The sequence below is a fragment of the Ambystoma mexicanum genome, chromosome 1q (genome assembly GCF_040938575.1).
Source record: "Ambystoma mexicanum isolate Mex_15411 chromosome 1q, UKY_AmexF1_1, whole genome shotgun sequence".
NCBI classification, from domain to species: Eukaryota; Metazoa; Chordata; class Amphibia; order Caudata; family Ambystomatidae; genus Ambystoma; species Ambystoma mexicanum.
Window position 1 is genome coordinate 329423160 of NC_090922.1, and position 72089 is coordinate 329495248.

A 72089-nucleotide genomic window follows, 5' to 3' on the forward strand; every position below is an offset into this window, starting at 1 on the left:
TAGCTATGACAGAAGTAGAAAACACCATGTGTCAGTATGAAGATAAAGAAGACTTAACTATACTACAATCAAAACTAAACAAAAAGCAACGTAGCATTTTTCAAGAAGTAACAAAACAAATTGCACATGGTGTGCAACATGAAAATAAAGAATGTTCCTGCCATACTTATAAACCTATACTACTGTATGTCAGTGGTGAAGCTGGTTCTGACAAAACATTCCTAATCAAAATCATCAGTAAATTCCTTCAACAATTGACAAACAACAAACTGTCAGCTGTTGTCACTGCCCCCACAGGTTTAGCTGCCTACAACATAGGTGGTGTCACGTTACACCGATTACTACTATTGCCAGTAGAACACCAGAACAAATGAGACTATTACAAACTTTCTGCAGAAGCTGCAATGGAACTACACAGAGTATTGAAACAAATGAAAATGCTACTAATAGATGAAGTGAGCATGGTCTTCAAACTAATGATTTGATTCACCACAGATTACAAGAAGTACTCAAAACAAACTATGAAGAGCTCTTTGCAGGAAAACACATTATTGTTTTCGGAGATCTTCTTCAATTGATACCAGTAAAAAGGTGAGCCTATTTTTAAAACATTAGGACACAAACTCTGCTGTAAAACTGTTGGCAGCATTGGAAATGTCAACGTTTGGCAACATTTCCAATACAGAGAATTAAAAGAAAACATATGGCAATCTGCAGATCTCACTTATGCCAACATCTTAAAAAGTATCAGAGTTGGTATACTTTCTAAAGAAGCAGAAGCAATATTGAAAACCCGGCACATTAATGCACTTTATGGTGATAATGCATGTGCTACAGATGTTATGGAACAATTAGCCCACAAAATGTCAATTGTATGGCCTTAATGCCAACTCTTGCAAGCTGTTTCATATTCAATGAAATAATGTTAAGTAAAGAAATGCAACCAATAATGGATATTAGCGCCACAGACAAACTAGATGTACATGGTATGACACTACCTATGTGTGACCAAGCCACAACAAGACTAAATAGTTTAGAAAAATCAATCTCAAACACAGCAGGCTTAGAAAAGATATTAAAATTATCCTTAAATGCAGAGTAATGCTTAAATGTAACCTTGACGTGGACCAAGGACTAGTTAATGGAGCACTGGGTACAGTTGTTGGCTTTCAAACATACCCACGTGACAACAAAATTCAGTTTGTCAATATAAACTTTCAGAAGTAAAAAGGATAGGACGCTCAACAGCTCGATTCCTTCTCTTCAAAGACATGTATGTACGCACAGAACAATTTTCTCTAACTCTTGCATACGCAGTCACGATTCATAAATCACAAGGTCTTAGCCTAGACAAAGCAATGACAGATATTGGTAACACAGTCTTTAAAGAAGGCATGAGCTGCGTAGCACTATCACACATACGTACACTTGACAGTCTATTTCTAATCAACTTTGATGCAAGTAAAGTCAACGCTGATATTCCTTGCATTTTAGAATACAATAGACTTCGCTCACTATACACCCCTTATCTAAACACATATTCTGTTCCACAAAAAGTAAAACGTTATAAAAGAAAAATACATCAAACAGAAATGCAACAGAATGTCACTGCAAATCCTCCAAAGAGAGTAAAAGAAACAAACACTTCATCAAGTACCACAAGCAAAAAAAAATCAATTAGGGAAACTAAACCAGGTACTTCTTCAAAGAAGGAAGACAAACTCCAAAAAAAGCAGTCAGATACAGAACTACCTGGTCCATTTAAACTCTCAAATATAGTTGGTGTAAGTTGCAATGAATATTCTATTTCAATTACCACCAATTGTTGACAACATTTACTTACACAGTACAGACCAATTGTATTTGCAAATGTTAGTACTTCACAGAAATGCAGCAAACAATCCTGATAACACATATAGGGCCTGATCACGACTTTGGCAGTAACGCCGGCGGTATTCCCGCCAGCGGTATTAGCCCTACCGCCGAACTCCCCGGCGCTAATAGCGCCGGATCACGAGTTCAGCGGTAATGTTAATCCCCATTCCCCATTGAGCCCATTCAGGAATTTTCATGCTCTTATCGCCGGCGGATATCCCGCCGGCGGTAATAGCGCACATTTTCAGACCCTGAAATAGCGCTACCGCCGGATTTAAGGGTTGCCGCCAAAGTCATGATCAGGCCCATAGTGTTTATGGAATAAGACAACAATTGGGCTACTGTGCTGGAATGGTGAAATTCACTATAAACTCACAGGAAGATCCACAAGAATTTCTAATGTACTTACTACAAGTACTGGAAAACAAAAACATACCTATAAATGAAATCTTCCAGATTTCATACATGTGGAAACATACATGCACTCTCTGCAACAATGTGACACAAGAACAAATCCCCAATGAACGCTTTGTATATATATCAATACCTAATTGTGAATCCATTCCATTTCAGCAACTTGTACAAAATGCAAACCATGGTAGATTATGTTCTACCTGCAATTCGGATAATCGCTCCACGTTACTAATACAAACACATAGTAAATACGTAATACTAATGCTTCTACGTTACAATGCAGATGGTACCAAAAACAACTGCAAGCTGACTGGATTCATACATGGTCAAATATCACTTGGTAAGAAAACCACAGGAGCCACAACCAATTCAGGGCACAACACTGCATATATAAAAAAAGAAATGTGGATGGTTTCAATGTAATGATAGAACCATTACTCTAAAGCAGAGATTACCAGCAAATCTTACAAACGCTTATTTCATGATCTTAAAACCAAAATTTGATAACTAAACTGTACTTAAACCCTAATTAAACTTGTAGTAAAAAAATGTAAACTGTTAGAATATTCCAAAAGCTATCTAACTGCCCAAAGATTCTACAACAACTAATCAGATAAATGAATACCACTAAACTAGAGCAAAAAATAAACAATTAGAATACGCCAATTGGTATCTAACTGTCCCAAAATGTTACAATATCCAAACAGATAAATCAATAGCACTAAAATATATAAAAAAAATAGACAGTTAGAATACGCCTACTGGTATCTAACTGCTCTAAAATTTTATAATATCCAAACAAATAAATAATATGTTACTGCTCCAAAAAAAATGCAACAAGCCAATGTATAAAACATTAGCCAGAAACAACAAGTGAACACTGAAAACAAACAAACAAATAAACTGTAGCATAACAGAAAAAGGTTTTTTTTTTAATACAACATGGACTCCAGTTACTAAACCAAACAGTAAGTATATTATACACTCTATGCCCTGGCCACAACCATCGCAGCATATCACACCCATAGTATCTTATACATTTGTTTTTGACCCAAAGTTATAAGCAACTATAAGTGTGATATGCTGTGGTGGTTGTGACCAGGGCATAGAGTGTTGGGTGCATGGCCAAATGGCACGACTTTCAACCTATCTCATACTCTCCCATCCTCCCCAAACACTCCTACACACCAACACACTCTACTAAATACACATTTTGAATCAAGTTTCACTGCGCTGTCCACGGACGTCCGCGAATCCAAGATGGCGGGCGCCACCAAAAATCTTACACGCTTCACGCTCCACACTCCAATCAGCGAACACGTTGCATGTCCACGGACATGACAGAAGCCGGTCGGCCAATCAGGACACTGTCCGCGGAGCGAACAGGGAAGTGTGTCCGCGGACCGAACACAGAAATCACTAATTTTTTATGACCCACATTTTGGTCATTTTTTAAAAAAAACTGTTGGACGGATTTTCACCAAATCTGCAAAAGCATGCTTTCGGGACCAAGCCGCTGCTCCTGGTCCAAATTTGGTGAAAATCCGTCCAGTGGTTTGGACTGTAGGCACGAGCAAAGTTTGGGAAAAAAAGAAATTTTGGGAGCCCCCTATAACTTTTTCCCCCCTGGACGAATCCTCACCAATCTATGCAAAATAATGTGGGCGATATACTTTTTTTGCAAAGTTTGGTGATGTCAGTGATGTCATCAATGGCAACTTAACCATAACGTCCCCTCAACAAAGTTTTTTTTTAGTGAATTGTATGGGTTTTTAGTACTACAATTTACATATAAGGTGTACCTAAGAAAATAATGTACTACATGGCACAGATTTTCAGTAGTGCAACATAACCTTCCTTTAGGAAGGGTCGTTTGGTAAACAGTATATCGCTTCCGAAGAATGCCACATGAAAATATAGTGTCATACAGCACCGTGTCATGTCCCAGAATCAGTACACACTTACCTGAATGAAGTATGCCTGTTGGGCAATGTGGAAATAGATTTTATATACATGTAGTAACGTCCACCTTCACCATTTGCCTTAGACAACTCCAACACATATTGGTATGCAGCAATTGCGAATGCACTACACATTATATATTGGTAGGGAAAGTTGTACTTATCTGAAAAAGACATCAGATAAATGGTGCCTTCCTCGCTAAGAAACAGCAGCAGTGGTGTAATGCAAAAGCATAAGAAACTGTGCTGCTACCTTGCACATAACAGACGGAAAAAATGTGTTGCCACACATACAGTCACTCATATTACCGTTTGATGCCTTTTTGCTCAATGCCGGTCGCACATTACCTTATTACCTTATTGACTGTCGTGGCAAAAAATAAAGCCACCCGTAAACAAAGTTAGTAATGGGTTAATAACGACCTTTCACAGTATAATTGAAAAAAAAATAAAACTTGAATACACTCCACGCACTCCTTATTTCTCTGTAAAGTACATAGACGCAATAATCTTTGCCAGCAATAGTCTAAATTACGAATGCAGTAACGTGTGCTTCTAAAAAGGACGTGTACTTGTTGTAATCCGAGGCGACTTTGGCAGTAAGGATCACAAAACAAAATCCTCTTTCAAGATGGCGCCATAGAAAGGGAAGGCGGTTATTGCATAAATAGCCCCTCTTCCCTTTCCATTGTAGGTTACAAAAAGCACAAGTACGTGGCGTGACGCAGAACCTGTAAATAAACATTCAGCAACGTACAAGGTAATAAATTACATTTGCAAATAAAACAGTGGAATGGTACAGAACACGTGACCATTTTACAGGTTACAAACTAGATTTATTTAATAACAAACTTGCAGAGACCATCGGAATAATCGCATAATCAATGCAATGATTACAATGCTGGTTAGTGAGGCATTGCAAATGTTGAAGATAAGGAGTCCGTTTTTTTTGCGCAAACAAACATTTTTGGGTCTTCGTTGAAGCAGTCGCTTTGTTTCCACAGTTATTTCCCAGAAGTCCTCATGACGTTGAACCTAAAGCACCATAAATGATGTCACGTTGCTCCGAATAATGAGTTCAGCGAACTACAGTGTCATTCCACATTATTGTTATGGACAGGCAACCGCTCACCAGCAGTTGTATTTGCCGTCCGAAGAAGCCCTCAGTTGGGATTTCAAAACCATGGCATGCACAGTACTGCAAAATATACCTAGGCGGGAAAAGTTACAAAAAATAAGTGTCAGTAACCAACCTGTACCACATTTTTTTAAAAGATCGAATTGAAAATGTGCAAAGTGGTACACAAAAATACGTGCTCAAAGTTGACATTTTAGTAATAGGTTACTAATGCCCAAGTGTACCTATAGGTGGAGGTTAGAAACTATGAGATTTTGCATGCGCCGTAAGAGAAAACAAAATGGCAAGTACACAGAAAGACGATAATTTAGGAATGAAACAAAAAAGAGTGGACAAATAAAAAAAAATTACGTCTCATCATTTCAAAGAAGACCAGAAAATCGTGCAAAGTTATACACAAAGCTATGTGGACAAAGTACGCGTTTCAAATTAGAAATATAAATAGTAAAAAAGGTTGGGTGCAGTCATACCCTGCAAATAAGCAACGTGTGCACTCTGCAACATTACAGGAAAATTGTACAAGGGCAGAAAAATAATAATATGTCAATTATATTAGCACAATTAGATGTGCAGTTATGTAAAAATAAAGCACAGTTTGCAAGGGAAAAATAAAAAAATTACGTCTCGTCATTTCAAAGAAGACCAAAAAAACGTGCAAAGTTATACACACAGCTATGTGGTCAAAGTAAGCATTTCAAATTAGAAATATAAATAGTAAAAAAGGTTGAGTGCAGTCATACTCTGCAAATGAGCAACGTGTGCACTCTGCAACATTACAGGAAAATTGTACAAGGGCAGAAAAATAATACGTCAATTATATTAGCACAATTAGATGTGCAGTTATGTAAAAATAAATCATGGTTTGCTGTACAGTGGGCCAAAGTAAACTTACAAAATATTTACAGCCTCCATTCTTTTTCATGAATGTGTTTGCAGAGAAGAATCTTCGTTGACTGATATGCATGTCACTTACAAACTTTTAAAAACATAACCTTATCAATTGTGTTTTTATTACCCTTTCATTCCGTGAATAGCGCGCAAGTTTCTCTTGGGCTCAAGGTCAAAAAACAATTGCCCCTTTACATTCACTCGAATGCGCGGGCATACTGAGCGGTCAAGCAAAAAAGCTACTCGTTTGGCCTTCACTCAGAAGGCAAATACATTCTTGCTTTGAAGCAACATAATGAAATCTAATTATCAGAACCTCTACTCCCATACAGCTTCAGAAGCGCTGTTTCAAGCAAATAGTGCAGATGATGGCCTTAGTTCTCAAAATTGAAGAGGCCAATCTGAGGGAAATATTAGTGCAAAACACATTTTAATCCACACGCTGTAATTGGTCGTGGTGCAGTGAGCACGAACTTTCATTTAAACGTATCATTTTGCAGACAAGAAACTGCACTTTTTCACTTTGTGCTTCCACAGCTCATTGGGCCCTCTCAAAGGTCACCTTGTGAAATACTATTACTTGAGTGTGAGAAGTATAATGCTCTCTTGTTTTGGAGCTGTTTCTGGCGGTATCCACGCACACAAAAACATTAGTAAAAGAGAGAGGGCCACCGAACAAAGCTACTTTACTGCATGCTGCTTTGCAAACAATCTGGGAAAGAGCCACATGGTCGTGAGCACAACCTTTTTCCCCCGTTCAGTGTAAGGGGGAAAACAGTTGTTTTGAGAACCCCTCCCCTTATTACTTTCGCCCCCCTGCACCAAACATGACCAAACTTTCCAACCAAAGTCAGAGTGTGCGATTTATTTGTTTTTCAAAGTTTGGCGACGATTAGTCCAAAGGTAGGATAGTTATAAGGCAGCCAAAACAGTTCTTTCTATGAAAACAGCCACTCCACCAAAGCAACACAGTCACTAACGTCCCTCTCGAATCTGCTGCAGTGGGTGACGGCAGGACCTAGAGGTTAAGATATATGTCCATGTACTTTTGAATGTATGTACAATGGCTTATACCTCTACCGCTAACAAGGTCATTACTGGGTGCATGGGCTTCGGCCATGCAGCCAAGACTGTACAACCCTCCAGAACCATCTGACATGCTAACCTATAGGACGAGTGTATGCACTGCAGTAATATGAAGTGGTGTTTCTGGGCAGGGCCTAGGATTTTACAAGTATGATGTATGGGCTACGTGCTGCAGCCATGGAAGCGAAACTTTACATCCTGCCCACAATCACCTCAGTGATGTACAGTAGTACGGGTGTATTGTGCTATGCTTCACTTATTCTGGCCAGACAATGCACTCCTACCTGTTTGTACATAGATATTATTGCAATGTGTTGATGTGCACTGGCTTATAACTGCAGTGCTTATAACATTGTTGTTGGGTGCATGGCCTTTGGCCATGCACCCAACACTGTACACTCTCCCCTCAACCATGTAAGCGATAATCAATACTACACGTGTAGCCATGGTCGTGACATGCAGCGGTGGTTGTGGGCAGGGCCTACAGTCTTGGAAGTATGGCCTTTGGCCTACGTCCTACGGCCATGCATCCAACACTCTAGGCCCTGTCCACAACCACTGCAGCATGTCAGGACCATGGTGGCGTACTAAGCAATAACACACCCATAGGAAAATGTAATGTAATCGGGAAACACACTCAAAATTAATGGTCACTAACGCCACACGTGTCCTGTGAACATTTTCAAATTGCCTGTACACTGCACAGACTAAAATAGTAGCCTTATTAGATCCCTCATTTTCTCTACGTGCAAACATCCTGAAGAAGGCGCCAATGCAGAATATATAATAGACAATTGCTGGCCAAACAAGTACAGTATTTCATCTGTCTCTTACTCTGTGATCCTCCCCACGCACTCTCGGAGAGCAAAACAGTTTCGAAAACAGCATTTCGCCTCTGGTAAGTAGCGCACTGTCTTCGTATCCAAGATGTCGGGCGCATCCACACATTCTGACGTACATCACGGCTTGCTGTAGCCAATCGGCACAGATGTTGTGTGTCTGCGGTGATGACGCCATTCCCCCTGGCCAATCGGTATCATGTCCACGGAGCGAACAGGGAAATGTGACCGCGGAGCGGGCATAGATATCACTAATTTATTCAGACATATTTTTTGGTCCTTTTAAAGGAAAGTACTGGACGGATTGTCACCAAATTTACTAAAGCACGCTTACGGGTCCAAGCCCCTGCCCCTGGCACAAATTTGGTGCAAATCCGTCCAATGGTTTGGCCTGTAGCCGTGCGCAAAGTTTTTTCCCCATTCAGTCTATGGAAAAAAAGACGTTTTGGGACCCCCCTATACCTTTCCGCCCCCTGGACCAAACATCACCAAAAGTGCTCTTCCTATGGAAACAGCAACTTAACCATAACTAAATGGCCACTACCGTGGCCAGGTAATATATATATATATATAGTAATATATATATATATATATATATATATATATATATATATATATATATATATATATATATATATATATATATATGCACCTAAATCCATCTCCTCTACTTCTTTGATAGCTCCCACTCCATTTGGGATAATACCTGTACTCCTCTCCATGTATTCTCATTGATCTTGTCTATTGATATCCTTGCTCATACTGTTCATAACTGCCCCTTCCACAACAATCTTTGCTAATTTCTGTTGCCCCAATTTTGTGATCTCTCACCCTTTTCTCTTCTACTTACTTCTGTTGCTTCTCCTGTTAGAATTCTACAAAAATTAACTATATGCATCTGTACTGCGGGTTATTTTTTGAGTGCTCTATGCAGAATCTTATGTACCTTTCTGATAAATGTACCTGGTCGTCTTTGGCGATCAGTTCTTCAATGTGCCAGATGCACCCTCTACTAATACTCCAATCTTTTTTAAAACACTCTGCTAAAGTGTTTTAATTTAAACTGCTGTATATACAATATAAAAGATTAAAACCTATGTGCATCATTATGGGTCTCGGCGTTAACCCTGCCGGTGCTACTGGCAGGTTGCCGACAGACCCGTAATAATTTACCAGCGCCTCACTTCCCGGTGCCACCAGGCTATTACAGGTCTGGCAGCTGGGAAGTCAGGTGCAGGTACATTTGTTAATCCCCATTCCGATAGAGTTCTATTGTGCCAATGCTCCCGTGAAAGGTTGCCTACCATCAGGGTAATTCATAGAATTTCGCCGAAAAGTGTCGCAAGCGGCTGGCGCAGAGTGTCCGCGTGCGATTGTGTGCGCCAGGAACGTGCGCTAAAACCGATTTCTGCGCACAGCGTATTCATGGATTTTAGGCTCCCAAACCAGCCGTGGCGCAGAGAATCGCAGCGACCCTGCGCCAGTAACGCCCCCAAGAACGCCCTCGCGCAAGGAAAAGCCATAAAAATCACTAAATCATCGCAAAGGGCTGCGCTAACCCTGGCAAACAGCAAACGCCAAGCGGGGAACGTGTATTTCAGGGGTGCGCGGGAAGTTCCACACGCGATTGGCCCAGTGCGAGCAGGGTACGTGTATTTCAGGGGTGCGCGGGAAGTTCCACACGTGATTTCATCAGGGTACGTGTATTCCAGGGGTGCGCGGGAAGTTCCACACGCGATTGGCCCAGTGCGAGCAGGGTACGTGTATTTCAGGGGTGCGCGGGAAGTTCCACACGCGATTTCTTCAGGGTACGTGTATTCCAGGGGTGCGCGGGAAGTTCCACACGCGATTGGCCCAGTGCGAGCAGGGTACGTGTATTTCAGGGGTGCGCGGGAAGTTCCACACGCGATTTCAGCAGGGTACGTGTATTCCAGGGGTGCGCGGGAAGTTCCACATGCGATTGGCCCAGTGCGAGCAGGGTACGTGTATTTCAGGGGTGCGCGGGAAGTTCCACACGCGATTTCAGCAGGGTACGTGTATTCCAGGGGTGCGCGGGAAGTTCCACACGCGATTGGCCCAGTGCGAGCAGGGTACGTGTATTTCAGGGGTGCGTGGGAAGTTCCACACGCGATTTCAGCAGGGTACGTGTATCTCAGGGGTGCGCGGGAAGTTCCACACGCAATTTCAGCAGGGTACGTGTATTTCAGGGGTGCGCGGGAAGTTCCACACGCGATTTCATCAGGGTACGTGTATTCCAGGGGTGCGCGGGAAGTTCCACACGCGATTGGCCCAGTGCGAGCAGGGTACGTGTATTTCAGGGGTGCGCGGGAAGTTCCACACGCGATTTCAGCAGGGTACGTGTATTCCAGGGGTGCGCGGGAAGTTCCACACGCGATTGGCCCAGTGCGAGCAGGGTACGTGTATTTCAGGGGTGCGCGGGAAGTTCCACACGCGATTTCAGCAGGGTACGTGTATTCCAGGGGTGCGTGGGAAGTTCCATACGCGATTGGCCCAGTGCGAGCAGGGTACGTGTATTTCAGGGGTGCGCGGGAAGTTCCACACGCGATTTCAGCAGGGTACGTGTATTCCAGGGGTGCGCGGGAAGTTCCACACGCGATTGGCCCAGTGCGAGCAGGGTACGTGTATTTCAGGGGTGCGCGGGAAGTTCCACACGCGATTTCAGCAGGGTACGTGTATCTCAGGGGTGCGCGGGAAGTTCCACACGCGATTTCAGCAGGGTACGTGTATTTCAGGGGTGCGCGGGAAGTTCCACACGCGATTTCATCAGGGTACGTGTATTCCAGGGGTGCGCAGGAAGTTCCACACGCGATTGGCCCAGTGCGAGCAGGGTACGTGTATTTCAGGGGTGCGCGGGAAGTTCCACACGCGATTTCAGCAGGGTACGTGTATTCCAGGGGTGCGCGGGAAGTTCCACACGCGATTGGCCCAGTGCGAGCAGGGTACGTGTATTTCAGGGGTGCGCGGGAAGTTCCACACGCGATTTCAGCAGGGTACGTGTATTCCAGGGGTGCACGGGAAGTTCCACACGCGATTGGCCCAGTGCGAGCAGGGTACGTGTATTTCAGGGGTGCGCGGGAAGTTCCACACGCGATTTCAGCAGGGTAGGTGTATTCCAGGGGTGCGCGGGAAGTTCCACACGCGATCTCAGCAGGGTACGTGTATTTCAGGGGTTCTGGGGAGTACTACACGTGAATTGGCCGTGTGGGTCCTCCAAGGTGTACGCTCCACAACCTCCACGGCCCCTGCAGCCAGCCCACACCACGGGGGACTAGCCTGCACCCCTGCTCATGTCCCGCAGGCAGCCCATCCACCATGGGCATGCCCCCAAGCCAACCCACATGTCACCTTGCACTACTGATCAACAATGCATGTCTCCCACCACCCCCACCCCCCAGCCACCATGGCCAGCCCCCACCAGGCCCCCACTCATGTCTCCCACCACCCCCACCCCCCAGCAGTGCAGGGGCAGCCCCCACCAGGCCCCCCTCATGTCTCCCACCACCCCCACCCCCAGCCACCAGGGGCAGCCCCCACCAGGCCCCCACTCATGTCTCCCACCACCCCCACCCCCCAGCAGTGCAGGGGCAGCCCCCACCAGGCCCCCACTCATGTCCCCCTGCACCCCCACCCCACAGCATCCAGGGGCACCCTCCACAAGGCCCCCACTCATGTCTCCCACCACCCCCACCCCCCGGCCACCAGGGGCACCCTCCACCAGGCCCCCACTCATGTCTCCCACCACCCCCACCACCCAGCCACCAGGGGCACCCTCCACCAGGCCCCCACTCATGTCTCCCACCACCCCCACCCCCCACCATCCAGGGGCACCCTCCACCAGGCCCCCACTCATGTCTCCCACCACCCCCACCCCCCAGCCACCAGGGGCACCCTCCACCAGGCCCCCACTCATGTCTCCCACCACCCCCACCCCCCAGCAGTGCAGGGGCACCCTCCACCAGGCCCCCACTCATGTCTCCCACCACCCCCACCCCCCAGCCACCAGGGGCAGCCCCCACCAGGCCCCCACTCATGTCTCCCACCACCCCCACCCCCCAGCAGTGCAGGGGCAGCCCCCACCAGGCCCCCACTCATGTCTCCCACCACCCCCACCCCCCAGCCACCAGGGGCACCCTCCACCAGGCCCCCACTCATGTCTCCCACCACCCCCACCCCCCAGCAGTGCAGGGGCACCCTCCACCAGGCCCCCACTCATGTCTCCCACCCCCCCACCCCCCAGCAGTGCAGGGGCACCCTCCACCAGGCCCCCACTCATGTCTCCCACCACCCCCACCCCCCAGCCACCAGGGGCACCCTCCACCAGGCCCCCACTCATGTCTCCCACCACCCCCACCCCCCAGCAGTGCAGGGGCACCCTCCACCAGGCCCCCACTCATGTCTCCCACCACCCCCACCCCCCAGCCACCAGGGGCAGCCCCCACCAGGCCCCCACTCATGTCTCCCACCACCCCCACCCCCCAGCAGTGCAGGGGCAGCCCCCACCAGGCCCCCACTCATGTCTCCCACCACCCCCACCCCCCAGCCACCAGGGGCACCCTCCACCAGGCCCCCACTCATGTCTCCCACCACCCCCACCCCCCAGCAGTGCAGGGGCACCCTCCACCAGGCCCCCACTCATGTCTCCCACCCCCCCACCCCCCAGCAGTGCAGGGGCACCCTCCACCAGGCCCCCACTCATGTCTCCCACCACACCCACCCCCCAGCCACCAGGGGCAGCCCCCACCAGGCCCCCACTAATGTCTCCCACCACCCCCACCCCCCAGCAGTGCAGGGGCAGCCCCCACCAGGCCCCCACTCATGTCTCCCACCACCCCCACCCCCCAGCCGTGCAGGGGAACCCTCCACCAGGCCCCCACTCATGTCTCCCACCACCCCCACCCCCCAGCCACCAGGGGCAGCCCCCACCAGGCCCCCACTCATGTCTCCCACCACCCCCGCCCCCCAGCAGTGCAGGGGCAGCCCCCACCAGGCCCCCACTCTTGTCTCCCACCACCCCCACCCCCCAGCCACCAGGGGCAGCCTCCACCAGGCCCCCACTCATGTCTCCCACCACCCCCACCCCCCAGCCGTGCAGGGGCACCCTCCACCAGGCCCCCACTCATGTCTCCCACCACCCCCACCCCCCAGCCACCAGGGGCACCCTCCACCAGGCCCCCACTCATGTCTCCCACCACCCCCACCACCCAGCCTCCAGGGGCACCCTCCACCAGGCCCCCACTCATGTCTCCCACCACCCCCACCCCCCAGCAGTGCAGGGGCACCCTCCACCAGGCCCCCACTCATGTCTCCCACCACCCCCACCCCCCTGCCACCAGGGGCAGCCCCCACCAGGCCCCCACTCATGTCTCCCACCACCCCCACCACCCAGCCACCAGGGGCAGCCTCCACTCATGTCTCCCACCCCCCCCACCCACCAGCAGTGCAGGGGCAGCCCCCACCAGGCCCCCACTCATGTCTCCCACCACCCCACCCCCCAGCAGTGCAGGGGCAGCCCCCACCAGGTCCCCACTCATGACTCCCACGACCCCCACCCCCCAGCCACCAGGGGCACCCTCCACCAGGCCCCCACTCATGTCCCCCACCACCCCCACCCCCCAGCAGTGCAGGGGCACCCTCCACCAGGCCCCCACTCATGTCTCCCACCACCCCCACCCCCCAGCAGTGCAGGGGCAGCACCACCAGGCCCCCACTCATGTCCCCCTGCACCCCCACCCCCCAGCATCCAGGGGCACCCTCCACCAGGCCCCCACTCATGTCTCAAACCACCCCACCCCCCAGCAGTGCAGGGGCACCCTCCACCAGGCCCCCACTCATGTCTCCCACCACCCCCACCCCCCAGCCACCAGGGGCACCCTCCACCAGGCCCCCACTCATGTCTCCCACCACCCCCACCACCCAGCCACCAGGGGCAGCCTCCACTCATGTCTCCCACCACCCCCACCCCCCAGCAGTGCAGGGGCACCCTCCACCAGGCCCCCACTCATGTCTCCCACCACCCCCACCCCCCAGCAGTGCTGGGGCAGCACCACCAGGCCCCCACTCATGTCCCCCTGCACCCCCACCCCCCAGCATCCAGGGGCACCCTCCACCAGGCCCCCACTCATGTCTCCCACCACCCCCACCACCCAGCCACCAGGGGCAGCCTCCACTCATGTCTCCCACCACCCACACCCACCAGCAGTGCAGGGGCAGCCCCCACCAGGCCCCCACTCATGTCTCCCACCACCCCCACCCCCAGCAGTGCAGGGGCAGCCCCCACCAGGCCCCCACCCATGTCTCCCACCACCCCCACCCTCCAGCCACCAGGGGCACCCTCCACCAGGCCCCCACTCATGTCTCCCACCACCCCCACCCCCCAGCCACCAGGGGCAGCCCCCACCAGGCCCCCACTCATGTCTCCCACCACCCCCACCACCCAGCCACCAGGGGCAGCCTCCACTCATGTCTCCCACCACTCCCACCCACCAGCAGTGCAGGGGCAGCCCCCACCAGGCCCCCACTCATGTCTCCCACCACCCCCGACCCCCAGCAGTGCAGGGGCACCCTCCACCAGGCCCCCACTCATGTCTCCCACCACCCCCACCCCCCAGCCACCAGGGGCACCCTCCACCAGGCCCCCACTCATGTCTCCCACCACCCCCACCACCCAGCCTCCAGGGGCACCCTCCACCAGGCCCCCACTCATGTCTCCCACCACCCCACCCCCCAGCAGTGCAGGGGCACCCTCCACCAGGCCCCCACTCATGTCTCCCACCACCCCCACCCCCCAGCCACCAGGGGCAGCCCCACCAGGCCCCCACTCATGTCTCCCACCACCCCCACCACCCAGCCACCAGGGGCAGCCTCCACTCATGTCTCCCACCACCCCCACCCAACAGCAGTGCAGGGGCAGCCCCCACCAGGCCCCCACTCATGTCTCCCACCACCCCCACCCCCCAGCAGTGCAGGGGCACCCTCCACCAGGCCCCCACTCATGTCTCCCACCACCCCCACCCCCCAGCAGTGCAGGGGCACCCTCCACCAGGCCCCCACTCATGTCCCCCACCACCCCCACCCCCCAGCAGTGCAGGGGCACCCTCCACCAGGACCCCACTCATGTCTCCCACCACCCCCACCCCCCAGGAGTGCAGGGGAAGCCCCCACCAGACCCCCACTCATGTCTCCCACCACCCCCACCCCCCAGCCACCAGGGGCACCCTCCACCAGGCCCCCACTCATGTCTCCCACCACCCCGCCACCCAGCCTCCAGGGGCACCCTCCACCAGGCCCCCACTCATGTCTCCCACCACCCCCACCCCCCAGCAGTGCAGGGGCACCCTCCACCAGGCCCCCACTCATGTCTCCCACCACCCCCACCCCCCAGCCGTGTAGGGGCACCCTCCACCAGGCCCCCACTCATGTCTCCCACCACCCCCACCCCCCAGCAGTGCAGGGGCACCCTCGACCAGGTCCTCACAATCCCCAATCATGTGCGTTATGGTCAGCCTCCACAGCCAAAAAGCCCTACCAAGTAACCCATTCACCCACATGGAAATGGAAATTACATGTCACACCCCCAATGTTCATGAAGCTAATGAACCCATGTCCGTCACACACAATGTTTGCAATTGAATGGGAAAACACCCAACATGACATGCATGAAACCAATGAGATGATACCACACAGTGAAGTATGAAAACAAAATTGTATTGAAAAAAAGAAAGAATGCTAAAGAAATAAAACAAACTACAATGGGAAGAAAAAAAAATCAAGCTGTATGTCCGTATAAAAATAAAGAACTGCAAATCATAATCCAAAAAAAGGTTGTCCAAAGTCAAATAAAAAAAAATATCTATCAAATCAAGAACTATGTAAAAAACTCGAAAGGGTCCATGAGCCCAACTGAACAAAGGAAACCTAAAAAAAATACCTAACTAAAAAGCAACTATATACAAAAAGTGGAGCAGTGTCCGTCGACTAAAACTAAAGAACTATATACAAAGGCGGCGGGCAAGTCCAGCGGCTCACTCTGTGGTGTTCCGGGCCAGGGCATCATCGAACTCCTGTTCGATGTCCCAGAGGCGGTCCAGTTCCATGGCCCCGAGGGTCCGCAGGGACGACGCTGTGTCCTCCTCCAACCCCCTGCGGATTGCCTCCAGGCACTCGGCCCGCCTCAGGGCCCTCCGCATGGAGTTCTCCACCCTGACCATTGTGAGCCGCGCCATTTCCACCCGCCGCCGCTCCGCACGTATGACCTGGCCCAACCGCTGCCACACGGAAGACACTCTCTGTCCTGGGTCCTCCTGCCCTCCGGCCGATGCCTGCCCCTCCGATGTCGAAGGCCCCGAGCCTTCATGGCTCCCACCATGTTGCTGCTGCTGCTCTGCCTCTGCCCGTGCACTGCCTCCTGCTGCCTGCACATCCTCCGCCGGCTGGGGTGCAGTTGTTGATGTGGCCACCCCTGCTGGATGTCCGACTCCCAACTGTGGCAGGGATGCCTCCTCCACCAGCCTGGCCGCACTGTCAGAGGCAGCTCCACAGGGCACCCAGGTGACTGATGGGTGGGAAGATGGCACAGAGGACGACTGGCGCGTAGGGGGTCCAGTTGAGGAGGGGGTCAGAGCAAGCCCCATCAGACGGAGGAATCCGGTCTGGGTGACCTGTCCCAGCAGGCTGACGTGGTCAACGAGCCATTCGAGATGACGTGCAGTCTCTCCATGAAAAGACTGCAGGTCACCTCGCATGGCCCGTTGACGCAACGCCACACCAGCCAGGACATGCTCAACCCGGACCTGGATAGCCACGTCCGCAGGCAGAGGAAGGCCAGTTGACGTCAGCTCACCCCCTGCCTGAAAACGGGTCTGGACGTAGGCATCCCTGCTGGTGCAAGATGATGCAGGGACAGGATCGGGGACAGGATTGCACACAGGCACCTCCGCGGCGGCCTGTGCTGCCTCCTGTCCCTGGTCCTGGACTGCACCACTAGCACCAGTGGGATCCCCACCTCCAGACCCCGTCTGTGGTGCTTGCACGGCCTCCTCCTCCACCAAACCCCCCACCAACCTGGATGACTCCGTGCCATCTTCCCCTGTTGGGCCCTGTGGGGTCCCAGCTGCCCCTTCTGCTGCCGAGGAGTCCAACTCCAACCTCCGCCTCTTGGACCTCCCCCCGGCAGCTGCGGCCTGGGACGCGGCACCGGACTCCTTACTCCCCGACGAGATGACAACACGGGAGGGGAGCCGGGCCTTGCGTCTCCGGCTGGCGGTGGGATCCCCGCCGCTGTGCTCCACAGCACCTTCTCCGCCCTCTTCATCAGTTGACGCTGCAGACAGGGAGAAACAAAACACAGGCATCAGGGCACTGTACAATGGACACATACACACATGACAGTTGCACATGAGTGGCATTGGCAAACCTCAGACATGTCATCACAATCCCCAACACACATGTCATTGCAACTCGCACACATGAGCCATACCACAGCCATATCGCAACTGCCACCACCATCCATACACATACAACAGCATGAGCAGCCAAAGGTGACCCAGACATCACATGCAACACAGGAAGTGCACCACACATGTACACACACCACCACACTTGCATGCATGTGTACACCTCTGCCAAGTGTCGCACTGTTCAGACGGGCATCCATGTCACATCTGCCAATCAGGCTTCCACATACCGCAGTCACATGCATCCATGTTGCATCACTGTTGCACCCTTGTCAAATACACACACATGCACATGTACACAGTGCTCATACATGCAGCCGAAAACAACATACATGCGTGACATCACGGACATGTCTACTTAAATACACATTCATCAAAACATGTGTGCACACACAACTGCATTTGGCATGCAAGCCTACACACACAAGCACCATCCATGTCTCACACATTACAGCCCTCGCATGTGTCAGCCCCACGGCCCTGGACACCCCCACCCATACTCGACCCCATACAAACAGATGTGCAACCTGCACACTACCAAATAATCACCACACGCACTGCTCAGAATCAGGATGCATGTACACTCACCGCTCGACTCCAGACGGGTCTGCTTCTCCAGGACCTGGACGTGGAGCGCTGGGGATATGCGTTCCAGGACCCTCATCTGTTCTTCCGACAAGTGGCCCCGGCGCCCCTTGGCATCCGCTGCCTTCAAGAGGCGCCGGGCCTTGTTCAGGGTCCTGGACCTGAAGTCCTCCCAGCGCTTCCTGACATGTTGGAAGTCACGGACTGCCACCCCCTCCGCGTTGATGGCAGTCACGATGTCAGTCCAGATCCGAGTCCGTCCTTCCTTGTCGGCGCGGGAACTTCCGAAGAGGGCATCATACTGCCTCAGGACTTGCTCCACCAGGACACCAACTTCGGTGGCACTGAAGCTGGTGCCCCTCTGCCTCTCTGGCCGGGGGTTGTCAGTGGTCACAGATGGTGTTTGCCCCGACATGAAAACCCCAGAGGCAGGAGTGGGTGGGCAACTGGGTCCTGGGGCTGGGCTGTGGAGCAATGGAATACCAGTCGGGAGTTTTCGGTTCCAGCAGGGGTGGTCACAGCAACAGCACCCCTGGCTGATGTGCAGGCAGCAAATGGCAGTGCACGTGGGCAGCAGGCAGTCAGGCAGCAGCAGATGGCAGGTGGGAGCGTGCTCTGTCTGGGGGGCAGTAGTTTGGCCTTCTGGGCAGGAGCGTGGTCTTCCGTGTGCATACGCGTGGCCAGCTTGATACGGAGTGAATTGGCACGTGAAAAGTCTGCACGTCAGCGTGAAATCCGAGGAAAGGCCCTTAGCGCGTAAGCACGTCAGCACGCATACACGATTCTATTGGACCAAAGGCCCTCAGCGCGTAAGCGCGTCTGTGATGTGACCCGCGCGGGTGTTTCCCACATCGCACGTGATGACAGAGCACACGTGGAAAGACTGCACGTCAGAGTGTCATCACGTGTTATTGGACAGCACGTCAGAGTGTCATCGCGTGTAATTGGACAAAAGTGCGCATACACGCGATTGGCCTATGTACGTGTATATCAGGGGTGCGTGGGCAGTTACACACGCAAGTACGTCAGCGCACCTGTATCCCGGGGTGCGCGGGAATTTCCACACGCTGTTGGACTGGGTACTGGATTTCAGGGGTGCGCGGGTCACACGCTCGCCTACAACACGCGCAACGCATTAATTTGCGCGCTAACAATATAACAAGCTCAGACCCAGGATGAACATACCGTTCCTAGCAGCAGTGGGCGTGGGCTACCAAAGGAGGAGGAGGAGGATAGTCAGGGCCAGAATATTCACACCCAGAACCAGCCTTTTCGGGATGCCTGATGACCAGGTGCATGGGAGGTACAGGTTTCCACCACACATTATACTGGACCTGGTGAGTGAGTGGGAGGATGACCTCACATCACCCACCCTGTGCTCCCAAGCACTCAGCCCCCTGGAGAAGGTCCTCAATGTACTGCACTTCTTGGCCACAGGATCATTTCAGCGGACAAGTGCCATTGTGGGTGGGGTATCACAGGCCACCCAGTCACGCTGCCTACACCAGGTCTTGAACATCATCACTGCACGCCCATCAGTCCGCAGGCACATATACCTGCCCAGAACACCTGCAGAAAGGCATGCTGCCGCCCTGGATTTTTACGGTGTGGCACGATTCCCCAAAGTGCTAGGTGCCATTGACTGCACCCATGTGGCTCTACGTCCCCCCAGAGCACATCTATAGGAACCGCAAGCACTGGCCTTCCATCAACGTGCCGGTAGTATGCAATGCCAAGGGAATCATCACCTCAGTATTTGCCAACTATCCCGGGTCAACCCACGACAGCTTAATTTACCGAATGTCCACCCTAAGCCGGGACCTAGAAGCTGGGCGGCATGGCGATACATGGCTGCTTGGTGAGTATGAATGCCACTGCACATGCATGCATGTCAGATACTGAGCAAGGTCACAACCCCACCAATGATACCAATCACCACCTCCACAGGGGACAGTGCCTACCCTCTCAGCCCCCACATGATGACGCCAATTCGGAACCCAACCACGCCACCCCAGGTAAGATATAACACAGCCCACATTACAACCCGGGGCATAGTGGAGCGCACATTCGGAGTGCTAAAGTCACGCTTTCGCTCCCTTGACCGTTCTGGCGGGCAGCTGTTGTACGCTCCCCCAGTAGTGTGCAGGATCATAGTGGCAGCATGTGTCCTGCACAACGTTGCAACACGCCGGGGCCTGGCCGTGGACATGGTGGTGGCCCCACATCCCCAACCACATGCACAGCCGCTGCGCATGGGAGGGGAAAGGGCACGGGGGGAGGCAGCCCGTACACAGCTAGTGGCTAATTACTTCACATAGAAATCACACCCCTGTGGAGTGCACACTGCCCTGGCACATTCCATCTGACAATCAATGATGACTCAACCTGACACAGATCCTGAATGTCTGGAGAATGAACCGTGAAAACCATATCAGCCTGAGATTGTTCACCTGGAAGTGTCACAATGTGTGCATCCCTACCCACACAGACACCACCAATGCAGTTTTGTGAAGTAACACATTCAAGCAGCTAAAATGAATACCCACTTGCAAAATGCAACAAGAGGACAGTGCCATGTCAGCCAACCCATCCCCAGCACCGCCACACGACACACCGTGCCATGTCATGCTATTTGCAGGTAAACAAACTAATCCCCACAACATGACACTAGTGTCACAATGTAGAGTGTCCCTAATTGAAACTTGCAACACCTGAAATGCTCACAGTAATGCAGGACCAACAACAAACTTGAGCAGGTACTACCATCAACATGACATCACAAATGTTATATATTAGTAGTCTCACCACCTGGAAATGCCTGCACTCCCACCACTACCAACTGTGCAGTGTTGGCGCCATGTAGAGTTGTAAGTGCACTGCTGCCAACATGGACCCCATCTCCAAACTAGAGGGCCTTGTGTAGACATGAGGAAGGGACCTGCAAATTGGGAGGTAGACACAGATGATGAGTTACACATCAATGCAACATGCAGTGTACAACACAACAGCAATATGCACTAGGAATGTATACACAGTATTGACTAGACTACCCACACATGTAGTGGGAGTCCAATGTCACCATGTACGTCAATGTCACTTGGGCACACCCTTTGCAAGCCCATGGAAACGGGAAGCAGGAGGGGTGTGTGTGACTCTAACCCAAGCATCTGAACCAAATACATGACAAGCCTGCATGTGCCCAGCCACAATGCAGCGTATGCCCACAGGAACCACGGAAGCCAACAAATTGTCCCAAAAAAATTGGGAAAAAATAATTAAAAATAAAAAATAAAATAAAAATAAAAATAAAAATAAAAAAAAATAAAAAATGGCCATTGATGGGCCCGGGGGGGTTGGGGAGGCCACCCAGGAGGTCCGAGGACAGGATGCACACCAGAACCCACCTGTGTGGATCCTGGGAAAAAAAAACACCTCCATGGGCTCATGGCCCACACGGCTACCCTATTGTGGGAGTATCACTGCTGTCGCTATTATCACCCTGTGCAGCTGCATCCAGAGGTGGTTGCACTATGGGAGGCAGCCCACGCAAGGCCCTAGTCTGCTCCTCCATGGCTGCAAGCATGCGGGTGTGGTAGGTCTGGTTCTGGAGGATGAGTGTGCGGAGGTTTCCTGGGTGTTAGTCTTAGCAGTGCACGGTGGTGGCGCGAGTTATGGTTGCTTAGCTTACCATAACTGGCGAATTTCAAGGGTTTTTCGGTTTTACTTGGAACCATAACGTCCCTTTAACAAAGTTTTTTCACTGAATTTCATAGGTTTTTAGTAGCGCAACTTAACCATAACGTCCCTTTAACAAAGTTTTTTCACTGAATTTCATAGTTTTTTTAGTAGCAAAACTTAACAATAATGACTTTGACTTTATATACATGTCATATGGAACTGACTAGATCTCTTCTTATGAACGTGATGTCTGCGAACTTATTTAATGTTCGCGGACATGTTCGGAGAACAGTACCACTACCTAAAAACTGTGGGGGGGAGGTGGGGGGGTATGTTTGATTGTTATATCATAATATAGAAACATTTAACACATTCAAAAAGCAGCACACAATCACATTATATATAGTAATACATAAGAAATGTAACCCATATATGTAACACACTAACCATTCATTTAAATACAATATGTTCTGAAATGGAATATACCACAAGAACATAAATTGGCTTCCAACATAATTACCTCACAGACACAACAGAACTGAGAACAAGACCAGACTCACTGAATACATAGGACTTATCTTACCAGAAATAGTAAGTGTACTTCATTTTACTCATATATTTATAAACTTTCTGTATTAGATTAAAAAATATATTTTCTTTTTTTTTTCTCACAGAAATGTCTAGTACTCTGGAATGGCTAGAGGACAATTTCCCACATGAAGAAATGTCACAAGATAGTGAAACTAATGGTAAACACTTTATAATATAAACCATTTAAATATTATTATTTTGTATACATTTAACATATATATTTATTTTTTGTACAGAGCATAACAAAATAGAAACTACCTCTGAAGAAGCTGTTATGGAAAACACGCTTGACAACATAAAAGAAAAAATTGATTTACTGTTGACCAATTTTAATAATTTGAAAACTTTTGTTGAAGATCATTTTAAAACAAAAACGTCATACCATTGCCCCACATCTACTTGTCCCTCCTCACCATATCCCAGTCAATTATCCCCAAACCCTCTCCATAATCCAAAACGTTTTGATGAGATTTCCATCCCTTCTTCACCTAATACCAATCATGTTGAAACCCCAAATTCTCCTGTTTTTGTTTCTGTTTCTGCCTCACCTTCTCTGTCATAAATTATTAATATATGTTAAATAAAGTTTAATTTTTATATTGTATTGTGAATAGTTTCCGTTTTTTTTTTTTAAAACATTAAAAGTGTCCGCGGACAGTGCGAGTGTTCTGAAATGTTCGTACATAAACGAAAATGGAGGTGTCCTGAAGAACACCACACCTGTTCGTACTGTTCGCTAGCAAGTTGAAACTGTTCTAAGAACACACGTGGTGTCCTGAAATGTTCGTAAAGAAACAAAAATTAAAGTGTTCTAAAGAACACTATATCTGTCCGTAATGTTCTCTATCAACTTAAAACTGTCCTAAGAACACAATTGGTGTCCTGAAATGTTCGTAAATAAACGAAAATGATGTGTCCTGAACAACAGTACAACTGTTCGTAGTGTTCGCTAGCAACATGAAACTGTACTAAGAACACACGCGGTGTCCTGAATTGTTCGTAAACAAACAAAAATTAAAGTGTCCTAAAGAACACTATACCTGTCCGGTACTGTTCGCTAGCAAGTTCAGACTGTTCTAAGAACGCTATTGGTGTCCTGAAATGTTCGTACGTAAACGAAAATGGAGGTGTCCTGAAGAACACTATACCTGTTCGTAGTGTTCGCTACCCAATTGAAACTGTTCTAAGAACACAATTGGTGTCCTGAAATGTTCGTACATAAACTAAATTACACGTGTCCTGAAGAACACTATATCTGTCCTTACTGTTCGCTACCAAGTTTAAACTGTTCTAAGAACACACGCGGTGTCCTGAAATGTTCGTTTCACGTGTGACGCACTTTTAATTACTTCAGAACCCGAACAGTGTCCGTAGGACATCAATGCGCATGCGCTAACCAATTTCCGTTCACTTGGTGTCCTGCGGACAGGCGCTTCCTTCGCGGACTAGTTCGCAAATGGATCATATGACCGCGCCCACGCTCATCGTGTGTCCTGAAATGCGGACACTGTTCGTGTCTCCGAACAATTTAAAAGTACATTTTCAGTTAATCCATAATATTTTTCAATAAAATCTCACCATGGCAAAAGTCCCACATAGCAATCTTGAGTTTCTATATACCTTTTGAAACTTTCCGATCCTTTTTTTGTGTTCGATCTGTCCGCGGACAGTGCGCATATCCACGGACCACGCACAAGCACCCCTATAAAAGACCACGCCCAAGAGCTTATTCCCATTGTGTTTCTGGCTATTCTTCAGAACACAGTGATTTTTGCTGCCACCTGCAGACTACACCATCATCGAGATGGCATCCTTGGCTGCTGAACTGCCACTTGGTGCTGCACCTGCTTCAGCACCACCCCCACCCCCTCCACCACCACCACCTCCCCAAGGGCCTGAAGAGGGGAACAGGAGTGAGGATGCGGAGGAGGAAGAAGAGGATGATGAGAATGAGGTAGAGGAAATCCCTACTACTCGCACTAAGCATGAGTCTTGGGTGTGGCGGTTATTTACATTCATGGAAATGGTCCTAAGGCTCGTGCGAACCGTGTTACCTGCAATGAGTGCAAATGATACTCTTCAGAGCCGCCTTTCCCAGTTAAAAAATAGAAGTGAAAATAAATGAAGCAGGGCTCTTTGTAGTTTTTAGAAGTCTGCGGACAGTTCGCGAACATTAAAAAAATTGGGTTGCTACTCCATCACAAACATTGTAATTTTCTCTGGAAAGAAGTGGTGGCTCTGAAAAGAGCCTTTGGGTGCTGTTTGTAAGTCAAAAATTTTAAATGCTTAACATCTACTTCAAAATCGTTGTTGTAATTCCAAAAAAGGTTGCAATGCATTTTGTACATTTCTCAGAAAAATCTGATTGCCAGCATAAGTAAGATGGACTCCATCTCTGAGAAAAATGTATGTACTACAAAACATAACATAATATTTTCATTGTGAAAAGAAGACATGCCAAAATCTCTTAGAAAGCCACAAACAGCCTTATTAACATTGTGCCTTGCTTTTTCCATTTGTGGACCAAATGAAGAAGAACGAAGCCACATTTGTCTCTGCACAATCCGTGAAAATATCACTTGAGAATTAGGAAACATGTCCATAACCTTCCTAAGTCCTTCTTTTATAGCAAATTGCAAAACAATTCCAGTCACATGTCCTAAACTGTTCCCTCCACAATGAATTACAATTATGTCTGGATGTTGCTCTGTCTCCAAAGTAGCACAGAGAGGTAGCAAGTCCAACCACTTCATTCCATGTACTCCATGCCAGTGTACTTCCACATGTGGGAATCCAAGCTCTACAGCTGCTCCACAGCTTTCTGCATGCACCTTCAACCAATGTATCCACGAATCTCCTAAAATCCAAACAATCTGTTTTTGACACACACAGCCATAGCTATCTTTTGTTCTCTCAGCAAAAAGAGTATCTGAGAAAATCTCTCCTGGCACAACACACCCACCAAACTTTCCTGACCAATCCCTTTCAGTGCTTATTCTCATTTGCATGACTTCTGAACCCAAAAATCCCCGGATGTAACTCCCGATGTCCGCGAACTACCACCATGTCCGCGGACATATCGTAACATGAACAGCCCTTCTACCATTTCCACTACACTCTCTCTGCCATTCCCTCATTGGATGTACCTCAAAAATCACATGACCATGCACCAATCACATTCAAGACCTCTACATCTAACTGCATCATCATAGATCAGCACTGCAAATGTACTTTGAATCTCTCTGAGTACAAGTGTCATATCATTGGCAAGCAGCATCTACCAGATATACTGTACAAGTCTTCAAGATTTCTACTTGCAGCTCCATGCATATCCATATGCATGAACACAAACTTCAGGTATGCATATTTTCTGTATAGTAGATGAACACATTTTCAAACAGACTTTTACCTTGTAAAATCTGTAAAATGAATTTACTGTACTTTTTTCAATTTCCTAAAATCAACTGTCACTTATAAACCTTTATACTTTTTACTTTCTTTATACACACACACTCAAATCATGTTTTTTAAATGAAATATATAGACTACATATATTCAAACAAAATTGCATGCAAACACAATCTATGTTTAAACCTTTATAAAAATACTTATACAATTTCATATTTTTAGTTTTTATTTATTTATTTACTTAATTACTTTAAATTAGACATGACATTGAGGCGCTATTACCTAGAACAGTGTACTTACAGAAATAGTGGTATTCACCAATATATTATAAATTTCACAAGACATAGTAAAGATATTTTTTTTTTGCTACAGTTAGTCATTCAATACAATTTGTTCATTAAGAACATATCATATGTACTGAACTGATGCAATGTATCTTATGTAAATAAATTAGTTTAATGGTTTTACAGAAGGCTCTGAGGATTTCAATTAAAAAAATCAATATCTAAATTAAAAACAGTGCTATATACAAACAAAGTTCCTAATTTGAAGCTTTTACAATTGCAGTGAAGACCAGTTTCCTGAAAAGAAGCAGCCGAATTCGAAGAAGAAAGAAAAACTAAGAAGTTACCTGTTAATTTAAAAAAAAGTAAGTAAAATATCACCATAATATTTATATTATTAATCAAATATACTATAACATTAATACGAGCTATTTTGGTTTCTTAAAATAGAGATTTTGTACCATTTTGTCCAAAAATTTCCATGTCTTAAACAGCGATTTACAGCCAGAACGGCCCACAAATTTCTATTTTTGGACACACAAATCAGCCAACTGAACCACTACAATTTTCATATTATAGCACAAACAACTGTTTTAATTGTATACATTAGATTTACTATTTGTACTTTTCCACACCACTAGCTTACTTTTCTTTTGTCATCTGAACCCAGTTTAGTAACACATAAATTCAAGAATACCTATCCCTACTAGTTTTAGTTCCCAATGCACAATCACACACCATTACATACATCTTTATCATCTTACTCAAACACTCATGCACACAGCACACATACATTCCAACACCCCAACCCATATCTTCTTTATTTTTTTCAACAGACCCTAAAGAATGCCTACCAAAAGACAACTCCGTAGAAAGCAACGCAAAATTAGAGCAAATGAAAATAAAGGTGTCCAACATAAGCATCCATCTCTGGCAGAATTTGTAAAAAAAAGTTGAAACAAAACAGCTAATACAATCATTTAGTGAAACACAAGAAGTTTCAAGTACAACAACTTCGCTTCCTCTATCAAAATGTAAAACAAACCAAAAAACAATTAACAGAAAATCAGCTGTCAGTACAGATAAAACTACTTCTTCAAATTTTAATATAGTGCAAAGTAAACATACCAAGAAAAGTATTTAAGCCAAAATATACCGTCACAAAGTCCTTCAAAATCTTATAAAAACAGGAGAGAAATCAGGTTCAAAGCTTAAAACCTATCATAGGAAATTAATGTTAGAAGCATTGATGGACAGTGCAATTCTTCTCAAAAGAAATGTATTTATTTTACTGTTAAACAAAATGAAACCACTAACAAAACTAATAACTAAATTACAAAAAAGACTTCTCAATAAGCGAAATGTCAACAGAAAGAACTTCTTAAGTATCTGCGGAGGTGAATGGAATCACACTACGAGCACAGAACCATATTTTAATGAAGAAGCGTACAAACAAAAGCAAACAAATACAATTGCCATAAATAGCAGTGGTCGAGGTTATGAAAAAGAGAATAATATCATAATGGAACAAGAAGTACTCCTTACCAAAATATGCCCTGAAAACTTAGAATTACCCCTCCATTCAACTGAATCAGAACGTCTAGTGTACAAATGGCCATGCACGTCAATGTGTAACATTCCCAAACAATGTTTCAAATCTTTACACCAATTCCTCAATAAATATGTAAAAAGTAAAGACAAAATCAAAATTAAATTACTGCAAAATATAGATACCTATCCAGTGCGCAAGTACACAGGACTACAAGGACATTCATTGGCCTGCATTACAGGACCTACTTGTAAAACCACTTTCCATGATATCAAAAGGATATCAACACATCATTCAACTATAAGAAATCTAGTCTATAAACTGTACTATGCTAAAAGTCCTGCTTTAGCACTAGCAAAGTTAAATAACATCCTTCTACATGGTACAGCAAAAGACCTACTTGAAGAAATTCACTATATTCAGAAAAAATATTTTGGAAGTGAAAGCCATTTACAGAATGAAATAGCTTTAAACCAATTAAGCAACAATTCTACACATGGCAACCTTTTGCTAAACACATACAAAAAAGAAATACTAAAATTTAAAAGTACATCAGCTGAAGTACCAAACCATGTATGTGTATGTTGCCGTAGAATTTTTTATAAAAGTAACACAAAAACTGTGGACCTATCATACAAAATAGAAGACAATGAAGATTCTAAATGGTTTGAATTAGCTCTCTACCTTCTAGCAGAAAACAAATATGAAATAACTGAGCCCTTAATACTTTGCAGTTATTGCACTACAAAACTTGACAACAACCAAACTCCTTCACGTTCTATCACAAATAATTTGGAATTATACCCAGTACCAAAACCTCTACAACAACTTAATTTATATGAGAGCATCATAATTCAAACAGTACACCCATTTCAAGCAATAATACGCCTTCAACCAAAAACAGCAAAATTACCTCCCTCTGAATTGGTAAAAGGCATTCGTGGAAAAGTAGTTTATTTACCATTAAATCTAAAAGAAAATGTGCATACTCTAGGAGTGCAACGTCCAATGCAGAAATCTTTAATTATATTAGTAAATGGAGTACCTACAAAAGACAAAAAAATATGGCAACAGCTGGTAGATTTATATAAAGTTAGACAAGCCTTCCAATATCTTAAAGAGAATAATGAATATTACAAAGAAATTAATATTGAAGAAAACTTGAAAGATACAACTGAAATAATTCAAGAAACACAAGAAGCTGGTCAATTTGAGCTACTAGATCCTGCTACAATATCAAATACTTTAGACCATTATACAATTCATCCTTTGCACTGTAATGACACTGTAAAAGATGTACTAGAAACGTACCAAATGCGTCAAACAAAAGGATCGCCAATCAGTATATGGGAAAAAAGTATAGAAGCACGTGCTTTTCCTCTACTCTTTCCTACTGGCAAAGGAGGAAGGTATGATGATAGACCTATTCAAATATCAGCTTCAGAATACCGCTCATTACGGATGTATTCTGAAGATCCCAGATTTAGACAAAATGTGGAATACATATTCCACCTACTCTTTGAAAGTGAACTAGCAACTTTATGTTACAGAGTTGCACACATATTAAAATCAGGATCACACTTTCAAAATATGACAGCTACACAATTATTAGAGAAAGTGCAACAAAAGGATGAGGTTTTACAATCAAATATTACAAATCTATTAGCAAATATGCGTGGTACTAAAGAGTACTGGTTTCAACGTCATGGAGATGTACGTTGTATGATCAGAAACCTTGGCCCACCCACTTGGTTTGTTACATTAAGTTGTGCAGAATATGCATGGGAAGAATTACATGATTTCCTACGCATATCAAATAAAAACAAAACAAACATAGATATTCTAACACCTGGAGAACTTTGTTCTTTGGATCCTGTTAATGTTTCAAGATATTTTCACCATCGCTTCATTGCTATGCTACATTTTATTTGTAATAAAACTGTTCCTCCCCTTGGAGAAGTGCAACACTTCTTTTGGAGAAAAGAATACCAAGCCAGAGGAGCACCACATATCCACATGCTTTTATGGATTAAAGATGCTCCTAAATTTGGTCAAGACAGTGATGCCACTGTTTTCCAGTTTATTGAAAAATATGTCACCTGTGAAATACCATCAGAAGCCACAAATAGTGATCTTCGTGCACAAATTTTACAATTTCAAAGACACAAATGTGGAAAATATTGTCGGCGCAAATACAAAAACAAAGGCAAATACTACACCAAATGCCGATTTGGTTTCCCTTGACCAGTTACAAATACAGGTCAAGTAAACAACCTCATGTCTTCAGTTAGACATAGTGTTAAAGGTAAGTCACCTAAAAATACATATTACATAAAAAGAAAAGAAGAAGAAAAATATATCAATGATTATAATGCAATCATTGCCCACTTATGGAATGCCAACATAGATGTGCAGTACATTGCAGACAATTCTACTGCAGTTGCACGATATGTCACAGCATACTTAACTAAAGCAGAAAAGACAGAGCTCCAAGACCTCTGCAATGACCTGTCATCAGATAAAACAGTATCTCAGAAATTATACAGCTTGGGCATAAAAATGCTCACCCATAGAGAATGTGGATCTTATGAAGCATCTGATCGTTTAACTGGTACTTCATTGTATGGTAAATCTGAAAATATAGTATGGCTAAGTCCTGGTCCAGCTAAATCTAGAAAAAGAGTTCTAAAACCATATGAAGATATAGAAACAATAGCCAAACATGATCCCAACAGCCAAGACATTTTAAAAAACAATTTATTGGACACATACTACCCAAACAGAAGTAATACTTTGGAAAACATGTGTCTATACCAAATAGCCCAAAACTACACATACACAAATAATATGAAACCTGATGAAAAAAAAGGTAAATATAGGGCCTCATTACACGGTAGGCGGTAGGGACATACCGTTACCGGTAAGGGATTACCGGTATCGGTAAATCCCCTCCCCAATCACGAACCGGACATACCGCTATTAGCGGCACCGCAAAGTACGGTGGCACTATTAGCGGCAAGTCCGTGAGCGTGCGGCCCCTCAGACCGGAAATAGCGGCATAGCGCTAATATCACGGCATCACGAGCCATGCGTACATGGCAATACCGGCATGTAGTAGACCCAAAGAACCCTTACCGGCAAGGCGCTAATACCGGCATCGCGAACCACACGTTAAAAGAGCACAGCAGAGTTCCCACCTGCCACAGGTGGACAAAATCAGCACAGGTGGAGGCAATGGAGACTGGCAGCACAAAAGAGCACACCACACCCCTCCCCACACAACTCCCCCAAACACCCTCACCCCCCTCCCCCCACAACTCCACCGAACACCCTCACCCCCCTCCCCCCACAACTCCACCGAACATGGTGTGCACATCAGTGCTGCATTAGTTCCCAAGTGTCAACAGGGACAGGCTGGCCCTACTTCCCTCCTCCACTACCACCATTGGGGGGTTGTGAGTCTGACCGCCGCAAGGACCGGCTGGACCTGCGCAGGATGGTTGTCTGGTCGGAGCTAGTAGACGAGGGCGTGGCTGGTTGATCTGCTCCCTGTGAGTGACGCATGCTCTCCATCGCCTCAGCAATGCGCGTTAGGACCTGCCTCACAGCGGCCATCTCATCACATAGGCGCGTCGTGTTGCTGTCCATGGCAGCTTTCATGTCCCTTGACAACACCCGGATCTCCTCCCTGGTCGAGGCAGCCTCGCTCACTTGCCGGGCAACCAGGGCATTGAGCTCCTCCTGGCGCTGGCGTATCAGGCTCATGGTGTCGTCTGCGGCCCTGCCCCTGTTACTCCTCGGCGCAGCTTGCTGCATGTGGCCGACATCAGGTGAGCTTGCCACGGGACTGAATGACCCATCCATTGCATCTCCGGCATGCACCTCATGGATGCTGCCATTGGATGTGTTGCATGGGCTGTGGAGTGGGGACAGCTGGGGGCTGGGTGTACGCTGCCCTTCCGGTGTCGGACATGGGTCGTCCACATCACTCATAGGTGCCGTGGCTGCTGCTTCCCCAACGGAGCTATTGGCTGCAGACGGTGTGCCTTCTGGCACTGGCTCCTGAGTGGTGGGGGTGGGTGGTGGGGGTGCTGCCACAGTGTCGGATGGCATTTCGACCCTTGGTGTGGTCGTTGCGTGGGTGGCTTTTGAACGCTGGGCCACTCCAGATATCCCAGTGCCCCTCGATGTACTGGGCCTGGTGCCTGCATCCTTTCCCTTGGCCTGCTTTTTGGGTGGTGGGGCCTGCGTTGCAGAGTCCAGCTCCTCACTGTCAGATTGTGACCCTGTGGGGGAGCAAGACAGGGATAACATCAGTGATGGGTCAACGTGCATCATGCATATGTTGTTGTTGCTGCAGTTCTTTGGATTTGGACATCTACTTTGGGCCTGCAGGTTGTTGGCCAGATGGGTGGGTCATCCGGACATGTGTCAGGGTGACACGTGTGTGAGGTGCTGCATGCATGTGGTTGTGTGGGGATGTGCAGGGCATATATGCAGGGTTGTGTACATGTGTGTGTGATGACCCCATCCATTAGCTGATTCCCAATTCACATTTGGGGGAGGGACTCATGCTTGGCATTGCTGTGTCTTGCGTGGTCACTCACCTCCGTCTGACGTTGTTGCCACACCACACTCCATTCGGCCCACTCCCTCGATGGATTCTATGCCAATGGTGCTGGCACATGTCTCCTCCCACTCCTGCATCTTCATCGGGGATCCACCTCCGCCTCCTGTGCCCATGGCCAGATTCCTGTTGGCCGATAAAATGCTGCGTACACGGAGGCGCAGATCATCCCACCGCTTGCGCACGTCCTTTACGGTGCGGGGGGTGGAGCCCACCGCACTGACTTTCTGCGCCACCTCAGCCCAGATTTCCTTTTTTCTCAGGAGTGCCGGGCGCCGTATGTCGCTAGCGAACACTACGTCTGCATTTGCAGCCAGGGTGTCTGCCAGCATTTTCAATTCCTCGTTTGAGAAGCGTTCTTTGCGCTGGCGCGCATCGGCTTTCTTTAGGGCCTTGGGCATTGTTTGTTCTTCTGGGATGTGGTTTTGCCGGTCGTGGTGTTGCTGCAGGTCCTGAGTGCAGGGGATGGCAATGGATTGTGTTTTTAATGATGGCCGCCGGGCTCTTTCCCGTTCCGGTGCGATGACGCTATTTCCGGTTCCGGTGTTTTACGGTGACCGCTAATAGCAGTGACCGCTAACAGCGGTGACCGCTAATAGCGTGCAGCATGAGGGCGGAGGTGCTATCAGCACTTTGGTCGGAGCCGGTAAGGTGCTTTTCCGCCATGGCGGTAGGGTCATTTACCGGCATGGCCCTATGCGCGTGTCCGCTAACTCGTAATGGAACGCTATTAGCAGTCTCCTACGATGGCGGACACGCTAATAGCGTCATGACGGTAAATCACATTTTTTAGCGCCTACCGTGTAATGAGGCCCCTAGAGTGACAGACTGTGAAGGCAGCTTAGTTAAACTCACTAAACCAAATTTAATTAATCATATCAAATTGTCATTGAAGACTCCTCAACATAAAGAAGTATATTACATGTCCCTGCTACAACTCTTCAAACCATGGAGAAAAGAAGAACAATTACTAGATAACTATGACTCATATGAGGATGCTTTCAAAGCAAATGAAAGCACTATAACTGATGTAAACTTTACACAGTACAAAACAATGTTGCACAATGAACAGCAACATGAAGAAGAACTCCAAGCCCAACTAGATAAGGATACTCCTGACAGTAGTCAACCTTCTGTAACAGGAAGCTAAGAACCACTGGGAGAACCACTAATAACAAATGAGGCAGAATTAGCTATGATAGAAGTAGAAAACACCATGTGTCAGTATGAAGATAAGGAAGACTTAACTATACTACAATCAAAATTAAACAATGAGCAAAGTAGCATTTTTCAAGAAGTAACAAAAGAAATTGCACATGGTGTAAAACATGAAAATAAAGAATGTTCCTGCCATAATTATAAACCTATACTACTGTACGTCAGTGGTGAAGCTGGTTCTGGCAAAACATTCCTAATCAAAATCATTAGTAAGTTCCTTCAACAATTGACAAACAACAAACTGTCAGCTGTTGTCACTGCCCCCACAGGTTTAGCTGCCTACAACATAGGTGGTGTTACATTACACCGATTACTACTATTACCAGTAGAACACCAGAACAAATTAGACTATTGCAAACTTTCTGCAGAAGCTGCAATATAATAATGCAGAGTATTGAAACAAATGAAAATGCTACTAATAGATGAAGTGAGCATGGTCTCCAACCTGATGTTAGCTTTGATTCACCTCAGATTACAAGAAGTACTCAAAACAGACTATGAAGAGCTCTTTGCAGGAAAACACATTATTGTTTTTGGAGATCTGCTTCAATTAACACGAGTAAAAGGTGAACCTATTTTTAAAACATTAGAGCACAAACTCTGCCGTAAAACTGTTGGCAGCATTGGAAATGTCAACCTTTGGCAACATTTCCAATACAGAGAATTAACAGAAAACATGCGCCAATCTGCAGATCTAACTTATGCCAACATTTTAAAAAGTTTGAGAGTTGGTATACTTTCTAAAGAAGCAGAAGCAACATTGAAAACCCGGCACATTAATGCACTTCATGGCGATAATGCATGTGCTACAGATGTTATGGAACAATTAGCCCACAAAAATGTCAATTGTATGGCCTTAATGCCAACTCTTGCAAGCTGTTTCAAATTCAATGAAATCATGCTAAGTAAAGAAATGCAACCAATAATGGAAATTAGCGCCACAGACAAACTAGATGTACATGGTATGACACTACCCATGTGTGACCAAGCCACAACAAGACTAAATAATTTAGAAAAATCAATCTCAAACACAGCAGGCTTAGAAAAGATGTTAAAATTATCCTTAAATTGCAGAGTAATGCTTAAACGTAACCTTGACGTGGACCAAGGACTAGTTAATGGAGCACTGGGTACAGTTGTTGCCTTTCAAACATACCCACGTGACAACAAAATTCAGTTTGTCAATATACTCTTTGACAAACTTTCAGAAGTAAAACGGATAGGACGCTCAACAGCTAGATTCCTTCTCTTCAAAGATATGTATGTACGCAGAGAACAATTTTCTCTAACTCTTGCATACGCAGTCACGATTCATAAATCACAAGGTCTTACCCTAGACAAAGCAATGATAGATATTGGTAACACAGTCTTTAAAGAAGTCATGAGCTACGTAGCACTATCACGCTTACGTACACTTGACGGTCCATTTCTAATCAACTTTGATGCAAGTAAAGTAAACGCTGATATTCCTTGCATTTTAGAATATAATAGACTTCGCTCACTATACACTCCCCATCTAAACACATATTCTGTTCCACAAAAACTAAAACGTTGTAATAGAAAACTAAATCAAACAAAAATGCAACAGGACGTCACTGCAAATCCTCCAAAGAGAGTAAAAGAAACTAATACTTCATCAAGTACCACAAACAAAAAAGAATCAATTAGAGAAAGTAAACCAGGTACTTCTTTAAAGAAGGAAGACAAACTCCAAAAAAAGCAGTTAGATACAGAACTACCTGGACCATTTAAATTCTCAAATATAGTTGGTGTAAATTGCTATGCAAATGTAGCAATGAATATTCTATTTCAATTACCACCAATTGTTGACAACATTTACTTACACAGTACAGACCCATTGTGTTTGCAAATGTTAGTACTTCACAGAAATGCAGCAAACAATCCTGACAACACATATAGTGTTTTTGGAATAAGACGACAATTGGACTACTGTGCTGGAATGGTGAAATTCACTATAAACTCACAGGAAGATCTACAAGAATTTCTAATGTACTTACTACAAATACTGGAAAACAAAAACATACCTATAAATGAAATCTTTCAGATTTCATACATGTGGAAACATACATGCACTCTCTGTAACAATGTGACACAAGAAGAAATCCCCAATGAACGCTTCATATATATATCAATACCAAATTGTGAATCCACTCCATTTCAGCAACTTGTACAAAATGCAAACCATGGTACGTTATGCTCTACCTGCAATTCAGATAATCGCTCCACGTTAGTAATACAAACACATAGTAAATACGTAATACTAATGCTTCTACGTTACAATGCAGATGGTACCAAAAACAACTGCAAGCTGACTGGATTCACACATGGTCAAATATCACTTGGTAAGAAAACCTTCACAACAATAGGTATAATCTACCACGCAGGAGCCACAACCAATTCAGGGCACTACACTGCATATATAAAAAAGAAATGTGGATGGTTTGAATGTAATGATAGTACCATTACTCTAAAGCAGAGATTACCAGTAAATCTTACAAACGCTTATTTGATGTTCTTAAAACCAAAATTTGATAAATAAACTGTATTTAAACCTTTAAATAAATTTGTGTTAAAAAAATATAAACTGTTAGAATACTCCAAAAGCTATCTAACTGCTCAAAGATTCTACAACAACTAATCAGATAAATGAATACCACTAAATTAGACCAAAGAATACACAGTTAGAATACGCCAATTGGTATCTAACTTTCCCAAAATTATAAATTTGTGTTAAAATAATATAAACTGTTAGAATACTCCAAAAGCTATCTAACAGCTCAAAGATTCTACAACAACTAATCAGATAAATGAATACCACTAAATTAGGCCAAAAAATACACAGTTAGAATACGCCAATTGGTATCTAACTGTCCCAAAATTTAACAATATCCAAATAGATAAATCAAAACCACTAAAATATATTAAAAAAATAGACAGTTAGAATACGCCAATTGGTATCTAACTGCTCCAAAATATTATAATATCAAAACAAATGAAGAATCTGTTACTGCTCCAAAAAAAATACAACAAAGCAAAGTATAAAGCATTAGCCAGAAACAACAATTGAACACTGAAAACAAACAAACAAATAAACTGTAGCATAACAGAAAAAGGTTTTTTTTTTAATCCAACATGGATTTTTTTTTCTCCCACAGACCCAATGATTTTAGCAACAAATACAGAAACTGAGCAAATTGCACAGTACTCTGATTTGTACTCTACTAAATATGAGGGTCGAAAAAAAAAAAAAAGTATATTGCTTATACAATGTAATAAGTCATTACAAAATACTAATACTAACATGCTATTTTCTTTTATCACAGAAATGAAGAAGAAAAACATGGACTCCCATTACTAGACCAAACAGTAAGTATACAATAATAAGGACAACCATAGCACCATATCACATCCATAGTATCTAATACTTTTGTTCCTTATACATTTGTTTTTCACCCAAAGTTATAAGCAAATATGAATGTGATATGCTGCGGTGGTTGTTGCCAGGGCATAGAGTCTTGGGTGCATGGCCATTTGGCCATGCACCCAAGACTCTATGCCCTGGCAACAACCACCGCAGCATATCACATCCATGGAGTCAAACATTTCAACTATGATCTATGGGAAACTTTTAATGTCCGTGAACAATGTGAGTGTTTTTAGAACACTTTGAACTTGCCAGCGAACAATACGTACACCCTTTTCAGGACACCCCCTACGAACATTTCAGAACAACGCGATAGTTCTTAGAACACTTTCAACTTAACAACGAACAATACGGACAGCGTCCTAAGGACACCCCTTACGAACATTCCAGGACACCGGGAGTGTTCTTAGAAGCGTCTTCAGAACACCACCATCTTGTTTATTTGCGAACATTTCAGGACACCGCGAGTGTTCTTAGGACAAATTCAACTTGACAAAGAACAATACGGACAGCGTCCTCAGGACACCCCCTACAAACACTCCCCGGACACCGGGAGTGTTCTTAGAAGCGTCTTCAGAACACCACCATCTTGTTTATTTGCGAACATTTCAGGACACCACGAGTGTTCTTAGGACACATTCAACTTGACAAAGAACAATACGGACAGCGTCCTCAGGACACCCTCTACGAACACTCCCCGGACACCGGGAGTGTTCTTAGAAGTGTCTTCAGAACACCCCCATTTTGTTTATTTGCGAACATTTCAGGACACCGCGAGTGTTCTTAGGACACATTCAACTTGACAGAGAACAATACGGACAGCGTCCTCAGGACACCCCCTACAAACACTCCCCGGACACCGGGAGTGTTCTTAGAAGCGTCTTCAGAACACCACCATCTTGTTTATTTGCGAACATTTCAGGACACCGCGAGTGTTCTTAGGACACATTCAACTTGACAGAGAACAATATGGACAGCGTCCTCAGGACACCCCCTATGAACACTCCCCGGACACCGCGAGTGTTCTTAGAAGCGTCTTCAGAACACCCCCATTTTGTTTATTTGCGAACATTTCAGGACACCGCGAGTGTTCTTAGGACACATTCAACTTGACACAGAACAATACGGACAGTGTCCTCAGGACACCCCCTACGAACACTCCCCGGACACCGCGAGTGTTCTTAGAAGCGTCTTCAGAACACCCCCATTTTGTTTATTTGCGAACATTTCAGGACACCGCGCGTGTTCTTAGAACACATTCAACTTGACAGAGAACAATACGGACAGCGTCCTCAGGACACCCCCTACGAACACTCCCCGGACACCGCGAGTGTTCTTAGAACAGTTTCACTTTGCTTGCGAACAAAACGGACACATATTGACTTCTTAGAACACCCCCTAGTCAGTTTATTTAGAACATTTCAGAACACCCGTGATGGCCGCAAACAAATCGAACACAAAAAGAACATCTAACACATAAAAAACACAACTTTCATCATATCTCATACACTCCCACCCTCCCCAAACACTCCTACACACCAACACACTCTACAAAGTACACATTTTGAACAAAGTTTCACCGCGCTGTCCGGGGACGTCCGCGAATCCAAGATGGCGGGCGCTACCGAAAAATCTGACGCGCTTCACGCTCCACGCCGTCCAATCAGCGAACACTTTGCATGTCCGCGAACATCACGCAAGACAATTGGCCAATCAGGACACTTTCTGCGGAGCGAACAGGGAAGTGTGTCTGCAAACCCAACACAGATATCACTAATTTTTTTTTACCTACTTTTTGGTCATTTTAAAAAAAACTACTGGACAGATTTTCACCAAATTTGCAAAAGCACGCTTTCGGGGCCAAGCCGCGGCTCCTGGTCCAAATTTGGTGGAAATCCGTCTAGCGGTTTGGGCTGTAGGCACGAGCAAAAAATTTTTCCCATTCACTCTATGGAGAGTGAGTATAATGTATACCAATATGAGCATATAGAGGGAAGGTAGAGTAATAAAAATAAAACTATGAGAAAGTGCTGATAACCATAATGATTATCTTCATGCACAGAAAGGATTGCTCTCTTTCAAGACTGTATCTTCCGCTATGTATATGTTTCATATGATGTGACTGGACCCTAAGTCTACAAATATAGTACCTTTTCAATTTTTACTTCCTGACTGTTATTGAAGAAAACTATGTGGCTTCGATATGTCAGTAAAGGATAAAAAGGGAGAGCCAGCCATGTGATGTCATCAGTGATGTCATCAATGACATTTGTGATGTCATCTTTGATGTCCTGGGTGTTAGTGTTAGCAGTGCATGGTGGCGCGAGTTATGGTTGCTTATGTTACCATAACTGCCGAATTTCAGGGGTTTTTCGGTTTTACTTTGAGCCATAACGTCCCTTTAACAAAGTTTTTTCACTGAATTTCATAGGTTTTTAGTAGCGCAACTTAACCATAACGTCCCTTTAACAAAGTTTTTTCACTGAATTTCATAGGTTTTTAGTGCACAACTTAACCATAATATCCCTGACTTCATATACATGTAACATAGAACATACTAACCCCCTCGTAGTGATTTTCATGTCTGCGGACTACCGCCATGTCCGCGGACACATGGTGAATGTAAATTTAAATAGTGTGCCCCATTTCCCCTTTGAAGTTGGCTCTGAAAAGAGCCGTTTTTTTTTATTTTTACAGATGCTTGACAGACACCTGTTATTTTGTATTTTTTTTCTTGTTTTTTTTTCTTACTTTACTCCTAAAATCTTCACATAACCTTCTCCAAAGCAACCCTTACATTCCAAAATAGAAAGGCATTTCCCGTAAAAGATAAAGAAATGCCATCTTCTTTAAAATTAACAGCATTACTGGCATCAATATTCTCATTGTTACAGAAGAACATACCAGCTCTAAGCATGAAGGCACACATGCCCTGGTTGATGACACACCTAGCAATATTTTGCTGAGGACAAAAAACTGAACTATTGTCACATATTGCCCTAGGTAGTAATCCAGAAAAAATTACTTTTGCATTTGGAAGGATCTTCATTACTGCTTGAACCAAGCGTTCCAAATCAGCCAACAAAGTAGGGGCACTGACGTTGCCCAAATGGAAAGCACCATAGTGCAAAACTCCCACATGCGGACTGTTCATCGTTGCCATATCCTCACAAACTTGTACAATTCCCTGTGCATTGCAATCAGGCACACTGCTCCACACCACCTCCACTCCTTTCACATCAAAGTTCTTTGCAACATGCCTGCATTCAGCATACTGCTGTAAACCATGCACAAACATATCTCCGAGCACCAACACCCTGACTTTCTCCACTTCTGCCATCTTCACCACACACAGTCTCTTTCAACACAAATCCACAGCCTCGACATCTGATTGGCTGATCCGTACAGTCTTCTTTCCATGTTGGATTTCCTGGAAAAACCCAGATGTAGCACGCCCTGTCCACGAACAGCCGCGGTGTCCGCGGACGGCGTCCACTTTACTCTCTGTGCCATTCCCTCATTGCATACAGCTAAGCAATCACACAATACGAATAATGTCCTCAGAACAACCCCATTTTGTGAATTTTCGAACATTTCAGGACAATTATTATTTCATTATTCAACATATTAACATTACACATGTTATACTTTCATCTTGTACTCTGCACACAATGCTATGTTTCTCCATTAGTAGCTCAGTATACTAGATAGAATCCCATAATACAATGCTATTTATATCAATGCATCATTCAAAGCACTAATAACGGTATGATATTTATTGCAATATCCTTGACACTTTTTTCGCAACATTATAATAAAACGCCCTAGTACACAAATTCCATGAAAAGTACATACACACGTGATGTCATCAGTGATTTCATCAATGACATTTGCAATGTCATCTTTAATGTCCTGGGTGTTAGTCTTAGCAGTGCACGGTGGTGGCGCCAGTTATTTTTCAAAGCTTACCATAATTTGCGATTTTCAGGGGTCTTTCGGCTGTACTTAGAACCAGAACGTCTTTTAAACAAACTTTTTTTAATATCACGCAAACAATATACAAACATGGCGTGCAAAAACCAACTTCTACAGATGGCTTTACACAGAATGTTGCAAAGTAAGAATTTATCGTCGTTCACAGTGAAGGTCAGCTGCTTCCACAACTTCTACAGATGGCTTTACACAGAATGTTGCAAAGTAAGAATTTATGCTCGTTCACAGTGAAGGTCAGCTGCTTCCATTTTTTTCTCGGGCCCTGGAGAGGCTGACGAAGCGGACTATAAGGTTGTATTGTGTTTTGACCTTGACAGACAGAGATTGTGATGAAAGACTTCTCTTGAAGGAGTGTTGCTAAAACGTAAGAGAAGATAAAGATGAAATTTCTGAAACGAAACCACTTTTATATATTATATCACTATGCGAAAAATAGTTGGCACACGCGGAGTCGTATTTTGGGACTGCACCACTCGTAGACAATGGAAATTGCAATTGTACTGTAAGTTACCCTTTAGATTACTTTATACCAAATATAATTACAATAGCGTAGCATTAAAGACCGCTCAAGTTGAACTTGTTCGTTGAAAGTGGCATAATGTTTTCTACCGCGCACTATCACTGCCGAATTGATCCCCTGTCGTTTAGAGGGCTCTGAAAAAGGCAGACGACACAGGGTGGGTTAATAGAAATAATTTAACCGGTCAATAGGCGGTCAAGCGCTCTACTCGCTGTGCCACTTCACTGTAGCCTGTCAAGTGGCACAGCGAGTACAGCGCTCGCTTTGACATCCGTGCACAGCTTGCTAATGCAAGTTTGAATCCCGGCAAGGCCAAACTCAGCATTTCATCCTTCCGTGGTCGATAAATGAGCACCACACACCGTGGTTAATAATAAGCACCGCTTAGATACCTCACGGTTCTTAGCGCTATATGAATGGGAAAATATTATTATTTTATTATTAACATACTCTGTTGCACTATCTTCGATAGCAAATATTTTCACGCCCTAATAAATAAAATGATAATTTTTAATGAAAATCGGCTGGTGATACTAATTTATGTTTTTTAAAACAGTTATGTGGCTCCATTTTGCCTATGTCACGATTTACAGACTCCAGCGGATGGGGTCTTCAACTGCCAGGTGCAGGTCCAAATATGCAACTTCATGACCCTCACCATTTTATGGGACAATCGCCAAGGACCAATATGCCCTTACGCAGTACTAGCGGCTACAAACAACATACCAACCAATAGGGTGGTCTAATGGCTCGTTGTTGGAGCAACCTTCCAATTATCAGAGCGACCATTTACTGCTTTTATCATAAACCAACAGCCTATCTACCGCAAAGGAACAACGCGTGGCTCCAAATAAACTTTTGCTGATCGACAGCAGAGACAATAGCAAATCGCTGAATATTCACTAAACATTTCATGTGAAATAAATGTACTTTACCAAATGTACAATCCTGCTGTTTACTTTTAAACCACAGTTTCATATTCCGAATTGTGGCGCACTGAGTTGTAAGCTGATCTAACACTCTCTGTACCGCAAAGGAACATCGCGTGTCTCAACATGAACTTTTACGGATCGACAACAAAGACAAATGCAAATTGCTGAATATTCTCTAAACATTTGATGTCAAATAAATGTACTTTACAACATTTACAATCTTGCTGTTTGCTTTTAAATCACAGTTTCATATTCCGAATTGTGGCGCGCTGTGTTGTGACATAATGTGTGTTGTCTTCCGGGTTCTGTGTAAAGTCGCGTAGTACTGGAGACGACTGGGCGCGTTTGATTACGCACCCTGTAACGTCATGGAGAGAGGCGGGGAATATGAATGCTTTGATAATATCAGGCTTAGGGGCGGGAGATATGATTTAGTGTCGCAAAAGCAAGTCAGCCAGGTCAATAGCGCCAGTCATAGGATTATCACATAATGTCGGCGTACACCGGCCGGATTTATCGTTTCTTTAGTGGACAAAAAGTTGGTTGACGCCCCTAGGAAATTGTACTATTAGCGGACAAAAGGAGTGCTCTTAAACACTTTCACCCTGACAACGAACAATACAAACAACGTTCTCAGTACACCCCCATTTTGTGTAATTGCAACCATTTCGGGACACTGCGAGTGTTCTTAGAACACATTCAACTAGACAGATTACAATACGGACAGCATCCTGAGGACACCCCCAGTTTGTGTATTTACGAACAATTAAGTACACCGCGAGTGTTCATAGCTCATTTTTACCTTCCTTGCGAACAAAAATGACACATACTCCGTCCTCTAAACACCCCACCATTTAGTTTATTTACAAAATGTCAGAACAGCTGTGTTCTCCGTGGACAAATCGAACACAACAAAAACGTCTAGCACATAAAAAAACAAAACATTGAACCTATCTCATACTCCCCCACCCTCCCCAAACACTCTTACACACCAACACACGGCACTAAATACAATTTTTTATCCACGTTTCACTGCGCTGTACACGGTCGACTGCGAATACAAGATGGCGGGCGCCACAGAAAATCTGACGCGCTCCACGTCCCTCGCCGTCCAATCAGCGAACACGTCGCATGTCCGCAGACATGACGCAAGGCCATGGGCCAATCGGGGTGCTGTCCGCGGAGCGAACAGGGAAGTCCGTCCGCGAAGCGAACACAGATATCACTAATTTTTTTGCCTTACATTTTGGTCATTTTTAAAAAACTACTGGACAGATTTACACCAAATTTACAAAAGCACGCTTTTGGGACCAGGCCGCCACTCCTGCCGCAAATTTGGTGTAAATCCGTCCAGCGGTTCGGGCTGTAGCCGTGCGCAAAGTTTTTTTGCCATTCAGTCTATGGGAAAAAAAAAAGTTTTGGGACACCCCCTATAACTTTTTCCCCCTGGACGAATCCTCACCAAACTTTGGAAAAAAATTCAGAGTGACCCAACTACTTTTTTTGCAAAGTTTGGTGAAGATCCATCCAGGGAGAGCGAAGTTATAAGCCACCCAAAATGTGCTCTTCCTATGGAAACAGCAACTTAACCATAACTTAACCATAACTACATGGCCACTACTGTGGCCATGTAATATTCACTGACAAAAACGTTGTTAAAGGGACGTTATGGTTAATGCAATTCAATGGACAAACGTTGCTACAGGGACGTTTTGGTTACAGGTAAAACCGAAAACCCCCAGAAATTCGCCAATTATGGTAATCTAAGCAACCATAACTCGCACCACCACTGTCCACTGCTAAGAGTAAAACCCAGGATATCAAAGATGACATCACGAATGTCATCGATGACATCACTGATGACATCACATATCTGGCCCACTTGTTTTTGTTCAGTGAAATAACTGGGCCAGGTGGTTTTGTTCACTGACAGTCACAATACTAAAATTCAAAAGTCACTGTATATGTACACGTTAACCGTGTCAGATGTTCTTAAAGTACTTTCCATAAGGTTTGGTGTTAGCTCATGGTGCACGGACATGGGGCAATACGCAGGCCTCAAACACACAATTAATTTGTATACATGAAGATACATTATAATGCTATTAACATTTTGTGATGATGCTCTTTCTTTCTTCCTTACTTTAGTTTCCCTGTAGCCTCTAATTTGTATGCATTGTGAGTCTTCATATGTATCGTTTGTAGTAGCACAAGTATGTAGTATGTCTTCAATTGTTAGCTACTTATTACATGTTTTACATTACACAATCACCCCTGACATCATGTAACCAACATTCTAAACACATCCCCTTGTAAAGACTTTTGATGAAAAATAATTTCACATGTGATGTCATCTTTGATGTCCTGGATGTTAGTCTTAGCAGGGGAAAGTGGTGGCGCGATAACTGGTGAATTTCTAGGGTTTCCGGTTTTACCAGTAATCATAAAGTCCCTGTAGCAACATTTGTCCATTGAATTGCATAGGTTTTTATTAGTGCAACTTAACCATAACGTCCCTTAAACAACGTTTTGTGTCAGTGAATTTCATTGGTTTTTAGCAAGATACTCTCACTTTGTAAAGAAGAACTGTGCAACATAGTGCAACTACTGGCACCATGTTCATACAGACAGCAGTTGGGCACTATCCGTCTGTTTGCAGAGATTGTGTGGCATCCAACCTGCTAAGGAAGTCAGGTGCTCTCTTAAATGGTGGTACCAATCACCAAACGCAAAGAACATAGACAAACAGCAGCATGTGCAAGAGTTGCCAGGGAAAAGAGAGCAGGTTTGAAAATTGTGTAGGCATATGGAGTGCACCATAACGGAATGCATCATCAACTTAAGTGATGTCTGCCTTCAAAAATCTTACCGCACTGCTACTGTATAGGGGAAAAAAGAATGAATGGCCAGAGTAACGACTGGAAAGTGCCAAGACCTGAACCTCACTACAATGTAGTAAGGACAGCAAACTTTTGCTAATAATTGCACAGGTGCTGCAGTATGCAGTAGTACAGAAGCATAATGTGTCTTTTTATAATGGAGCATTGGCACGTACCTTAGAGTGGCAGGATGACAATGTCCCTCATGATGCAATGACTTTCTATAGTAAATCCATTGGTATGCACAGTGCTGTGAACCAGTACATTATGTAATATTTATTGCAGCATGTATACCAATCACATTCTCTTTTCGGAAAGAGAACATATTAGAAAGGAAAGCAAGGCAGTACAAGCGGCAACCCTTCCACAGCACCATACAGGCATAGGAAAGGAAAGAAACTGTGGATAGTGAAATGGACAGCGTGGAAGTGAAAGTTCCGAAATTGGTGAACAATTGTGCTGCTGTAAAGGTTGTGTACACGGATACGCACTGGCACACCTGCACGTGTATTCCTTCCACATGTCGGAGCCCACCATTCCCTCAAAAACCGTATCATCGGATACGTTACAGTAAGACATCAATCTCTTCCTCTCCTCACATCCAAGTTGTGCAAATCCCCATTTTCCCACAATAAGTATCCACTTCTGCTACCCCTTCCCTTTCCAAATTGGCTGTATGCATGTGTACAAATAAATGGTAATAATGAGAATGTTGCTCAGTGTTTGTATGGTATTCTTTTTTACCTCAAATGGAGTTCTGACTCAGCGGCACACAGTCCTCATAGCAATGACCGCAAGTAAGAAAAAGGTTGGTGTCCTACGGACACCGCAGCTGTCCGGCCTATCCACAATGACAATGGAGGCATCCGTATGCTGCCAGCAGGATCCACATGTCTGCATGTTCTCCCCTACCTATTAACATGTGTGGGAGCGGACGTTTGTACGTAGTGCAAGTACACTCATTTGTATCTTTTCCTCTGTGTCCAGGTGCCATTGGCACTGTTGCGAAAGAATGTTAATTAGGTCCTGGCATCCACCCACATCCTATAGGTAGCTATATACATACACATCCCACCTGCTGTAACCTATAAATTGCCAGCATCTCTCAAAATGGTTGGTGCACGTGTGGCACACTTTTAGTCAGTAGAGAAGCGGCAACGGTGTGCAGAGGACACCCATACACGTGTGCACAACACATTCTGCCCAAAATGCTTCCAGTGGACAGCCGTCCCAAAGGAAAACAGTTGAAGTGGCGACATCACCATGCGACAGCTCCCACGCCCTTATTTCAGGCACAGGAGCTGGACCCTCCAACAGTGACAAAGTGCAGGGAGGAGCAATGTAAAGAGTGTTTTTCTGAAAGTACATGCTTACAAACCTACCACAATGTGCCGTTGCCCATGTATGTATGTTTAGGAACAATGTAGGCCTGCTTTCTGGGTGGAACTTGTCCACAGCAACCCTACTAAAGGCCACACCCCAGAGGTGCTGTGCAATCTTTTTGCAGATTTTCAGACAGAGTAGGAGGCCACATAGGTTTGCCCTGCAAGTAATGGTGCACCAAATCTGGTGTGCTACAGTGTGTCTGCCACAAATAGCAACCCTGTCCATCCGGCTGTGTACGCACAGTAATGGAGAAAATTATGAATGGGCCTTGCTATGAACCACACCTGCAGCTGTGATAGTCCCCATTGTCCCAATGTCATGGATAGCTAGTGGCAAAGGGGAATATGCGCATGTGAGTTTCCCCAAGGAAGGCGAGGGCTGTGTTCCAATAAAGTAGAAACATTCCTTCTTCCCTTTCCAGTTCCTTCTTTGCTGCACGCCGTCATTGCATACTGTTAAAAAGGTCAACACGATTCCACCAATGACATTGAAGAGCTCTCCATGTAACAGTATCCGTTCTGTACAACAGTCCTATGCGTACACACCACGCCCAGAAACGTTCTGGCGCAATCCCTGTGGCTCCACAGTCCCATTTCCATTGCTGCCATACTGAAAATCCCTGGATGTGGCTTTCGTGCAGTGTGCAAGTGTGGGTGTATAACTTGCAACCACGGTAGGGGGCGTTTGTTGTAAGGGGCGGCTCTTAAAAAAGCTTTCATTTTATTTTTTTGTAGAAGCTTCTATAGAAACACCTTTTTTCACTTTTTATTTGATTTTGTGTTTTCGTGTGCAGACAGTGTTACAGTAAACTCTTCACTGCATCTTGTAGACGGGCAAACAAAACAGCATTACCAATGGGGACAAAGAAATGCCATTTGCGTCAAAATATTCTGCATTTCCTCAACTAATTAGTTCATTGTAGCAGAAGACCATCCCAGCAGCAGACAAAAAAGTATACATGCTTTGTTGATGAGACACCTTCAAGCCTCTGGCTCAGAACAACTTCCAGGAGCAATGTCCCATACTCTTCGTGGTGCTATGGATGAGAAAGGCACCTTAGCAGTGCGAAAAATCATCTTCACTAGATTTAGCAACCTCCTCAGTTGACGGAACAGTCCTAAACAAGACACATAACACATATGCATGCCGCCGTAGTGGATGACGATAACATTGGCCCTAGCAAAAGTTCCCAGGTCTTTGCAAAGTGCATGCATGTTGGCGAAACTGCACTCGTAGACACCGTTCCACAATGCGACCTCTCCTTCCAACGCGAAATTGTCTTCAAAGTTGCTTTCCAAGCCATACTTGTGCAGATCTAGTAGAAAGGCTTCACCTTTAGGCAACACAACGTGTTTCGCCATGTCAGCCAGCCTAACTACGCAGAGTGTAATGTACAGCAGTTTTACTGCCTCTTTCTGTGAGCCACACCCACAGTACCTGATTGGATAATCCTGAAAGTCCCATGTCCATTGGCCAGCAAGGTCAGAAGCGCAGATTCTGGCATGTGCGGTGCTCAAAGTACCATGAGGGACGCATCCCATTAAAGCAGGAGCACTCCTTCTTCCCTTTCCACTACCTTTTGTCTAGCATGACCTCATTGGGTACGGGTGAATGGGCACACACCGTTCCACCAATGCCATCCAAGACGTTACCATCTAACACTGTCAGTTCTGCACAACACTTCATAGGTACCATAACAATTTCAGTCTTCTATTGTGCTATCATTGGACAGCATGTCCAGTAGAAAGTACAGTAAAAGATTGCAAGATTTGTGCATCTACATTCATCCACTTGCGCACCCATCACCACATAATGAAGATACAGAAACTTTTCCTGCACTATGTGTATGACTGTGTTATAAGTGCCTCTGCGCACAGTATCTGCTACTGAATGGCCATTATGTTCTTTTGAAGCATACTGGTTTTGTTCCCATCCACTAACATGAACTGGCACTTCAGTGATATGTGCTTGCAAAGTTCTTATTTACCCATATCATACAGTGTAATATCGAAACAGGAACTCTCTGCTTTCCTTCCGACAAGTGAACCAAATGTTTTCCTCACTAACCCACCTCCTGCATGAATTGTAAAAATATGCCACCAATAGCAGCATTCAATGTATCGTACCAAGCGAAAGCAACTTTCCAAAAAGATCACTGTCTGCACAGTTGTACTTATGTCTAGGGTGCACTGTTGCAACAGGTTCTTTTTAAATCTGCCCCTTCTACTCTCTGCACTCTGGAATGCATCCAGAAAAGTAGTGTGCAACTTGGGCTGGTATCTCTCCTGCACTGAAATGTCACCAATAGCTCCCAGTGACTGCAAGGAATAAAGTGAGAAATCTCTGCATTATGCAGGAGGCCTTCAGGCCCCTGGGGCCTCAATACCTTCAACTGTAACTCCCTATATATTTGTGTGTGCAAGCTCTTCTCTCATCCGCCTCCAACTCCTTAAGGCTAAGGTGCTTCTGGAAGAAACCAGTTGGTGGTAGTTGTGCTTTTTCACCTGGGGGCTCCCTCTGCAACAACCTCCCTGGCTCCCTGACACTTCAGCCTTTCTCTTAGCGACTGCTGTTTCTGCTCCTCTCCTCGGCTCACTGCCTGATGTAAACAGATTTTGCACTACTTACCTGGCGACTCTGTGATGTTGGGCCCATGACACCTGCCCCTGCCAGGCAAACCCCTGCACTGGCTTTCTAGCAAATCCGCACTTGAGGACTGCTTTCTGTATGCCTAACAGTACATCCACCACCTGTTCTGTGCACTTATCCTTATTTTTACTTATTATCATTTGACCTTCTTCCCATGTACTGTACCTTCCCCTCCCTCCCCCCATGCACTTGGGCGATCTAAGTCACACCTGGTGTAGAAGGGCTGTTGTCTCTGTCTCCCCTCTGTTTCCCCGCCCTAGTCTTGTTGCTCTTTGCTAAACATGTGTGTAGGTGCATTCCAAATGCCATAGCATACAATTGGACAGCTTATGCTATCATACACACAATGCATTCACAACAGTAGAATGCCTGCCACTTACCATGTACACTGCAAAGTTGTATTTTTGGTTTCTTGTAGTACCCCACTAACTGCACACTATTCAAAAAATATCACGGATATGCAGCTCAGCTTGCATGTTACTAACTGCAAATAAATACATACAGTGCATGCATACACCCAGGATGCATGTCCCTTACCTTGCACACTTCCACCATAGCCTTGTGCACTTCTTTGGCACAGTGTTTGCGTACACACCAGACCCACCAACCTTCGAGAGCAGTGTCTTTCACTCCACAATTTCCTTTCCATGGCTGCCATCCAGAAAATGGCTGGATGTGGCACGTGGAAGCATGAAAGTACAGCGTAATCCACTCAGTTTTCATGCTAGGGAGGGAGAGGGCATGGGGGAAGGGTTGGGGTGGTAAATGTAAAACAGGGTAGGGCTTTGGGTGTGTAGAACTGTCTCAAAAAACAAAAGTAATTTTTATGTCCTGTTTTTGTTATGTACGTGCTTGCATACATTTCTTTTTGTATCTCTTTCGATGACTTTGTTTCCTTCTCCTGCTGACATTTTTAAGAACTGGACCTCATCGCTTCTCTTACAGTTCTACAGGATTGTCTGCAATGCTTCGTGCAGAGTGGCAAACAAAACCGCATTGCCAATGGAGGTCAGAGAAATGCCATTTCCTTGGAACCACTGCAAATCTTGCTCGTTAATGCTGTCATATTTGGTACAGAACATCCCAGCACTGCGCATAAAGTCACACATGCTTCTGTTTATGAAACACCTCCTGACCTCTGGCTGTGGGAAAATTATACCGGCATGGTCCCAAGCACCTCTTGGTGGTATGGAGGAGAAAATCACCTTGGCAGTGGGAAAAATCTGAATCACTGCTGTCAGCAACTTCTTGAGGTGACGGAGAAAGCGTGAGCACGACATGTACCGCAAATGTAGTGCTCCATAATGCGCGACCACAACATTCACAGTACCAACAGGCCACACATGTACAAAGGGGAACCATGGCACCGAAACCCCACTCATAGACTATGCCCAAAAAAGCCTCCACTCCTTCCAATTAAAAGTTAGTATCAAAGCTTCTTTCCACAGCATATCTGCGCAGATCTTGCACAATGGTATCATCCATGAAGAGAACGCTGCTTCTGTCCATCTCTGTCAACCTCACTGCATCGAGGTTTCGGGAAATATATTACCACCCCTTACTGTCAACCACACCCTCGACACCTCATTGGATAATCCCCACAGTTCCATTTGCAAAGGCACCATGCTCATAAGGGCAGATTGTAGCATGAGAGCCTTCCCACCTACAGCGAAGGCCACAGCCCATTAAAGCAGAGGCACGTCTTTCCGTTTCCACTACTGTGTATGCTACACTCCCCCATTACGTAGTATTCAATAGTCACACACACATGTAGCATTCACATCCAAGACCTCTGCATCGAAAACTATCATTTCTACACTACACTGCAGATGTATCTTTACACACTCATAGGTGTGGTGTCATATAAAAGCCCCTCCAGGTAACAGCTCTCCAAACCGATCCACGCTTTCAGCATCCACATTCACCCAGAGCGGTACCCAGCAGGTAGCAGTATTTGTTTTCCTCCCAGCACTCCGCCAACTCCAAATATACAATACTTGAAAGAGCAGTACAGTAGTTAGTAATCTGTGCAATGCACACTACTCAAGCACATGCACTATGCAGTTGAATCCTATGCACTGCTACACACACACTCTCTCAACACAGCACTCAGTGGACACACTGCAGAACTGTTCACTCCATAAACTCCTGCCATGCACTGGAAAATGTAACATGTGTGAACAATGAGCACACCTATGGAATGAATAATGCATGTGCAACTTGCATACCACACATGAAAGGCAACGAAAGGCAACAATTTAAGGAGTACTTACAAGCAACCCACATAGCTCTTTGTGTAAGGCTTCCAGCCATGCATCCAATAGTTATTCCCCATCTGTAAATTCGCCTACCACCTTTCACCCTGGCCACATCTTTGTATGCCTGGCACCATGAAGTTTCAATGGTTGTGCTGAACGGTATATGAGTGGCTCTGTACATGTTCTTTATTGCAACTTTGTGATGGTGATGACTTCCTTTCATGGCGCAATATGTTAAAACACTTCCTCAAGCAAGGGTCATGTAAAGGGCATCCCATAGCAAAATGAAATGCTGATATATGGCTGCCTAATGTGCAACACGTGCAATGACCTACACCATGTGCTCGTGAATGCATAACACCTCACTTTGGTTATTCCACCAAGTGAAAATGCTCTCCGCACCCATTTCAAAGGTCACCATCCTCTGAGAAATACTGAGGCAACTCTGCATGGCTGCATTATGGTGTGCTGGCTGTCGTCAAGGGATAGGCTCTTGTGTGCATGGCCAACGGCCTATGGCCTTTGGCCATGTGCCCAATAGTCTCGCCCTTACACACACCCAGCACAACATAATGGCCTCATGAAGTGGAACATTTGCCACATACCACAAACGTAACATAGGATGGGTGCAGCAAAGGGCAACTCATGACGAACGCAAAGAGCGCCATGAGACTCCCTAATGTCCAAGGTGCTGCAATAATGTACACCATATGGTAATGCACGCATATGAGCTCCCTTGTGCTGTTCTACCATGTCTACAAGGTCCTGCTGAACCATTTTGTTGACCATCACCACCATCAGAGACATGCATACTTAAAACTGGATGTCTGCGTTATGGTGGCGTGCTATGGTACAGGCCTAGGCTCTTCGGTGCCTGGCGTACGCCCTATAGCCTTTTGCCATACACCCAACAGTTTTCACCTTGGCCACACCCAGCACAACATAACCGAGTCATGCAGGTGAACAAGTGGCCAGGTACATGCAGGTCACCCCTAGCCACTTCTTATCATCCACTACCACTGCACCCACAGAAGACACTCGAGGAGTCTTCACTCCATCAAGTCCAGACATGGACTACACAGTGTAAGAATTGCAACCAATCCCCACACCCATGAATCCGACAGGTTAAGCAATGATCACAAAGCACCCATCAAAGGCAACAATGAGAAAGCAACTTCACCCCAGGACACATGTTTGGGGTTGCACAGTGGCCACCCATTCATTGAAGGGGCTATGGGTGTAGCACACGCAACACACCATACTGCTGTGTAAGTGTCAGGTTTCATGTGTTCTTCATTGTACTCCCCTTCTGCCATTGCTCTACCATCAATGACTGCTAGGGCCTCACCACACACAGCACACCCTAGTACGACCCATGTTTTACTCCTCATGTCATGTGTAATGCACTCCCCATCTCCAATTGTGCCTGACGACTTTCACCCTGTCCACATCTTTACATGCATGGCTCCATGACGTTGTGTTGCCTGTGCTGAACGGTATGTGAGTGGCTGTGTACATTGTCCATATTGCAACTTTGCGATACTGAAGATTTCCTTGCATGGCGGAATGTGTTAAAATATTTCCTCAAACAAGGGTCTTACAAGGGCCGAACCAAAGCAAATGCAAATGGTGACATGTGGCTCCCTATTGTGCAACAAGGGCAATGATGAATACCATATGCTTATGTACGCATAGAAGCTCACTTCTGCTGTTTTATCAAGTGTGCAATGTCCTCCACACCTATTGTGTGCTACTCACCAACTTCAAATGCATGCAGAGTGATAACTGCATCACTGCATTATGTTGTGGTGCCTGTGATGAAGGCCTAGCCTGTTGGGTGCATGGCCGAAGGCCGTAGGCCACCCCCACCACAACATTACAGAGCCATGCAGGCGACCCTGTAGACATGTACCAGACATCACAAAGGCAACATACGCACCAGCACATCCACCCAACTGCTACACCATAAAGCAGGGAGGCAGGCACACGTGTTCCACTTACCATAATGCAGAAACATATTGCTATGTTTGCCACCGCTACCCACTTTCAATCACAAAGCATTATAATCATACCAACCAAACAAGACAATCTTCACAACATTGGGCCTGCTCCCAACACTCTACTATGTGCATGGAACCAATGGTATGTAGTGCACTGCAACACTTACTAATCTCTGCAATACACATTACGCAAGCACATATAAGAACCAGGTGCACTGTGACCTCTTCCATATGTACACTATTCTATCAGTGCACCCAGTGGACACGCAGTAGAACTGGTCACTCCTGCATCTCAACCCATACACCGACAACTGTAGGCTGTTCTACCAATCACCACACCCATTCAACCAACATTGTGTGCACTGCAGCCAAACCACACACACACAAAGCAACAATGTGGCACCTACTTTCAATGAGTGGACATACCTTTCTGTGCTAGGGCTGCAGCCATGCATCGAAGTGGCTACAAACTTAGCTCACACAGCACACCATAGTGCATGCTATGTTTAAATCCTCATGTCTCATACAATTCACTCCCCTTCTGCAAATGTGCCTGCCACCACTCATCACAGAAAGACATTGCCACTGCAGCTACCATGCCATTATGAACGCTGCCTGCAATGACCACACAACATTGTTGCCTGTTGACGTAACTGCGCATTGGCGGAGTATGCACGAATACCGCTGGCACACAACTGTCTTCTTCTAATGAGATATGTCACATGAAGCACTTCTCGCTCCGGCACCCTTTCCATCCCTTCTTCCCACCACCAGATGCTGTACACTATGTTTTCAGGTCCTTTCGCCGCCGCATTGTCCTCCAATACAACATGACACTGTCATGGGACACTTTTGGCACATATCTAGTCACTGCACACTGCAGTGCAATCAAACTTTTCACCGTGCAGCGAACAAGTAAATGGGACACCAGAGCGAAGCCTGATATGACTAATTTTAGTGTGTGCTCTGCTACGTGCAAGAGTCCCAGCCATGCACACAATGGCTTCGAGCCTTGCCACACACACCACAACACAATCCTCCAATACACCATGGCAGCGTTAACCAAAAACTTTGACGCACAGCACGCTTCCCTCCAGCCGTGTTCAATGGTAATGGACATCACGGCGTACCTCAGGCCAATGACACTTCGATCCACAGAGCGAACCGGGAAGTGGGTCTGCGGAGCGAACCCAGATAATGCTAATTTTTTGGGATGTACATTTCAGTCCTTTGCAACAAAAATACTGGTCTGATTTCCACCAAACAAACAAAAACACACTTTCTGACCCAAGCCCCGCTCCTGCTGCAATTTTGGTGACAATCCGTCCAGCTGTTCGGGCTGCAGCCATGCGCAAAGTTTTCCCCATTCAGTTCATGGGAAAAAAAAATATTTGGAACCCCCTATAACTTTGCCCCCCCGCACGAAACCTCACCCAACTTGGCATAAAAAATCAGAGCCGCCCATATATGTTTTTTTGCAAAGTTTGGTGAGGATTCCTCCAGGGGGAGTGACGTTATGAGCAGCCGAAACCATAACTACAGGGATGCTACCGTGGGTCATGGCCATGTACTATATTACACAGCCACAGTAGTGGCTGTGTAGTTATGGTTAAGTTGCTGTTTCCATAGGAAGAGCACTTTTTGGGCGGCTTATAACTTCGCTCCCCCTGGACGAATCCGCACCAACGTTTGCAAAATAAGTATATGGGCCACTCTGAATTTTTTGGCAAAGTTTGGTGATGTTTGGTGCAGGGGGGAAAGTTATAGGGGGAGTCCAAAAACTTATTTTTTTCCCATAGACTGAATGGGGGAAAAACGTTGTGCACGCCTACAGCCCAAACCGCTGGATGGATTGTCACCAAATTTGCGGCAAGTGCAGTGGATTGGTCCTAAAAGCGTGCTTTTGTAAATTTGGTGAAAATCCATCCTGTAGTTTTCTTTAAAACGACCAAAAAGTAGGTCTAAAAAAATTAGTGATATCTATGTCCGCTCCGCTGTCAGAATTCCCTGTTTGCTCCGTGGACAACATACCGATTGGCTAAGGGGCTGGCGTCATGACCGCGGACATGCAACTTCTCCGCCGATTGGCTGCAGCGAGCCGTATTCTGCGTCAGATTGTTTGGATGCGCCCGACATCTTGGATCCACCGACAGCACGGCGGCGACCAGCGGCAAAAGGCTATTTCGGAAACTGTTTTGGTGTGTCAGAGTGGTTGGGGAGGTTCAGAGAGTAAGAGATGGGTGAAATACTGTATTTGTTTAGGCGGTAGGTGGTAATGATGTATTCCCTCTGCTCGCCTTTTTCGGGATGTTTGTAAGTACACAAAATGAGGGGTCTCACAAGGATAGTACTTTAGTCTGTGCTGTGCGCAGGAAACTTGTAACTGTTCTAAGGACACGCATGGTGTTAGCAAACATTGACATTGAGTACATACGGTAGTTACATTTTTTGTTTCTATGGGTGTGCTATTGATTTATACGCCAGCATGGGTGTGACATGCTGCGATGGTAGTGGCCAGGGCCTATGGTCTTGGGTGCATGGCCGTAGACCATAGGCCGTAGGCCATACAGCCAAGACGCTAGGCCCTGGCCACAACCACCGCAGCATGACACAAGTATAGATACACCCGTAGTACTGCATACCGATCAGGTGGTTGTGGGGAGGGTCTACAGTTTTGGTTGCATTGCCGAAGGCCATGCACCCAAGAACAAAGTTATAAGCACTGGAGTTATAAGACACTGCACAGCCATACATTCAACTATCTATGGCCTTACACCGAAGACTCAAGCCACAACCATTGGAGCATATGACAGCTATAGGTATACCTGTAGTATGAAACATCAATCAGGTGGTTGTGGGGAGGGCCTAGAGTCTTCGGCCATGCACTGAACAACAAACGTATAAGCTCTGAAGTTATAAGCCAACATGGGTTTTATATAGTGCAGTGGTCGTGGGCAGGATGTAGAATTATGGGTGAATGGCTGCAGACTCTAGGCCATACGCGCAAGAGTGTAGACCCTGCCCACAACCACTGCAGCATATCACATTCATACATCACACCCATACAATCGATTATGTATCGATTATGTATCTGGTAGGTGTGGGCAGGGCCTAGATTCCAGAGTACAAATTGAATACATGCTACATTTATAATGTTTCATTCTATGGGTGTGCTAATGATTTATAAGCGACCATGGGTGTAATATGCTGCGGTGGTTGTGGCCAGGGCCTAGAGTCTTGGCTCCATGGACGTAGGCCGTAGGCCATACTTCCAAGACTCTAGGCCCGGCCCACAAGCACTGCAGCATATAACAGCAATGGATACGTCTGTTGTATTACTTATCGATCAGATGGTTGTGGGGAGTGTGTAGAGTCTTGGTTGGGGGCATGGCCTTCGGCCATGCACCCAGGAACAAAGTTATAAGCACTGGAGTTATAAATCACTGCACACCCATACATTTAAATATCTATGGACATACACCTAAGACTCTAGGCCCTGGCCACAACCACTGCAGCATATCACAGCTACAGATACACCTGTAGTATTGAACATCACTCAGGTGGCTGTGGGGAGGGCCTGCAGTCTTGGGTGCATGGCCAAAGGCCATGCACCCAAGACCACATTTATACGTACTGTAGTTACAAGCCACAATGGGTGTGATATGCTGTGGTTTTTGTGGCCAGGACATACAGTCTTTGGTGCATGGACCTGCACCCAAGAACACATTTATAAGCACTAGATTTATAAGCCACTATGTGTTTTATATACTGCACACCCATACATTCAAATATCTATGGCCTTACACCCAAGACTCTAGCCTCTGGCCACAACTACTGCATCATATTACAGCTATAGGCACACCCGTAGTATCGAACATCATTCAGGTGGTTGTGGGGAGGGCCTAGCGTCTTACCCGAAAACAAATTTATACGTAGTGAAGTTAGAAGCCACAATGGGTGCAATATGCTGTGGTGGATCTGGCCAGGACCAAGAGTCTGAGTAGACTGACTACTGTCTCCCAGGAAATGTAAAGTCCCAATTGACTTTACTAGTCAATTTTTATCAACTAAACCAGTACAAACCATCTTACTATGGAGGTACTGGGAAGGGTTAATAGTTGTTCCCTTATGTTCATTTTCAAGAGTGTACTGTACAGTCCCTCTCTCAAAAGTTTCTGGCTGGTGGCAGTGGTTACTACCAAAAATATTCAACCGCAAATATTTTCCTATGGGATTTTCCCATTGTTCGAGGCTACCACTTTTTCTGACAGCCTCTAACATACCGCCGGTGTATTTTAATATTAACATTACTCCGGCAGGTTCTATTTGCGAAAACTTTAATCTATCTTCTTTCTCGTGTCTTTCTCTAAACTCCTAACACAGGTCGGGGATCCTTTGTTCATCCTTTTGGTGGGCTACTACCGAGAAGCCCTCCTTTCGGTGCCACTGAGTCTGGGGTCTGGGGTGGGTCCCTTGTGTGGGAGGGGGAGTAGGACCCCTGGACAAGGTTGCCTCAGCAACCCATGTCACACTCTATCCTGATAGGCTGGAGGGTCTCCTGCCAAGATGACCACTCCACTGTGTGAGTAACAACTAGGCTGTATGAATGGGGATCTTTTTGCATAAAAGCAGGGTCCTGAGGACTGGAAGAGCAAGACGTCGCCACTGGAACTAAGAAGCCGGAGAGGAGAGAAGTCAAAGACATCTGCAACGACTGAACCACCGGTGAAGCCCTGCTGCAGCGTCTCACCACTTTTCTCCACACGACGAGATAAGATCTTCACCTGCAAGAGCCCTCTTCCCTTCAGGTGGTGGGGCCATTCAGTTTGCCAATCACCTTCCCGGACCTGCCTTGGTCGAATCTCCTGTACCCTGTACTCGGAGGCCGGATAGCCAGGCACCAGTCCACCCGGAAAGCGATTTAAAGGAGTGTACCTTTTATTCGTCGGGCAGCACCGCAGCTGGTTTCATCCCTGGGTAGTGCAGTAACTCGAACATCCTCCACGACGAGAACCTCTCTTCCACTGCTGGATCACCCCAACTGCAGGAACTACCAGGAACAACCGCCACCATAGGAGCCACTTCTGCATTTTAAAGGTACCTTGTTCTGCCAGGCCGCCCTTTCTTCGCGGTAGCACTAAAGGTGTTTTAAATCCTTTACCTACCTGTTGGGTTGGCCGCCCCTCTCTCTTAACATTGTCTTTCAACTTCTGCATCCATCTTTTCAAAATCGTTAACCAAGACTTGACTGCAGCGACAAGAACATTTTTGCTCCTGGGCCCTTGCCCTGTACCACTGACTCTGGCACAGGCCTACTGACTCTGGCTACATTTGTTAGACCTGCCTTCTTTAGATTGAATCTGAACTAGAATTGTGTTGATGCACCCACTTCTTATAACTACCCTTTTCTTCCCCTTCTAAACCTTGTGAAATGCCATTTTGCTCAGTTTTCCTTTAAGTATTGCCTATACTGATGCACTGTCTTGCTTAATCTGGTTCACAAACTTGTGGGTAGTGTTGCTAGGGTGTGTAAGAAACTATTTCTATATAACTTGCGCTTTCCCTCCCTTGTGAGAAATTGATAGAGTATTCCTTGTGTGTGGTTTACACTGTGCCGTTTTGCTCAGTTTTCACTCTGATTCACTGGGTCTACAATTTAACTAGGGAGTGTGTATATTTTTGTTCTGACTTATTTAACTTGCTTTAAGAACTGTGATAGATGTGTTTGTCTAGAAATGTATACAATAAAATATATAACTATTTTTAATACAAAGCTTTGGTCAGTGTTTCCTTATGCCACAGTACTGTAGGCCTATTGTGTAAACCCTGAATACTGCTCATCTCCCGCTTGAGATAAGTCTGACTGCTCAGCCACAGCTACCAACTAAATCTTTGTGGTACAGACCGATACCAAAGGGGATTTATTTCTTTCACCTGTAGTCCTAATCTTATGCAGTGCTCCGTAAGGGAACTGCACAGGATTCTGCCTAACACTGGTGTACAGCGGTGAGGACCAAAGTATTGGATTTACATTTCAGAGTTCTGCTAGTACCTTCGTTCAAATAACCACAAGGCTAACTATCACAAGAAGTTTATTTTAAACAAAAGTCAAACACATGGAAAGTTACAGCCAGTAGACCCTCCTTACTAATACTGCAGATTATTTAAGGGATCTATGTAGACAGAAAGGTCTTCCTGTCAAAGGCAAGAAACTAGAAATGATTGATAGACTGTAAGAGAAACAAAGTCTGGACAGCGGTGCTGTAGTGCCCACTACCCCAGCAAATGTAGCAAACCTTTAATAAAATAATGTTGAAGATGTTATTGTTAAAACAGATGAGGAATAGGAGGATAACAATGTCACCCCCTCTGGTCCTCTACCTGCTCAAAGGCCTCAACCTGTGGCTACCAGACCCTTACCAGGTCCGATATTAAGTCCTGAATTTATCTCACTAGAAAAAATGAGACTTGAACTAGAATTCAGAAGAATTAGTGCCCACTCTGAACAGAGACATCAAGAACTAAGGCTCAAAGAAATGGAGCTCAATCATGAGCTTGAGATGGAGATGAAGAAATTGTCTTTGGAAAAACCTTCTCCCCCGGAATCCTCTAGATCTTCCAGTCCAAAAAGACCCCAGATGCCTAAACAGATTGTGGGTGTGTATGAACCTAAATTGGATGTATTAGATTGGCTTGCTGTGTTTGAATATAATCATGGGCTCCAGGATATCACAGGGAATCAGTTGATCCCCTGGTTATTCTCTAGGCTCCCCCCTGTTGCATCTGATGTGGTAATGGAGTTGGGGGAGGTGGATAGGATGGATTATGAATGTGTAAAGCTAGCTTTAATAGCTAGATTTGGGAAGACTCCTTCCCAGTACCTTATGAGGTATAGGACCCTCAAAAATCATGATAGTACCCCTTGGGCTACTTGGGTGAATGAGTGTTTGAAGAATTTAGAGGGATGGATTAAGGGTTATAGAGTTAACAGTTATGAAGGAATGAGCAATCTTGTAATGATGGAGTATATCTATGATGCCTGCTCTTCTGAGCTCAGACAGTACTTGGCTGATTCAAAAGAACTGGATTCTAAGAAACTAGCTAAGGCTGCTGACTTGTGGGTTGCCAACAGGGCTACTCACAAGGATTCAGGGGTAACTCAGAAAAAGGATGAGGGAAAGCAGCCTAAGAAAGACACCAAAGAGAATTCAAATAATTCAAATTCCAAAGAGGGCCCCAAACAAAATCCTAAGGGTAAGCCACAAGGGAATCCAAATCAGGCTAGTGCACCTTTTGGTCCCAGACCAGAAGGAGGTCAGAACAAGCCACCATTCATAAAGACATTTGGAAAATGTTATGTTTGTGGCTCTACTGACCATGTGAAAGGGGATCCCAGATATAAGGGTAAACCTTCAGGGGTCCACACTGTCTCCTTAGCCTTCGCTCCAGAGGAGGAAGTAGATATGGCCAGTGGAAACTTTCAACTACTAGCTGAATACCCCATTGGAGTCTCAGCTAGTGTATCTTTAGTCTCTCTAGGATTGTGGGAACAACAGAATTTAGATGTGTAGAATTATATCCCTCCTAATACTAAAGAGTATTATAAAGACAGTGTCCTAGTCAATAGTCAGGAGACCCATGCCATTAGAGACACTGTGGCCAGCATAAATGTGGTGGACACATCTTTTTTCAAGGTTGAGGATGTTGCTAAGGCACCCAAATGCCTCACCAAGTAAGCTGGAGGGCCTGTGCAGATGCTTCCCCAATTACCAGCTCTCATCCAGTGCAATGAAATGACTGTCAGGATACCTGTGAGTGTACAATCTGAAGTACCAGGAAGGGTGCTGTTGGGCAATGATCTGAAAGACCTGGGAGTAGTGTCAAGTACTCCCAGACCTCCTAGTAAGAGATTACAGGAGCTTATCAGACCTGCAAGTGAGAGGACCTTGAGGGGCTCTCCTGAGGAGATGATAGGAAAAGAAATCACGCCTACGCCACTGGAGTTACTAACTGCTATTTCAAAGCAACCAGAAGCAAAGGGGAAACCCAAGACTTCAAAGAAGAAACCAGCAGGAGGCACTCCAGTGCTGCCAACGAGGAAATCTCCTAGGTTGTTAAAAATCACACCTGTGATTCCTCCTCCAGCTGAGGCTGAGAGTGAGGTACAACCCTGTGTGGTTGAACTAGAGCCTGAGGACTCAGATCTAGTAGGAGTCCAGGAACTCATTGGAGATCTTGATCCTGTGGACCATCCTGAGCCGCAGTCTTTACTGGCAGAGGGTGGCCCCAACATGGCAGACTTCAGTAAGGGACAAAAAGAATGTCCAACTCTGGAAGGTCTTCGCCACCAGGCAGCTTCTCAGCTTGAACGGCAAGAGCCTGGGAAGTGTAGGTTACACTGGGAAGATGGCCTCTTCTATAGTGAACCAACAGAGTCAATCCCTGGGGACTACAAAAGACTTGTAGTGCCTCAAGCAAACCGACTCCAATTCTTGCAACTAGCCCATGATATACCTTTGGCTGGTCACTTGAGTTTCAAAAAGACCAAGGAAAGGCTCTCTCTCTACTTTTATTGGCCTAACATGGGGGCTGAGGTAGATAAGTATTGCAAGAGTTGCCACAATTGCCAAACTTCTGGTAAAAGTGGCTCCAAGAATGTGGCACCTTTAATGCCTCTCCATGTGGTGGGAGTACCATTTGAGAGGGTAGGAATTGACATTGTTTGTCCGCTTGATCCTCCAACTTCTTCAGGCAACAGGTTTATCCTTGTTGTAGTAGACCATGCTACTAGATACCCTGAAGCAATTCCTATGAGGACTGTTACAGCTCAGGCTGTGGCTAAGGCCCTCCTTGGTATTTTTAACAGGGTTGGGTTTCCTAAGGAGGTAATATCTGACAGGGGGTCACATTTTATGTCCCACTACATGAAGGACATGTGGAAAAACTGTGGAGTTACCTACAAGTTCTCAAAAGCATACCACCCTCAGACAAATGGATTGGTAGAAAGGCTTAACAGAACCATGAAGAGCATGATAGGAGCTTTAGAGGACCCGCTTAAGAAAAAGTGGGATCTTCTACTGCCATGCCTTCTCTTTGCATATAGAGATCCCTCAGAAGGGAGTGGGTTACAGTCCCTTTGAACTTCTCTATGGCCATACGGTCAGAGGTCGATTGGCCATGATCAAGGAGGGGTTGGAGAGTGCTCCTTCCCCCACGACAGTCAGAGTCACTGACTATGTGATAGAACTCCGGAGGAGAATGTCACACATGATGGCTGAGGCAAGTGATAACTTGAAAGCAGGTCAGGCTCTGGTCAAGCATTGGCATGACCAAAAGGCTAACATGGTTGAGTTCGCTCAAGTCCAGCTAGTTCTTGTTATGGTCCCAACAAGGCAGAGGGCCTTGCAGGACAAATGGATGGGACCCTTCAAGGTTGTGGGAAAACTTGGAGAGGTGAACTATCTGGTGGATTTAGGCAATCCTAAGGAGGCTCCTAGAGTCTTTCACACCAACTGTCTAAAAGCTTATGTCTCGAGACCAGAACTGGGAGCTCTGCTTCTAGCTTCAGCTCAAGAAGAGGAGGAGAGTGAACCTCTACCTGACCTTCTCAGAGGCAAACCTTTAGATGAGAGAATAGAAGGAGTCAATTTCTCTTCTAATCTGATACCTGAGCAACAGGAGGAGTGCAAAGTTGTGTTAAATCAATGTGCCTCCCTGTTTTCTCTGGCACCAGGCTTGACCCCATGGGGCCAGCATGATATCAATACTGGTGACTGTTTACCTGTCAAGAGCAGAGGCTACAGAATGTCAGAAAATGTAAGAACCCACATCAAAGGAGAGGTCAACAAGATGCTTGATCTCGGGTATAATAGAGCCCTCTACTAGTCCATGGTCTAGCCCAGTTGTGTTAGTACCAAAGGCAGGATCCAAGGAGTTGAGATTCTGTGTGGACTATAGAGCTCTAAATGCAGTCACTAAGACTGAAGCCCATCCTTTGGCAAGGACAGATGTGCTGGTGGACAGACTTGATTCAGCCAAGTTCCTCAGCATATTTGATCTCATGTCAGGCTATTGGCAAATAGCCCTGACTGACCATGCCAAGGAGAAAACTGCATTCTCCACCCCAGTTGGCTTATACCAGTTTAAGGTTATGCCTTTTGGATTAAAGAATGTACCTGCTACATTCCAAAGGATGGTTAATCAGGTTCTGAATGGGATGGAGGACTTCTGCATGGCATACTTGGATGACATTGCAGTGTTCAGCCCTACTTGGAAAGAACATGTTGACCACCTAGGAAATGTTCTGCAGGCTCTGGAACAGGCCCATCTGACCATAAAGGCAAGTAAATGTCAAATTGGTCAGAGTAAAGTGGTCTACCCTGGGCATGAGGTAGGAGGTGATGAAATAAGGCCTTTGCTCAGCAAGATTGAAGCTGTGCAAAATTGGACAACCCCTTCTACTCAAACCCAGGTGAGAGCCTTCCTAGGCCTCACTGGGTATTACAGGAATTTCATTGAGAACTATGGATGCATAGCTTCTCCACTGAATGTAATCTCTTATCCTAAGTTCCCTTAAAGGTCAAATTGAATGAGGAGTGCAATCAGGCCTTTGAAAGCCTGAAGAAAGCCCTTTGTCAATCTCCAGTTCTCAGAGCTCCTGACTAAGACCAACCCTTCATTGTACAAACAGATGGTTACAATATAGGTATAGGTGCAGTAGCAGTCAACTGGATGAGAAAGGTAGGGAGCACTCCATTTGCTTCTTCAGTAGGAAACTGAAGGAACCTGAAACAAGGTGGGCAACTATTGAGCAAGAATGTTTTGCCATTGTGTGGGCTTTGAAGAAGTTTAGACCATACTTGTATGGATCTACTTTCATTATTCAAACAGACCACCAACCCTTGAGATGGTTGATGCAAATGTGAGGTGTAAACACAAAACTGCTAAGATGGTCAATCTGCTTGCAACGGTTTGATTTTACCATTGAGCACAGGTCCGGATGTCTCCACCAAAATGCTGATGGTCTCTCTAGGATGTTTTTAACCGACTAGAGGTAAGAGACTCATCCAGGAGTGGATTATATCCTCCTGTCCCTTAGTCTGGGGGGTGGGGGGGCGAGTGTTAGGGAGAATTCTCATTTTATGGCTAATTTCCTTTACCTATAGAGTCCCCTAGCAGCTTTTCTGGATTTGCCGGGTTTGTTTTTTTCTCCTGCTAAGAGTGAGACTCTTTTTCCCACTCTTAGGCCTTTTTGCTATGTGTGCTCTAGGCTATTTTAGTGTTTAATGCCTATGGAGTTTCTCTCCCCTCCATAGGAACCATCTTTATTCACATGTGTTACACAGCACCCCCCGTGCAGTGACACAGGGGTGTCGTAGCGACCCCCAACCATAGACTCCATACCCTGGGACTGACTACTGTCTCCCAGGGCATGTAAAGTCCCAATTGACTTTACTTGTCAATTTTTTATGAACTAAACCAGTACAAACCATCTTAGTATGGAGGTACTGGGAAGGGTTAATAGTTTTTCCCTTATGTTGATTTTCGAGAGAGTACCGTACAGTCCCTCTCTCAAAGGTTTCTGGCTGGTGGCAATGGTAACTACCAAAAATATTCAACCGCAAATATTTTCTTATGGGATTTCCCCATTGTTCGAGGCTACCACTTTTTCTGACAGCCTCTAACATTCTGCCGGTGTATTTTAATATTAACTTTACTCCGGTAGGTTCCATTTGCCAGACCTTTAATCTAACTTCTTTCTCGTGTCTTTCTCTAAACTCCTAACCCAGGTTGGGGATCCTTTGTTTGTCCTTTTGGCGGGCATCTGCCGAGAAGCCCTCCTTTTAGCGCCACTGAGTCTTGGGTGGGTCCATTGTGAGGGAGTAGGACCCCTGGACAGGGTTGCCTCAGCAACCCATGTCGCACTCTATCCTGATAGGCTGGAGGGTCTCCCGCCAAGATGACCACTCCACTGTGTGAGTGACAGCTAGGCTGTATGAATGGGGATCTTTTTGCATAAAAGCAGGGTCCTGAGGACTGGAAGAGCAAGACGTCGCCACTGGAACTAAGAAGCCAAAGAGGAGAGAAGCCAAAGACATCTGCAATGACTGAACCACCGGCGAAGCCCCGCTGCAGCGTCTCACCACTTTTCTCCAAACAACGAGAGAAGATCTTCACCTGCAAGAGCCAACCAGTTTTCCAATCGCCTTCCCAGACCTGCCTTGGTCGAATCTCCCGTACCTTGTACTCAGAGGCCGGATAGCCAGGCACCAGTCCACCCGGACCACGATTTAAAGGAGCGTTCCTTTTATTCATCGGGCAGCACTGCGGCTTGTTTCAACCCTGGGTAGTAAGGTAACTCGAACCATCCTTCACAATGAGAGCCTCCCTTCCACTGCTGGATCACCCAAACTGCAGGAACTACCAGGAACAACCACCACCGCAGGAGCCACTTCTTCATTTTAGAGGTACATTGTTCCGCCAAGCCGCCCTTTCTTCGCGGTAACACTAAAGGCGTTTTAAATCCTTTACCTACCTGTTGGGTTGGCCGCCCCTCTCTCTTAACATCGTCTTTCAACTTCTGCATCCATTTTTTCAAAATCGTTACCCAAAAACTTGACTGCAGCTACAAGAATATTTTTGCTCCTGGGCCCTTGCTCTGTACCACTGACTCTGGCACAGCCCTACTGACTCTGGCTACATTTGTTAGACCTGCCTTCTTTAGATTGATTCTCAACTAGATTTGTGTTGATGCACCTACTTCTTATAACTACCCTTTTCTTCCCCTTTCTAAACTTGTGAAATGCCATTTTGTTCAGTTTTCATTTAAGTATTTCCTATACTGATGCACTGTCTTGCTTAATCTGGTTCACAAACCTGTGGGAAGTGTTGCTAGGGTGTGTAAGAAACTATTTCTATATAACTTGTGCTTTCCCTCCCTTGTGACAAATTGATAGAGTATTCCTTCTGTGTGGTTTACACTGTGCCGTTTTGCTCAGTTTTCACTCTGGTTCACTGGGTCTACAATTTAACTAGGGAGTGTGCATATTTTTCCTCTGACTTATTTAACTTTCTTTAAGAACTGTGAAAGATGTGTTTATCTAGAAATGTATCAAATAAATCGATATCTACGTTTTAATACAAAACTTTGGTCAGTGTTTCCTTGTGGCATAGTACTGTAGGCTTGTTGTGTAAACCCTGAATACTGCTCATCTCCCTCTTGAGATAAGTCTAACTGCTCAGCCACAGCGACCGAAAAAATCTATGTGGTACAGACTGATACCAAAGGGGATGTATTGCTCTCACCTGTATTCCTAATCTTGTGTAGTGCTCCCTAAGGGAACTGCACAGGCTTCTGCCCAACAAATGTATGCAGTGTAGTGACGTGCATTGGTTTTAGCTCCTGCGTGGTAGATTATACCTATTGTTGTAAAGGTTTTCTTCCCAAGTGACACTTGACCGTGTGTGAATCCAGTCAGCTTGCAGTTGTTTTTGGTACCATCTGCATTGTAACGTAGAAGCACAAGTATTATGTAGTTACTATGTGTTTGTATCAGTAAGGTTGAGCGATTATCTGAATTGCACATAGTGCATAATCTGCCATGGTTTGCATTCTGTACAAGTTGCTGAATTGGAATGGATTCACAATTAAGTATAGATACATACACAAATCGCTCATTTGGGATTTGTTCCTGTATCACATTGTTACAGATAGTGCATGTATGTTTCCACATGTATGAAATCTGGAAGATTTCATTTATAGGTATGTTTTTGTTTTCCAGTACTTGTAGTAAGTACATTAGAAATTCTTGCGGATCTTCCTGTGAGTTTATAGTGAATCTCACCATTCTAGCACAGTAGTCCAATTCTTGTCTTATTCCGTGAACACTGTACGTGTTGTCAGGATTGTTTGTTGCGTTTCTATGAAGGACTAACATTTGAAAACACAATTGGTCTGTACTGTCTAAGTAAATGTTGTTCACAATTGGTTGCAATTGCCTAGCAACTTACACCAGTTTCATTTGAAAATTTGAATGGACCAGCTAGTTCTGTGTCTGAGTCCTTTTTCGGAGTTTCTGTTCCTTCTTTGAAGAAGTACCTGATTTACTTTCCCTAATAGGTTCTTACTTGCTTGTGGTAATTGATGAGGTTTTACCTTCTTTTGTTTTCTTTGAAGGATTTGCCGTCAGATTCTGTTGCATTTCTGTTTTAATTAGTTTTCTTTTACCACGTTTAACTTTTTCTGGAACAGGATATGATTTCAGATGGGGGGTGTACAGTGAATGCAGTCTATTGTACTCTAAAATGCAAGGAATATCAGCATTCACTTTACTTGCATAAAAGTTGATTAGAAATAGACCGTGAAGTGTACGTAAGCGTGATAGTGCTCCGTAGCTCATGCCTTCTTTAAAGACTGTGTTTCCTATATCTGTCAATTCTTTGTCTAGGGTAAGACCTTGGGATTTATGAATGGTGACTGCATATGCAAGAGTTAGAGAAAATTGTTCTCTACGTACATACATGTCTTGGAAGAGAAGGAATCGAGCAGTTGAGCACCCTATCCTTCTCACTTCTGAAAGTTTATCAAAGCAAATGTTGACAAACTGAATGTTTTTTCTCACATGGGTATGTTTGAAAGCCAACAATTGTACCCAGTGCCCCATTAACTAGCCCTTGCTCCATGTCAAGGTTATGTTTAAGGATTATTCTACAATTTAAAGATAATTTTAATACTTTTTCCACCCCAGCTGTGTTGGAGATTGAATTTTCTAAGGTATTCAGTCTTGTTGTGGCTTGCTCACACTGGTTAGTGTCATACCATGTACGTCTAGTTTGTCTGTGGCGCAAATGTCCATTATTGGTTGCATTTCTTTTTTTCACATTGTTTCGCTGAATTTGAAACAGCTTGCAAGAGATGGCATTAAGGCCATACAATTGAAATTTGTGTGCGCTAATTGCTCCATAACATCAGTAGCACATGCGTTATCACCATAAAGTGCATTAATGTGCCAGTTTTTTAATGTTGCTTGTGCTTCTTGAGATAGTATACCAACTCTAATACTTTTTAAAATGTTGGCGTAAGTGAGATTTGCAGATTGCTGCATGTTTTCTGTTAATTCTCTGTATTGGAAATGTTGCCAAAGGTTGACATTTCCTATGCTGCCAACAGCTTTACGGCAGAGTTTGTGGCCTAAGTTTTTAAAAATAGGTTCACCTTTCTCTGGTGTCAATTGTAGAATATCTCTGAAAACGATAATGGGCCTCATTACGACCCAGGCGGTAAGTTACCGCCCGGGTCGTAACCTTACCACCATGGTGTAAACTAAGTTGGCGGATTTACCGCCCCATTCCAAGGTGAGTGGGGCGGTAAATCCCCATTTCCCATTTTACCCTTCCCCATTCCCATTTTTGCCCCATAGGGCATAATGGGAATGGGGAAAGGCGCTAATTTACGGTGGCGTAATTAGCACCAAGGTCCCTTTGCGGCATGGGTTTTAACGCCTGCAAAAAGCAGGCGTTAAAATCACCATCCCGCAAAGGGACCTTGGAATCAGGCGTTAAGGGTCGGCGCCGTTTACGGCGCCGTTAACCCCTTAACGCCTGGGTCCTAATGAGGGCCAATGTGTTTCCCTGCAAAGAGTTCTTTGTAGTTTGTTTTAAGTACTTCTTGCAATCTGAGGAGAATCAAAGCCAACATTAGGTTGGAGACCATGCTCACTTCATCTATTAGTAACATTTTCATTTGTTTTAATACTCTGCGTAGTTCCATTGCAGCTTCTGTAGAAAGTTTGTAATAGTCTAATTTGTTTTGGTGTTCTACTGGAAGGAGTAGTAATCGGTGTAAAGTGACACCGCCTATGTTGTAGGCATCTAAACCTGTGGGGGCAGTTACAACAGCTGACAGTTTGTTGTTTGTCAATTGTTGAAGGAACTTGCTGATGATTTTGATTAAGAATGTTTTTCCCGACCCAGCTTCATCACTGACGTACAGCAGTTTAGGTTTGTAATTTTGACAGGTACATTCTTTATTTTCGTGTTGTACACCATGTGCAATTTGTTTTGTTACTTCTTCAAAAATGGTGCGCTGATCTTTGTTAAGTTTTGCTTGTAGTACAGTTAAGTCTTCTATATCTTCTTCATAGTGACACATGGTGTTTTCCACTTCTGTCATAGCTAATTCTGCCTCATTTGCCATTACTGGCTGTCCCAGTGGTTCTTGGATTCCTGTTACAGAAGGTTGACTACTGTCAGAAGTGTCCTTATCTAGTTGGGCATGAAGTTCTTCTTCGTGTTGCTGTTCATTGTGCAATATGGCTTTGTACTGCGTATGGTTCACATCGTCGATAGCGCTTTCATTTTCTTTGAAAGTATCTTCATAGCAGTCATAGTTATCTAGTATCTCTTCTTCTTTTCTCCATGGTTTAAAAAGTTGTAGCAGAGACATGTAATATAGTTCTTTCTGTTGAGGAGTTTTTAATGACAATTTCACATGATTAATTAAACTTCGTTTGGTAAGTTTCACTAAGCTGCCTTCACAATATGTCACTCTATATCTACCTGTGCTTTCATTGGGTTTTATATTATTTTTGTATGCAAAGTTTTGAGCTATGTGGTATAGACACATGCTTTTCAAAGTGCAACTCCTGTTCGGATAGTATGTGTCCAGTAAATCATTTTTTAAAATGCCTTGGCTGTTGGGATCATTTCTGGAAATTGTTTCTATGTCCTCATATGATTTCAGTACTCTTTTTCTAGATTTAGCAGGACCAAGACTTAGCCATACTATGTTGTCCGATTTTCCATACAAAGCAGTACCGGTTACACGATCTACCACTTTGTAGGCTCCACATTCTCTATGAGAGAGCATTTTTATGCCTAGGCCGTACCATTTTTGAGATAGTGTTTTGTCTGACGATAGGTCATTTCAGAGGTCTTGAAGCTCTGTTTTTTCAGCTTTTGTTAAGTAGGCTGTAACATATCGTGCAACTGCAGTGGAATCATCTGCAATGTACTGTACATCTATGTTTGCATTCCATAAGAGGGCAATGATTGCATTGTAATCATTGAGATATTTTGATTCTTCTGTGCGTTTTATGTAATACGTGTTTTTAGGTGATTTACCTTTAACACTATGTCGAACTGAAGACATGAAGTTATTCACTTCACCTGTTTGTGTAACTGGTCTAGGGAAACCAAAGTGGCATTTGGTGTAGTATTTACCTTTGCTTTTGTATTTGCGATGACAATATTTTCCACATTTGTGTCTATGAAATTGTAAAATCTGTCCAAACAGGTCACTATGTGGACGTCGTGATGGGATTTCACTAGTGACATATTTTTGGATGAACTGCAAAACAGTGGCATCACTGTCGTGACCAAATTTAGGTGCACCGTTGAACCATAAAAGCATGTGAATATATGGTGCTCCTCTCGCTTGGTATTCTTTTCTCCAAAAGAAGTGTTGCACTTCTCCGAGGGGAGGAACAGTTTTATTACAAATAAAGTGTAGCATAGCAATGAAACGATGATGGAAATATGTTGACACATTGACTGGATCTACAGAGCGAAGTTCTCCAGGTGTTAATAAATCTATGTTGGTTTTGTTGGGGTTTGATATGCGTAGGAACTCATGTAAATCTTCCCATGCATACTCTGCACAACTTAGTGTAACAAACCAAGTCGGTGGTCCAAGGTTTCTGATCATACAACGTACGTCTCTGTGCCGTCGGAACCACTATTCTTTTGTACCACACATGTTTGCAAACAGATTTGTTATACTTGATTGTAAAACCTCATCTTGTTCTTGTACTTTTTGTATTAATTGCGTAGCTGACATATTTTGAAAGTGGGTTCTAGATTTGAAAAGGTGTGCAACTCTGTAACATAGGGTTGCTAGTTCACTTTCAAAGAGTAGGTGGAATATGTATTCCAAATTTTTGTCTAAATCTGGGATCTTGATAATACATTAGTAATGAGCGGTATTCTGATGCTGTAATCTTAGTGGGTCTATCATCGTATCTTCCGCCTTTGACAGAAGGAAATAGCAGTGGAAAAGCATGTGCTTCTATACTTTTTTCCCATATGCTCATTGGTGACCCTTTGGTTTGTTGCATTTGGTAAGTTTCTAGTGCATCATCTATGCTTTCATTGGAATGCAATGGACAAATTGTGTAATGGTACAAAAGAGTGGATACTGCAGCAGGATCCAGAAGTTCAAATTGACCAGTTTCTGATGACTCTTGAATTATTTCGGTTGTTTCCCTTAAGGTTTCTTCAATATTTATTGCTTTGTAGTATTCGTTATTGTCTTTCAGATATTGCAAGGCTTGTCTAACTTTATGTAAGTCTACCAGTTGTTGCCAAATGTTTTTGTCTTTTGTTGGTACACCATTTACCAAGACAATTAAAGAATT